This window comes from Lathamus discolor, chromosome 1, assembly GCF_037157495.1.
Source record: "Lathamus discolor isolate bLatDis1 chromosome 1, bLatDis1.hap1, whole genome shotgun sequence".
In the NCBI taxonomy this organism is placed as follows: Eukaryota; Metazoa; Chordata; class Aves; order Psittaciformes; family Psittacidae; genus Lathamus; species Lathamus discolor.
The window spans coordinates 82,841,199-82,913,287 of NC_088884.1; the positions used below are offsets into that span (position 1 = coordinate 82,841,199).

Sequence of the window (72,089 nt, forward strand, 5' to 3'; positions counted from 1 at the left end):
CCCTTTCTGCTTGGAATAATTTGATATTTCTCTTGTGCGCATTGAATGCAAATTAATACTAAAATCTACTTTGTAAGTTTTCTAAAATTACTTTAACACACATTGTTTATCAAGTGTATGTATTTTTTCTTTTGCTGTAATAATTATTGAAGAGGAAATCAGTGACAGTAAGTGTCAAAATAGGTGTTAATTCTCAAGAGTGTGCATTTGTGTGTATGTGTGTGAAATGCAGTTTGTAACCTAAACCTGGCAGGGGGAGCTGTAACACTTCAGTAATATTTGTGAGCCTAACTTGCTGAGATTTCAAGCCATATAGTTTGTTATTTCACAGAAAAAATAAAAGAGTAAAATCAAGGCATCCAACACCTAAATATACTTTCCTTACCTCATACATCTTCCCTTCATGTTCCAAAAGGAAGCCTGTTCTCTCTGAGTGGGGATTCTTGTTTAATTTCTAGTCTTGTGGTTCAGCAAAATTAGAATTGTGTTTTCCTAGTGTTCATTATATTCACATCTGGCCTCAGAGCAGCGGGTAAAAATCTACTCTGTACATTGCCTGGTTTATTTCCTTTGGATTATCAAAAGCAGAAAGTATTTGAAAGATAGATTTGTGTATGTGCCAGGATGAAGCCGTATATGAAAATTAGAAATGGGATTTAATTTGTATGTATTGGTAAATAATATGGTTCTTCCAAACACTAGGAAAATCAGAACTTGAACTCTGAGAATTCGGACTGTTCTGATAATAGTCCCTTGAACATGAATAACTTTGAGGCAAGCTTTGCAGGGTGGATCGTATTTAACGTACGTGTTATAATTCATGTAGGAATCAATACATAACTGCTTACAAAGACAGAAACCCAGCCTAATTTCACTGGGGTCATAGTTTTTTTGTGGGAGCAAGAGAAGTCACAGAATACAAGATCAAACAAATGATTAAAATTTGACTCCTGAACTTGTTTTCTCTCATATTTTAAACCTATTAAAATAGATTCAAACAATAACAGAAACAAAAGTATTTAATGGGTAAGGCTTATTTCTATACACTGAATACACTTCTTCACTCTAGAAGCATAATAAACAAAACTATTCAGATTCAGATGGGTTCTTGCAGGAAAACACCAAGCAAAGTAGAAAATATATGAAGACGTTCTTTGTTCCTCTTTCCACTGGTTGTCTGCAGACCTTGATTTCTTTTCCTTCCTTTCTTTTCCTAGCCAGTCCTTGCAAAATTAACAATAAGAGCAAGTTTTGCACATGTGACTTCTCACAAAGAATATTTTTAGGATGTTTATTCTTGTCTTTATATTATTTGTGAGTTATATGAACAACATCTGTTTGGACTGCCTATTAAATGATAGCCAAAATCTTCTTCCCCTCAGTTGCTTAGGTTTAGAAAAGTGACTGTGTTGTAGTCCCACTAAAGGTGTAAGTGCATCGAAATTGCAAGTTGAAAAATTGAACTGTACCCTCCATTTTACTTTTACAGCAATCTAAGAGCAGGGCATGGAAAGGACAGCACTGGAAAGTTTGTTCATATGCAGTATCAGGTGTGTTTTCACAAACTCTTAGACTACAGAAACATCCTGCATCCCACACATCTCACATGGCAAGAAAATAATGAGAATGGAGCAAATATTGGAGAAAACTTGGGTTTGAGATCTTCTTTATTCATTTCCTCTATCTTTTTGTGCTAATGGGTAGATATGAATTTGCTCTGCCTATGGTTTAGGCCAGCAGGAAACAGGCGAGCAGCTCTGCAAAAATCTGAATAGTGGGACAGCTTGAGCTATTATACCTTAGCAGGTGCTAGTAAACAGGCTAAACAGCACTCTTGCTTCAGAGCTGGTTTGTGTCTGGCTAATCTGGAGCGCAGGAAGAACTAACTTGTAGCCTTCCATACACAGGCTACATTTTAGAAACATTTCCTTAAAGTTGAGAAAGTTACTTTTATTTTAAAACAAAGTGAAGATCATCACCTAATCTCTTTACCACAGCTCCTGGAACTTTAAGAAGAACAACAAATATCACAACAGTCCCAAAGAAAACAGTGAGAGCTAGCATTGCTGCTGTTGGCAATTTGAATTTACGAACAAAGTTCAGGCAAACTATTGGTTTTAGTCTCATTTTACATTCAAGGCAGTGTTGATTTTTGACTACTTCTGTGGTGCGACCTAAACAGTTTTTACTATGCTAGTCAGGGTGACTATACCTTTGATGCAGGCTGTAGCACTTGTGCTTTTGCACCCAGCTCGGTTTGGTTCCCTAAGATTTGGTTCCCTAAGATTCAGGTGAGAGATCATCATTTACCAATAATCACAATAATAATTTGTATATAACAAGCATACAGGCCTCTGTAGACAAATATGATGGCTATACAAAGCCATAAATCTGACTGCATTTTTGCACTCAGATGAGACACAAATTTTAGACTCTCTCTGCTCAAAGTGCATCTCTTTTCCAACAACTTTGATTAAAATTATAAGTTGCATTTGTGATGAGGACACTAAACACAAATCAGGAGAACTTGGTGTTATTCCCAGTTCCATTATTGACCTGAGAGGTAAATCTGTAGAGGTAATTTTATTCCGTGCTACCATCTTTCTAGTCTAATTTTACTGATTTTGAATGTAAATTGGAAATTATTGCTGACTCTAGACAAGGATGTACCCTTAGATCTAAGCACAGTAAATTAAGAAGTGGGTGTGCAAGGGAAATATTTGTACAACTGCTTAACAAATATCTGCACACAAATACCCATTCAAATTTGTGAATTCTGAGCTTTATTTGCTGTTAGTTTATTAATTATTTTGTTTCTTATAAACAAGAATAGTGTCCTATGCTGCTGTTTGGGTGCAAATTTCCTGCATGCTCCCGATTCTTTGAATAAAAGGCTTAATATTGGCTTAAAAAAAAATATTAATTTCCCATGAAAATATTAAGGATTTGAATATGCATGTTTTTATAGAGGATCTCAGCTGTGTATGTTGCCACAAAGTGTTGTTGACTTGGGAAATTATATAAAACAAAGAGAAAGACTGTCTGAGAAGAGCTCAACAGTTTCTGTCATTCAGTGGAGAAAAAATAACAGTTTATTAAAAAAACCCCACATTCCTTTAAGTCTGCATGTTTCCTATTCATCTTTGCTAAAAAAACCTTCCCTCCACCCCCCTTTCAGGTTAATGCTTTTCATTTGGGAGAGGTGGGCAGCTGTAGCTTAAGTGGTTCTTTAGCAGTTGGAGAGCTAGCTGTGCTCTTTTCACTCTTGTCAGTACTCTTTAATTTTTTTATACTTCACCTTTTTGTATCTAATAGGGAATGTATTCTCCCAAAAGGGAGAAGATACAAAGTCAAATTTTCAAGAACTGGAGTGACTTAGAAGTGTAAGGCCTCTTGAAAGGTATTGCTGAGAGAAAAAAAACCCTTCTTTTGTGTTTTGGAGCTGTGATGTTTGTGTGGGATGAAAAGGCAGGAAAAGCTATGGATGAGGTTGTTAGGGACAGCTGCTAAGACTGACAGTTGAAACTAAAAAAATAAAGAAATAATAAGCAAAATGTGATAATGAGTTCAAAACAGGGCAATTGTTTGTTGGGGGGGAGGGTGGTGATGCTGCTACATTAAATTAACTTAAGCCTGCTTTATGAGTAAAGAAAATTAGTGCTGCTGAGAATATAGTTCCTTTCTAGGGCAGTATATAGTTTATCTTCAGTACCTTCAGTGCTTGAAGTCCAAAGAGTTGGAATTTAGTCAGAGAGTAAAAGAAGCAACCATAATATTCAAAATATGAAGTGATTATGTTGGCAACATGATTGCAGAAGAGGAAAACTCAAGGGGGGGACAAATTCAGACAGCTTTCTGGATGTACCAATAAGCTTTTTCATACAGAAATGCTGACGTTTTTTCTTTTCATTTAAATTTGTTGGCAGTTTCCTTGTTAATTTATCTTCTCACTTGAGGCCTATCTGCTAATACCATATAAACCGAAGTTTCTTGGGAAGGAGTGTCAGCAGCTCAATATGTTTCCCTAATTCTTGTCCTAAGCTGTTATGTGCTTTTGCAGTATGCTGTGAAACATGTACCACAGTCTCCTGTGAGTTGCATTTCAGAGATGGTTACAGTGATGATTACCCACATGCTGGTGAGATCTGTGTAACGTGCTTAAGAGTTATGTGATAAAATAAATCTTACATCTTTACCACTTTGTCAAAAGTACCTCTAATCAAACTTCTGAGCAATCATGAGAAACCCTAACTTCCACTTTTTTGTGTGTGTTTAGGGTTTTTTTTTTTGTTTTTGCTTTTTTAAGTGAGGCCCCAAATCTAAAATTGATTCCCTTTGATAGGGAACCTTCCTACCGTGCAGGAAGGTTGCTGATTAGTCTGGGACAAGCAAGGTGTTTGTGAATCAATAGTAGCTAATTTACTACTATTAGAAATAAGGAACTTGTCCTTACAGGAAAAGAGATGCTCAATGGCACATTTTAGCATCACCTCTTCATGCATGGTGGCCTGATGTATGGGCTGTAAAAGTGAGGCATGTTTGATTGATGATGACTGAGTCGAGTTCATCTAATGGCTCTTGAAGCTTACAATGTTACTATTATCTCCTGATTAATGTCAGGCATCAAATTCACAGTTGCTAACTACGACCACCTATGCCAGGCTTTCTCCGTGCTGTGAGATGCAGGAAGTATTATTAGGTCCATCTAGATTGTATCAGCCTGCAGTGAGAATTATAGTGAGGTAATCAGCTACCATGTGATCATTTTAACAGCTCTTGTGGATATTCTGCATGGGTTGTCTAAAGTTATGTGCCCAAGTTTGAGCAAGTCTCCTAAGGCTCCCTTAATAGTCATGGAAATACAATAGGTATCTCCAGAGTGTGATTTTTCTGACCTATTTTAGACACCCATATCTTGGGATAAGATAAATTGCTCTCTGGAGAGGCTGGTTTCTCTGTATTTATAGTAAAGGGAACTGAGGGTACCTGCCTCAGACCTTGGGCAGATGGTGCCTAAATTAGAGCAGATGAATCACACCTTTGCTATCACTCAAGAAAAGTAAAACAGGATTAGCTTCTTCATTTGGGTGGCAGAAGGGGAAGGAAGGAATATAAGAATAGGGAATTAATGTACCTCCATATACAATGAGAGAGTTCCAACACTGTCAAATAAAAAGGTGAGTGGTTTATTTTACTTAAGAATCTGGTTAAGATTTCCAGATCAGCAATAGCTTAATAATAAGAAGAAAAGTAAGGAGCAGTTGAGTGTGTAATTAAAGGCAAAAAAGGTAACAAAAAGCAGACTCTTGCCCACAGACTTAATTTTCCTCCCAAAGCAACCGTCATGTGAGAAAAAGAGCCCCTTAAGCTCTTTAATAACCCAAATTCATGATTATTTATTCTTACCTCGTGGTTTTTGTACAGAATTCTCAAACCTTTTCAGAAATGGAGATATTGCTGCCTGCAATATATATTGGGAAAAACTGAGGCATAAGAGTAGCTATAACATGTCAGAGATTATATGATTAAGAACTACTGAATTTGAAATGGGAGTTCAAATATTTTACTCCCAATCATCTGACCTAAACTGGCTATTGCTGCTTTTGTATCTTTCTTCTATCTCCACTGTTGGGTGCACAACATGTGCTTGTTCTCATAGAGTTTTTAAATAGCATTTTGGAATGACTTCCAAACTTTTTAAAGGCTCACCTACTTTTTTTGAGAAGGCCATGGAAAGAATTCAGCTTCTATTAGCAATAGGAACTGCTAATTGAAGGCAATCAAAGTATAAAATCAACTACTGAGAAAGTAGTGTGGAACCACTCCAAAGTGCAGCAACATTGGGTAAAGGGAGAGAAAAGTTTCTGGAAAACTGTATTTGGGGGCATTTATTTTTTGCCCCCTTTTATTTTTTTAAACAAGTCTACTGACACTTCATCAAGATGAGGTACAAGATGCATGTTGCTATTCTTTGTACTTTCAAACTGTTCTGTAACTGAAGACCTAGTCCTGTTCTTACAGATTTAGGCTAAAGGATGTTTTTAAGAACAAAATAAATTAAACATGGTTCACACAAGTGTCAACAGATGGCTGCAATTGGCATTTGGAATAATTCTGCAGGTAGCCCTCTGATTGTAACAGCCATGTCCCCTTAGTTTAATGGGAGCACGACCTATCAAAATGACACTGAGAACTTCAGATAGATTTCTACCACTCATGTCATAGAAGTTCATATGAGAAATGTGTGTGCATAGGCAAGTTTCACTGTCCCAAGAGCAGAGCTCCTGCACTCTAAAGTCAGCATCTATTTGAGATCAGTGGTCACAGGATTGTTATTCTTTTTTTATTTTCATTTGCTTCTCAAAAAGACACTGACTCTCTGGTCCTGAAGGCAAGAAGAAGTGAAAGAAAACTGAAGTCAGGATATATTGTAGCAGCAAAACACTTTAATATGTGTGATTCCTAAAGCTGTTGAGAGAGACTACAGCAAGACAAAATGTGTGAGAACCTGATTTTATGTTATGCAGCTTGTTCTAGCCCTTCTATTTTGTTGAAGATGTATGAAAGTATTTAAACGTACATCTGTAACTCTAAATTATGAAGTATGTGTTAGAAACACCAAATCTTAATTGAAACACCAATGTAATTGGAAGGGCAAGAACTTTGTAAAAGAAAATCTAGGAACTGCAAGTATTGCTATCTCAGAAGAAATCTTTTAATTTCAAACTCCAAATATGAAATTTGGTATAACTATCAGAAATTTTGGAGAGGAGTATGTATGAAGCGGCACTTACCTGACCATTGTTTTTGGGGAGGAGGACTTTTCTGTAGCAGTTAGTGCTCCAGAAATAAAAATGAATGAAATGGCATGTTAAAATTAGAATTTTAAGTGGCCTCTAAAATCTGACAGAGGTCCTAAACAGAGACCTGAAATGGCATGAGGGCAGCAATGCCACAAGAAGGTCTATAGAATTACTCTTGCAGAGTGCCAGTGACTTCAATTGCATGTAGTATAGGCCTAGAGGTCTGTAAGTGAGCAATTACACTGCAAGATGAGCAAGGTCATCAGGACATCCAGGTCATCAAAGGGCAAGCTCTCACGCTCAGTGATAATACGTTGATGGTCTGAGGTCTTGTTGAGATGTTTTGAAGGAATAGATGTCAAAACAAACAGGGTTTTCTTTTAGAAAGAATTAAATTTTTTATAGCTCTGGAAGTCCCTGTTGGGTCGCTTTCTAAGCCAATGAACTGTTTATCCCCAAGTACGTTAGTAGAAACAGCATTTCTGTGTTGATTCCATGAGATCCTGAGTTCCTTTCCACTCCTGTTGAAATCATTAAGTATGCTCAACATTTTTCAAAAAGGATTAAGCCTTTTATTTTATTATTTTCTATTTTATTTTTAGCTGGCATTATCTTCATAGAGAGAATTCGTAAAAACATTATCGTTTCCCTTGTGATAGTGAGGAAAACTTTTTTAAAGAGTTTTGATTTTCATTCTAAATTAAACATCAAACTGAGGAAAAAAAGGATCATGTTTTTATTTTTTTAAATAGACAGATGAAAGATTTTGTTATTAATAATTGACATGAAAGCCTTTCGTCTTGAACACTGGTGTATGTAAACCTCAATAAAATCCTAAAAGTGCTTTTGTAGAACAAGAACAGTCACAAAAATTGAATAAAGCCACCTTTTCAAAGAACATGATGAGAAAGGGGAAAACTCTTAGATGTGCAGAGCAACACATTTTACATTCATGCCCTAGTTATTAGGAAGCTTTGAAGTATTCACTGTTATTGAATACAGTGTATACTGTAATTCATTTAGTGCCTTCATGTGGAGCTAAAAAGTTCTAGCCAAAGTGCTTTCGCTATTTTTGTGAGTATGAACATTTGGATGCAGGGATAAAAATGGTGTTCCAGTCTAAATCTCATGTAGTTCATAAGGCTTGACTATAGAAATTATCCTAGCAAAGCTCACATGAAGCTAGAATAATAAATGCTTGCGGGGGGTGTGGGGGTGTGGTGTGGTGTGTATATATGTGTGTGGGTGTGTGGGGTGTGTGGTCAGGAGGTGGATTCTTTTTGATTTTTGGATTATGTTCTTGGTTCTCTATTGCAAAGCGTAAGAAAATTACAGTGTGAAGCTAGCTTCCAGAAGATGATATGAATTGAAGATCCTGTCTGTCTACAGAATAAAACAAAATCATGTTGTAATCTAGCACAACTACGTTGAAACACAACTGGTTAACTTTGCTCAGGGCAATTTTAGGGGTAGATTCCAGGTTATACCCAGACCATAAACCAATACTGCCTTCATCTCAGTAAAATGTGAAACAGCTGGTATCTCTTAGATAACTTGTTCTTGATTGGTTGTTCTCATCTCCATAAGAACTAGAGATGCTGCATTATCATACATGAGAAAGCAATACTAAAACTCATTACTGACCCAGACCTGCTGTTTTCTCATGTTCAATGAACACCTGTAAAACTACCCACAGGAACTTCGTAAACTTTGAGTAACTGACCATTAGATGAACATTCCTTGGAGTTAGGGTCTACCTGTACTTGATAGCTTTTTTTCTTCAAACCCATTTCCTTACTATCCTCTAATGTATCCCAGACATGATCTACTTCAAGAGTTGACAACAGTATTTACTGCTCTGTCTCTGTTCATCTTTTTATCTCTGCAGAAACCCTCTCCCTGCCAGGTGTTAGAGTGCTTGCCAGTACACTATTGATGTATGTATGTATTTGTGTGGACATACTCTCTGATGTGCTGAGATTATGGCATGTATTTTTTCCAAGGCATTGAGTAAATGTCATGAGATACAAACTCCATGTATTTTTGCTTGATTTCAGCTGGAGTCCCCAAGTAGGAATGTGTGCAGTCTGTAACAGGCCATTCAGATCTTCTGATCAGGTCTGCTTTACTGAGTTTCTTTCCTCCAGATTGCCTATAATTAATCTGATATCAGTCTTTGTGTACTACACTGTAAGCAGTTCCTATGGAAGTGAGTGTAATTGAGCAATCATTTGATTTCATGGGAACTCTAAGTATCAGTAGGTTAAACCACAGAGAGAGCATAAAAGTTGCTTTCCACCAGATGCTGTGTGTCTCTAGTAGTGTAGAAGAAAACCAGCATATTCACTCTGCTCTGTCTCTTTATCCTTGGACAACAACACAGAAAGATTGGCTCACAGATTATTGTTTTACTAGAATTCACTACTGCCATGTTCAAGCCCCCTGTTGCAGAAGTGGCAACACACTTTTTGTTCACTCTGGGATTGCCCAAAATGTATTCAAAATAGTGAACAGAGAGATAAATTGTAGGGTGCAGCAACAGACCAGTTCTTTTTTTACATCAGTTTAAATCTGGATTCTTTCAGACATAATAAAATAGCATCTTAGTAATTTCCTAGTTATTTCCCTAGTTATCCATAGTAATTTCTCAGGCAATGCCTCTGATTTGTTGCAAGCCTGGAGGGGAAGAAAGGGACCCTTCAGCTTTGTTAATTTTTTTCTGGGAAATGGGGATATATTTAGTTTAATTTTTTTTTCCTTGACTGTGGCCTTAAACATATTACGCAAAATGAAGCATGTATTTTTAAAGCTGTTTGAATTATTGTGGTAAATAACTGAAACAACAGTATTTCATTTTAAGAGCTTTGTGATTTCAAAACTGTTAGACGTCAAGCATAGGGAGTAACTAAATGCTCCCATAATATTGTTATAGAGGCATTTTATAAGAAAAACAAAGGACAAACTTCTTCAGTACATCTGGCTCTACCTCTGGAAGCTTAAGGAGATTTCCTGCCTGGGCCTTTAGTTCTCATCTGGCACTAAATTAGCATTAAAGTAGGAAGAAATGTGAGAGGAAAAGTTTATTTGGTTTGTAGAACTTTAACTATTCTTTTGTTTTAGATATTGAGTGTACATGTACATAACACAACCTTTTAGCAGTGAACTTGGATTGAAAAGTCCCTTCTTCCCATTCAACTTCCATCTTCCCCACTCACTCCTGTGTTGACACTTCAGCTAGCTGATCCTGCAGTGCTGACACAGGAATTGGGAGAACCTTTTCCCCTCTGATTTATTTCTTTATTTAAAAAGGCTTTTCCTTCCACCCAGATCTCTTCAGGGCAATACAGAAGGACCATCTCCATTATATGCAAGTAAGCTTGGTGCCAAAAGAAAACTTCGATGGATGGCTCTGCATATATGGAAAAGGTAATCAACTTTAATGAGTAGGTAGCTATTTTGTACCTTTTTTTTCTTTTGTTGACTATATGTACCTTCCAGATGGTAAATATTTTTAGTTCCTTTTTTTTTTTTTATTTCAAAAGAGATTTATAGATTTTGGAGGAAGCACGTTCATTTTCCATTTTTCCAGTTTAAAGTTTCTGATGAAGTTTGAGAGCAGAATTTGGCCCATAAAACATAATTCTGTGTCTATGATACATATTACGCACATCCCCACACAAACCAAGGAACTTTAGTAAATACACTTCTTGAACTACTTTGACACTAACATATGCTGTTGGGCCCTTTGGTTTCTTCTATATTAGGAGGATTCTGAGAACTGTTTTTTACCCCAGTATTTTTACAAATGGGAACTTAAATAATTAATTTATAAAATGGCATCTGAATTCTTAATTTCTGATTGATCTAGCTCTCTCTGGATTTTTCCACGTCATCCAGCACTGTACCTATTGAGCATAATGTAATTTAAATAGGTTAACATTCCATGATTCAGTGCAGATTTTGGAGAGGTTTCCACCTGCTGAATTCTTAACCAAGACTAAGGAATCAAAATGATTATTTCTTAAATACCTTTCAGTCATACTTAGAAAACAATAACCGTACCAGCTTAATTTGGTTGATATGCTGGAGGGAAGGGATGCCATCCAGAGGGACCTTGACACCCTTGTAAGGTGGGCTGATGCCAACCTTATGAAGTTCAGCCATGCCAAGTGCAAGGTCCTACACCTGGGTCAGAGCAATCCCAGGCACAGTTACAGACTGGGCAAAGAAGAGATTCAGAGCAGCCCTACAGAGAAGGACTTGGGGGTGCTGGTCGATGAGAAAATGAACATGGGCTGGCAGAGTGCGCTCACAGCCCAGAAAGCCAACCGTATCCTGGGCTGCATCAAAAGGAGCGTGACCAGCAGGTCGAAGGAGGTGATCCTGCCCCTCTACTCTGCTCTTGTGAGACCTCACCTGGAGTATTGTGTGCAGTTCTGGTGTCCTCAACATAAAAAGGACATGGAACTGCTGGAACAAGTCCAGAGGAGGGCCATGAGGATGATCAGGGGATTGGAGCACCTCCCATATGAAGATAGGCTGAGGAAGTTGGGGCTGTTCAGCCTGGAGAAGAGAAAGCTGCGTGGAGACCTCATAGCAGCCTTCCAGTATCTGAAGGGGCCTATAGGGATGCTGTGGAGGGTCTCTTCCTCAAGGACTGTAGTGACAGGACAAGGGGTAATGGGTTCAAACTTAAACAGGGGAAGTTTAGATTGGATATAAGGAGGAAATTCTTTCCTGTTAGGGTGGTGAGGCACTGGAATGGGTTGCCCAGGGGGGTTGTGAGTGCTCCATCCCTGGCAGTGTTCAAGGCCAGGTTGGATGAAGCCTTGTGTGGGATGGTTTAGTGTGAGGTGTCCCTGCCTATGGCAGGTGGGTTGGAACTAGATGATCTTGAGGTCCTTTCCAACCCTAGCTATTCTGTGAGTCTATGATTCTATGAATAGTTTGTAATATTGTCTCTAAATGGATACTCTTTTAAGACTGATTTCAGGGGCTTCAGACAAGCACAAGATTTCTACTACTGCTGCTAATGGAGTAGGACCATTAGCTTTTCTTCTCCCCATCTCTCTGGTGGGGTAAGGGCATAGCAGTGTTTTTTCAGCTTTTGGTTACATCTATGTCGTATTTTCTGTTGGTGTGAGGGTCTTTTTGTTCCGCTATTGAAGGTTTGTTGCAGGGTTTTTTAACCCCAGACTCTATTACTGAGATTTAGCATGGGTTATCAGCCATTCCCAGATGCCCAAACTTGGTCTTTGGAAGACAGCAGATGTGAACCTCTCTGAACCAGAAAATTTCACAAATACCTCTCTTATAATGGGTGGAGACCATCCTGGACCTCTCTGCTCAAGGAAACCTCAAAACCCCTCCTCAGCGGCGGCTCAGGCAGGCATCTGCAGTTAGGAAGCTGACCAGCAGTGAAGTGATGCACAAGACACATTTGTTCCGTCCTCCATACGAAATAGAGCTGCTGTGCTCCTCACCTGGGTGGTCAATGGGAAAAGCTGAGCCTCCCTCCACAGCTGGCATCTGTCCCGGGAGGCCAGAGCAGTGGCAGTGCCCCTCTCCATTCTCTTTCAAGAGAGCAAATGGTGGTCTCTGTTAAACTAGAGCTGCTGGGTACATCCTGTTGGGAGCTGAGCAGATGAGATGCAATTGTTCATTCAGTCCTGCTTGGAAGTGGTGGTTGAGCGCTGCAGAGGGACAGAGAGGCCCTGGAACAGAGGATATTGTAGCCCAAACTTAGGAGTTACATGTAGGCAAGTGAAAGTGCAGGTGTGGGCTTTCTCTGGTTGTCTGCTCTGACATTCCCTCTCCTCACAGGCACATTTACTGTATTACATTTATGTTTCAAAATTAATCTTCTGATGAAGCAGTAACCTCTTTTCCCCTCTGGCATTTCCAGATTTGAAGGTTTTTTTCTTAATCTTAGATGTATGACCTGGAATTGTGTACATTACGTATATTTTCTGTGAGTATAGTCCTCAAGGATACTAGTGCTATGTCTGCATTAGCAAGTAGCACTGTGCAACAGGAGCAGATTCACTGAGTGAAACAGTTTGTGCTGAGGACTCCCATGCCCTAAGCCTTTGTGCTATGAATGCAGAGGAGAACTGGCAGGAGGCCCAGACTGGTCCTATGAAGCAAAGACCCATTATCAACTGGACTGCCTCTTCAAAGTTCACTTCAAGAGGGCAGTAACTGTTCCAAATGAAAACACTAACGCAGATGCAGTCCCACCTCCTGTTCAGTATCTTGATTCTTTTGTATATTGACAATATTTTCTGAATTACTTGGTTCCCAGGAAATTTCAGCAGGCCCCTTTATTGTGTGTCACCGTATTGAATGGAAATAAAGGTTGTTGCACAGTCATCTATCGAGAAAGTGTTTTCAGACAGTTACCCCTGCCAGCCCTCCTAATTTTTGTATTTTAGCTGCTTTCTGTAGCTACTAGCTATGTAGTCCTAACCCATCTTCTCCCTTTTAACTAGAAATGCTATGTGTAGCACAAAATCCGCTGTTTTTCTCAATACCAAGTAAATTAAGATCTGCCGCATTGCCCTTGTCTAAAAAGTTGTGTCGAAGAAGGATGTCAAGTTTGTCAACTACTGCCTTTAACAAACCTGTGTTGCATTTTATCTTACTCTCTACTTGTGTCACTGTTTTCTTATCCTGCATTTCTCTTGTCAAAATTCTTTACTTGAGATTTCTTTCCTGAAGCTTTATGTACTATTAAGGTCAGATGATTCAGCAAGGGAAAGAGCTACTCACTTCTTCCCCGTGCTTTGAATACAGGTATGAAACCAGAGTTCCTAATGATGTCTCATGCTGCCTGAATGTAAATACTCTTTAAACCCTCATGAAATAACTTGCTATTTCATACCTTTGTTCTTTTCACAAAACTTGGGAAGACATTAGCTGGTGTTTTGACACAGATCCATCAAGCTCCTTTTTCTCCTACTTCAGATCTATATAAGCTTACCCCTTTTGTTAGCTATCCTGACTTTGACACCAGGTTTGGCAATATGACTTTAATTGAAAGCCGAAGTGTAGCTTATGAAAAATACTTAAATTATTTTCAGTTTCTGCTTCTCATTCTTTACATAGCAGCAGCTTTTTTTTTTTTTTTTCTCCTTTTGATTTAATATGGACAAATAATCAGTTACTATTCATTTTCATTACTTTGCAAAGTCTGCTTGACTCAGGTCATTCTCACTTAATCCCTATTGTCAGTTACTCTTTGGTATAAATACCTTCTTCCACTTCTTGAAAGCTTTCTGTTTCATTTTAGTACTCTTTAAAACACTGTTACTAATCCTGTTTTGCTTGGAGCCCTTCTCAGTAATTCTTCTCTTGTGCAATATATAAATTCTATCTAATCTGTGTGCTTTGAGGGGATATAAGTGGAGAAAGCTTAGGTAGACTGTGTGTAATTTCTTACCTGAAAAGGAAAGAACTGAAAAACCTGATTTTACTAACTGGTTCATCAACCTCCTCAGTCTTTTGAAACCGGAAACCTTAGTTACAGATCAGTGAGGGAGGGGGAGTTACTTCTTCCGTTCAATTTGGGTTTAATCAGCATATTATCACCCAAGCCCCACTTCCTTTCTGAAATGTTTTGCAATTTATAACAGCAAAGTATAAATAGCATCACCTGCTGTTACCTTTCGGGATTTTCTGGTTATCCAAGGACTTCTGGAATTTTCTATAATTAGTCTAGCTTCTAACTTAATCAGCACAATAATTTTATACCTTTTAAGGAAAACTAGTAGGTGCAACAGGTCCTCAGAAACAACTTTTTTTTTTTTTTTGTCTAGTCAGATCCTGAGTGTTTTTGTGACCTGAAATGGCTCGCTGTTATTGCTGTTACTGGAGCAAATTTGCATAGATGCATCCACAGGCAATAGAAAAAGTTGTTCTGTCATTAAGAACAAATTATATTTTAAAATTTCATGTGTTTTAGAGGCCTGAAAAATGGACCTAACAGGGAAAAAATGCTCAAAAAAAAAATGCGCAGAACTGTTGAAAAGCTGAAAACTATTTCAATTTCAGTTGTGACCTGACAAGAAAACACAAGTTAATTGGACTCTGATATTTGCATCAGTCTACATAGAAACATGGAAAAAAGACCTCTAAAAATGATACAGATACACAATAAACTGTATTTCATCAGATCTATAAAAGTGTTTGAAACATATACATCACACGGTTGAGCAAGATAAATTGATGTGCTATAAGCAGTACATCTCGAGTAACTATTAAAAACCAGCTGACTTTCTTAAAGGAGCCTTAAGAGAATCCATGAGAGTGAAATGCAAAACCCACATGCCTAAGTCTCCTAACCATGGTCTAGATTCAGAGCTTTAGCACCTACGTTTCATTCTAACCTCAAAGCTGCACTAAGTGAAATAGATCATCTGTTCAAGGTCTGAGTGGTACAATCAGTGTTTTTTTTGTTCTTGAATTGTTGAAAAGGGCATATTCCGAAACCTGATTGCAACCACAAGCTGACTACAAAGAAACTAGGAGGCAGTGGTTCAGTAAAATGCAAAGAAGGAAAGCTTTATTGTTATTTATACTGTTTTTTTTTTTTGTTTGTTTTTTTGCCTTTTTTTTTTTTTTTTGTTTTTGGTTTTTTTTTTTCCGTTGCATGGAGCCAGAGCAAGTTAAAAAAATATGGTGGGAAGTTATTGTGTTGGCAGTGGTAGGCGTATTTTCTAAACCAAACAATTTAAAGGCCCATTAAACAAACATCTCTCATTCTTGACATAAGATCACAGTGCTGCTATCTGCTTTTTAAAACCTGATTTACAACAGAAGGTGCAAGGTGGAATAAAAATGTGTGAGAAGCATCTGATTAGGGCAGCTGTAAACATTCACTCTGCCAAAGAAGTGGGTTTTTTTTTTTAATCTATAGGTAATGGGCAGAACCATGTTGTCTGCATGTTCTTTCAGTGACATTATGCTATTCTGAACAGACTCAAGTTAGAAATACAAGTTTGTTGCATTGTTTTCCTGTGATTACTGTATGAATAACTCTTGCTGCAGATTTTCTCTCATTTCGCAGACAATATTGGCAATGATCTTATTTATGATGCAGGAAACACTGTATTTGTGCGCATATATTCCATTTTTATCTATTTATTGGTGACCCAACTGATTGCTGATAGCACTATCATAGTAGCTAAACAGTGGAAGGTGTTTACTTGTGAGTCTGGAATACACTAATTTTAAGTCTTCTGGAATTTGTTCTTAACCACAGCAGTCTATTATCAACTCTCCTGCTTGCAGTCTTAGGTATTAAGAATTGAAAGGTTTCACTGGTGGAGTACCAGAAGGGTAGTTCCTTGAGGTCTGGGACCAGGACAGCTAGAGGGTATGAGACATTGGGGAGGGATTTGTAGGTACCTATATCTTTACTTTTGCACCTTGACTGAGACTGCATACTCAGGGAGGCAGGGCATCCTCTGTGGTCTTGCTGACTCGACTGGAAACCAAAATAAGCTCAGCACATCAGAAATCCAAGGCCATATTAAATAGCAGGCACAGTTTAAGGGCATGCTCAGCTCCCCTACCAGTAGGTTATTTAGCTGGTTTCTCCGGACTCCTTTCTGGCCAAGGGAGGGTATGTTCACACTGCAGGTGAAGCCCAGATGATCCCCAGGTTTGAGGACTGAACTGCCTCCTGTTGACTTTGTTAAAACCAGATTTGAGTGCTCCTTTGTTCTGAGTTGTTCTGAAAATTGCTGTGCCCTCAGGGGTCAGCACAGTGAAGTGCCTATATGCAATGTAAATATACTTGAAAGGCTGGATTTAGCCTTGCTCAGCCTGGGATAGCTTGGATCTTGGGTCATTACAGTTTATGAATTTCCCAATCCCCCCCACTGCTGCTGTGGGAATCCCAGCCTCAGCAGTAGCCAGCTCCTGCTTCATGAGTTGTCAAATGACTGCTGAAGCACTAGAAAAATCACAAAGTCCCTGTAGAGTTTCGTTTATTGTTAGCAGGTAGCTTAAAATTAGCCTGCCTACAACTATACAGAACACAATGAGACATTAACACTATTAATTGCTTTTGAAAAAAGATTGGGAGGAGGGACTGGTAAGAATCACTGGGAGCTGTCATTAATCGTTAAAAGAGAAATGCAGCACAACAGTGAAATTCCCCTCCACCCCACTACTGAATTTTGCATGACTACCATATGTAGTAGCCACGCAACTTCAATAAATTTGGTGTGGTGTTGTCCTGCTGCAGGAAGCCTATATAGCAGAGCCCTGGCAGGGGTGAGGAGATTCCCACAAACTAATTAGTATTTTTCCATATTGGCTTTGCTACCTAGCATCTTGCTGAATGTGGAGATTTGTTGTGTTTCTTTGTGTTGGAAAGTGTCTGCAGAGGAAAGTCCTGATGAAGGTTACCAGCGCAACACGTAGAGGGCATCCTCTGAGTTGATTTGGAGCCTGCAGTTAAGTCACTGCCACAAGTTTTCTCTCTTTTTCTTTCTCACTTCATTTACTAGGGGGTTGAGAGTTGTCAGTTGACTGTTGAGCAATGTAATTTTACCATTTGTTATTTTAGGGGGTAATGCCTGTGGAGGAGTCCTGACCTGCTCATCATACCACTGGGTCCTGCTCTCTGGTCTCCACCTATCCCCCTCCTCCTCCCAGTGTAGAGTCTTTCCCCTTTGCTTTTTGCAGCTACCATGTGTCTACAGTGCAAGTTGGACAAGTTCACTGAAAAGTGAGGATGCTGTCCCATAGTATGCGTTTGTAAATGCCAACCAATAATGAAGACTGGCTCTTCATTGATACTTGGATGCTAAAAGCTGGTCTGCTTAATAATCAGAAACAGAAGAGTTTTTTATCAGGCACTTGCTTTTCCAAGATTTATTCTTTTTACCTACATTTCCATACAAACAAGGAATTTTCTCTTGCAACTCTTGGGCTCTGTGTAGAAAGAAATAAACAAACTGACCTCCCCTTTTTCCTTTCATTCACAGAGCTCCTGGATCAGTAAATACAGGTGCACCCAAAAGGAACATTGAAGGTTTATGTCAGGGACAGATCCTGTTCATCATGGTATAAATTCAACCATTAAAGCACAGTCCGAAGTGGATTGACTACTAAAGATTAGTTGGCCTGATTTTCCTTTCCCTATCTCCACTCCCCTCAAGAATTTCAATAACAGTGCTCTCTTCATGATCACACACAAAATTTTAGACCAACACATATTTTGAATTGCTGCAGGCTTATAGTGTAAGTTATTTAGGTAATTATATTTTCTCCCTCTTTGCCATTCCCTTTTTGCTTTTGGCTAGTCCAGTGCCTTTTCTAGTGCTACAACTTCAGCTCTTTTTCTTCTGTTCTAAATCAATAATAATTCAAGGAAAAGAACTTCTTCCCATCTCTCATTCTAAGATGTCTTGCTGTCAGGAGTTTATATCCCATATTTATCTTCTGTGCACTTGTCTTAATGTGATCCCATTACTTACACAGATAATCCAAGTAGTCATTTTCAATTTATTATTATTAGGAATAGGAGAATTTCAGTGATATAAGTAATTTCAGTCCTGCTCTGGGACTTCACTGTACTAGAAATTCTGCAATCACCCTCATTCCAGTCCCCTAATATTAATGTTACTAAAAAGAACTTAAGTCCATATAAACAAAAGGATGTTGAATTTTGTTACTGGGCACGTTGTAAGGGAGACAGCAGAAGAAGAATTGACTGATAAGGTTGTTTATAAAGAATTGTCTAAGATTATTACTGACACAAGGGAGAGTTAAGCAGTCAGATTTGTGTTAAAGTCTGTAATCCACATTGCTTTATTTTGTGATTACTGTTGTGGTTGTTGTTACTATTAGTAGTAGTAGTACCAGGAAGGGCAGGGGATTTTCTTGGTTTTGCTTTTTCCTGTAAATATGACTGCGCTAATGGACAAGGAAAAGAAAATAAGCTTGGATAGCTTTGCTATTAATGCAAAGAGAAAATTGAAGGGACACATGGTTTGGGTCTTTTTGTTAGTTTTTTTTTTTTTTTTTTGCCATGGAGCTAGTTTAGGTAGTAGCTGTACAGAGTTGCAGTGGTGGAGATAAGTGGGTGGGGAATATGGGAACAGGATGGGGAGGAGTAAGCAGTAGGGCTTGCTGTATGTTAGTCCAGACTAACTGGACTCTTAAGAGGACTCTGTCTCTTATGAAGCCTTTCATCAATTTGTACATTTTGTATCCCCGGCCTGTTAAGTGAAACTGGTACTGATTTAAGCGATCAGACTGTTTTTTCAGTGTACCATCACACCACTTTTCTGGAAAGGTGCACAGGAAAATGTGGTAATGACTGTGTGTTCTAATCTCAGTAAAAATGAAAACCTGAGGGGTACACTCAATTTCCTTTCCTTTTGCAGCTTATTCTTTTCCATTCTACCAAGCACTTCTTCAGTCTGAAGGCTAGAAATCGTTCCTCAACCTCAAGGAGAAGAAATCCTAAGGCGTGCAGGGCCACATACAAGAAGTAGGTTCCTCATGCTGCCGGATTTTGCTTCCTTTCTACCCCTATGTCCTCGCAGACACTGAAAAACTAAGAACTAAAGTCATTCTTTCTGATGTCTTTAGGGTTGTGAAGGATACATGTTCTCCAACCCAAATGCTAAAAAACAAAGTGGAAAGGCAGAGCAGGGTTCGTTCATAGCTGCTGTGATTCAGTATTTTTTCTAAAGTATGTTTAATTTTTGAATTTGTTTTCAAGTGGCCTATTTTGCAGCTGTATTTTTCAGAGCCCCTTGGCCACACCCTGGATTTCAGTTCTTAATGTGGTGAAATCACCCAAAGGTCACCTCTCTAATGAGGCTTCAGTGACTTTTGAACAACTGTGCTGCTCATAGGGACAACAGTGATGAATGTCTTGAAAAATTACTTCAAGTATACATTTCCCCCTGACTTAACAACCACTTCTGTCTCTTGAAAAGTTGTAACTGGTGTGTAATGTTATAACATAATGTCAAGCCTTCATTTAAAGTGAGCAGCTTACGTACAAGTGCTGTATGATGACTTTCAGACAGCCAAATACTTTTTTTTGCCTTTTAGTACTAAAGTTGGTTCAAATTTCCTGAGCTATTAACGAGGGAAACAGAATGGTTGTATTTTTGTATCAGAGCATATGGTTACCAGCTAGCCATCTAATTTATCCGTCTGTCCTTAGTAGCTGACTAGAGGAGTGATTCTTATCATTGGGAATACATTTCATTAAAACCCACAATATTTGAAAACTTCACATAAATGCTCTTCCTCTGTATGGTATTAGCAGAAGCGGTGCTGTTTACAGATGTTTAATGCTTGTCCATCTGAGCCTTAGTCCATGTTGAGTCACTGGATGTTCCAATGCAGTTATTTAGCCATTGTTCTTAATGAAAAATTGGGGAAAAATTTAACCCCTCATGAAGGTGAAGTGTTAAGTGCTGAGCTTTGGTCTTTTTATATACTTTAATCCAATTAATACATATAATAAGAACTGAACAGAGAACTAATTCACCTGTACAGACTTCACCCTTGATCCTATATCATAGCAAAAGATGACCCTCTTCTGTGTTAATGCATTCTGTATTCTGAGGTTTGCCTTGAGAACGTAGTGATGGGTTTGTAGAGATTTAGGCATCACAGTGCTTCTGAAGTGCTTGCCCTTTTGCTGTCTTTCTGACAATCTCATTATAAATATCCTACATGTTAAGAGAAATAAATTGAATAATCTACAAAATACCTTTAATCACTAACATTTCACTAGAAGGATCATAACAAAGATTGAGATATGAAAATTGAAAAGAATACAAGTACTTTTTTTTTCACCTGTATGTCTGAATTTTGTCTGACTGCAGGATCAGATCTTTGATTTCCTACATAACATACTCAAGCTGAATCTTGTTGGCAGTGATGTTTCTCATGATTTGATCTTATTTGAAGACCTGTGGTGTTTGGTTTTGTTTTTGAAAAGAAAAAAAGAAATGCAATACAATCTCCTCATAGTATATGCAGTTAGCAACTGACCCCATAGTTATAGTGGTACCACAGCTGTGTCTTATGCTGCCACCTCAAAGTCCCCCTGTTATGCTGACTGTCTAGATGCTTAGAGTCAGTGTAGAACTGCTGCCATGTGTTCCTCCTCCCTCTGGGCATGGTTGGAAATCCACTGCTACAAGTGGAGAACCTAAAGATTTCTGAGTCAGCTCTCTGTAGCCTAGCCTGATGAAACAGGCGGATAGCACTCCTGCCAAACTGCAGCAGTTCCTTAATACTGCTGCTCCCTGCCGTGACTCAACAAACCATGAGATGAGGCTATTCCCCTTAACATGCAGTTACCAGGCCACATCATACTTCCAGACAAGTGACTGCTGAGCACACAACTGCCTATGTGAATTGATATCTGTGTGTGGGAGGCCAGTGTTGTGTAATAGCCCTTCTCCTGCAGAGGTCCAGCATCTAGTCCAAGGCTGGGAACAAAATTTGATTTAAAAGACGCATCCCACAGCAATCAATGTCTTTGATCTGTGTCTGTGCCTCAGTCTCTTCTATAGATTATATTCTCTCTCCTCATCCAGTTCCTATTTCCAACATTTAAGACAACTCATCAGCACTCAGCTTCCTGCTCATCCCATATGATGGGTGATTGCTCTGATATCTCTGAGTCAATCCCAGAGAAGGTGCTTGGCAAGTTAACTTGTAGCCCTGTGATGATGAGCTAGGGCAGATGGTGGTTTACCTTTAGCCTGCAGCAAGAGGGAGGCTTTTCTAAATGTCTTCACTGCAGGTCAGTCTGTTCCAGACTCTTTTCCCTCTTCCTCCTGTGGGGTTGTCCTGGGTTTAGCAGTAGCAGTCAGTTTTTTCTCCTTAGTAGCTGGTGCAGCATTGTGTTTTGACTTCCAGCCTGGGAACAGAGCTGATAACACCGATTGGTTTTTAGTTGCTGCTAAGTAATGTTTACCCTGACTAAGGACTTTGTGAGTCTCATGCTCTGCCAGGGATGAAGGGAGGCCGGGAGGAAGCAGAGACAGGACACCTGACCCACAACTAGCCAAAGTGGTATTCCATACCACAGCACGTCATGCCCAGGGAGGTAACTGGGAGTTACCCGGAAAGGCACGGTCTCTCTTCAGGGGGGTCAAACTCGTTTGGCGGTGGTATTGTATTCTCTTCCCTTGTTATTTCCCTTATCATTATTATTGGTGGTAGCAGCGGTGATTTGTGTTATACCTTAGTTACTGGGCTGTTCTTATCTCAACCCATGGGGGTTACATTCTCTCGATTTTCCTCCCCATCCCACCGGGAGCTGGGGGGGGGGGGGGGAGGGAAGAAAAGAAAGAGGTTGTCCTGGGTTTACCAGGAGCCGTTTTGCTCCTTCTTAGTAACTGGTGCAAGCTCTGTGTTTTGACTTCCAGCCTGGGCAGAGAGCTGATAATACCGATTGTTTTTAATTGTTGCTAGGTAATGTTTATTCTGGCCAAGGACTCTGTGAGTCTCATGCTCTGCTGGGGACGAGGGAGGCCAGGAGGAAGCAGAGACAGGACACCTGACCCGAACTAGCCAAGGAGGTATTCCATACCATAGCACGTCATGCCTGGAGGGGGAACTGGAAGTTACCCGGAAGGGGCAGGCGCTGGCTCTTCGGGGGGGGTCGAACTCGTTCGGCGGTGGTATCGTATTCTCTTGTTATTTTCTCTTATCAATATTATCATTTGTGGTAGCAGCAGTGGTTTGTGTTATACCTTAGTTACTGGGCTGTTCTTATCTCAACCCGTGGGAGTTACATTCTCCTGATTTTCCTCCCCATCCCTCCGGGAGTGGGGAGGGTCGGGGGGGGGTGAGTGGACGACCTGTGTGGATTGGTTTAAACCACGACAGAGGTAGAAAAGGGGTAGAGAGTGAGTGAATGAGCTGTGTGGCTTGGTTTAAACCACGACAGGGGTCTATCCAGTAAAGACAGATTCTGCATAGGTATCATGCACTCTTTCCCAAAATATTTCTGGAGTGCCTTTTAGCTGAAGGACAGTATTTGCCTTTCTTGGTGCTGCTTCAGTTTTGTTTCAATTTCTTTTGTTTAATTCTCATACCAAAATGTCTTAAGTTCAATACATACAAAGGTGTGATCCCCACGTTCTCCTTCAGTTAGAGGATGAGGGCACAAGTTTGTTTGTGGGACCAGGTGGCCCAGGGTCATAAAATACCATCAGCTTTGCCTGACGTGTCCATATGCTTTCACATGTTTCTGCTCCAATGGCAGGAGGACACCTTAGAGTCAGGTCAAATGCAGGGTTTCTTTGCAGAATACAGAAGGGTCAGTGGATTAAGAGTTTCTTGGCCACATTACTTTTGACAAAGGCTTTTTGATTGCACCCAAGATCCTTACTAGGAAATTAGGGGATTTGAGAGAGATGTCTAATGCTTTCTGCATTCTAGTGTGCAGACCTCTAATTTAATGGACTAAAACCTGTATAGTACGGCTTTTCATTTCTTGTCCTCCTAAAGCGTAAGAGGGTTTGAAGGAAGAAGGGTTGACTGATTGGTTTGTACTGCCCCTCAGATGGCTTTGAGAGGCACACACACAAAATAAGAAAGAATCTTTCTCTTGTTACAAAGCCAGGAGAGGGAGGGAAGGGGGGCGGGGGGAAGTATTTTCTTTGTTTGAAAACTGTAGCAGATGTCTGTGGCAATAAAAAGGCAATTATACTCGTATTATCATGAGAATTTCCAGCAGGAAATCTTGACAAACTCGAAGTTTACTTAACTGAGATAAATACAGTAGATAAATAGCAAACTGAATTTAGTTTACTCTTGTACACAGGTGTACTACACATTTCCTCAAGCCATGATTCACAGCCATAACCTTTCCTAATCACAGCCACAGCAAGATATGTCAGGGGTAGGAATGGGCTCGTGTTATAAAATACAGCTATAGACCCAAACTTTCTCCAGAGTTTTGGGTATATTTGGAGCTGATAAACAAGCTTTGGCTCATTTCTGTATCCCTAAAGGGGAGGGACCAAAGGGCCCAATTCGTTTTTCAGGCTAGACGTTTTATGCTGCTCTGAGGATGCAAGTATTTGATTGAAAATATCTATAGGGTGTCTTCCACTGGCACAGAGCCCATGGCACAGCTAAGAATTTATTTCTTTCCCCTCCTACAGCAGCCTGGGAAGCAGCTACTCTCTAAGGCTTCTCTGATTTATACTGGGAGCAAGGTAGAGCCTGGCAGCCCTTAGAATCTGGAAGGGCCATAGATAGCATGAGTGCAGTAATATAAATAAGGGGTAATACTCTGGGAATTTGGAGAGTTCTTTTCGTGAAGTAAGGATGCCAAGCAGTACTTCAAGAAAAATTCTCTGTTCAATATTGTTTTCAGGCAGGCGAGCAAAAAAATATGTAAAAGCCAGATGTACTAGTCCCTTCAACTACAAAATCTCTAGATACCTGTCTATAGCACACCAGATTTGTCTCACAACTTTAGGTTTGTTGAATTAGTTCTTTTCACTTCAATGAGACTCTATTTGTATAACAAAGGTAGACTCAGCTTGCAAAATCAAATTTGAAGAAAGTCATCTAGGGTTCCCATTCTCTTTCTTATCGTGCAGCAGCTCAGAAATGTGCATGCTGCTTACTGGTTATGCTGCTGTACTTGCTTACCCTCTGAATAATTGACAGCAGAAAAGCCAATTCACTTTAGGACCATTGCTGAATTATTGAGTAATAGTTTTATTATGATCAACTACAGCAGAACTGTAGATGAACATCTAGTCTTCTCGACTATCTCCTCATTCATCAAGTGGTATTCAAAAAGTGGAGACTTTTGCTTAGATATGGAAAAAACCCACTATTTTATGGTAACTTAGAAGCTATAGCACTTTAATAAAATATGCAGACCACTGGAAGACCTGTTTTGTCAACAGCTTAATCTCGTTTGAAATACCTCATGCTGTACCGCTTTAAAAGACTACAAATAGATTGACACCATATTAGGAAGGTTGGGACATTAAAACTGTCACTCAACATTTCTTCTTGCTGTTCAGTATGTGTAAGTGTATCCACAGCTCTGTTCTTTAGGTCCTCAGATGCTGCCAAACTGTGTGCAAGGATTTTAAGCCACCTCAATATTTGTGCTGTTCTCAAGGGAGATGTTTGGCTGTTGAAGTATGAATCAGAGCAATCTAAAGGCTATTATGTCTTCTGGCAACTGCTGTCAGCACACTGTTTCTGTAATCAGGGGTAGCTAACCATAAAGATCTTCCTTCCATATACCATTTTGCCTAGCTGCATGTCCTGTACCACCACCAAGGAGAAATATCAGAGGAGTGTCTTTATATCATGTTAGACTTCCCCTGCATGAGGAGAATCTCTAAATGGCCTTTTGAGGCTGCCTTTTTTGAATAGAGTTAACAGATCTGGAAGCAAACTTGAAGTCTGATCAGCATCCTAACCTGAGATGGCACCAACTGAATGTTGACTGTTGTTTGCCACATCCTAGCAAGAGGGTATATCCATACTCCTGTGAGATTGAATCACTCGGTTGAATACCATTCTTCATATTTAGTTTAATTTCTTTGTTAGGTATTGCAGTCTTCAAAGATTGTGGCCATTTTTAAATTGCTGCACTCAGTGGATCAAATAAACCTTCACTCAAGGTACTCCATAATAAGCAGAATTCAACCACGAAAGGCTGAAATAAAAAACAATTTTCAAACTGAGCTGTGAAAAGTATTTAATGCATTCAGTCTTTCAGAGCTCTGCACTGGAGTATTTGTTATAGCATGTATGCTTGCCAACTCAGGGAAAAAGAGGTTACTTGTATAACTGCCATATGGAAGGAAACCTAGCTAACTATAGAGCAGTACAAGTAATTATATATACTATTATTTTTATATAGTTTTTATTAAAAACTGTCATAGACTGAAAAAAGCATGTTACGCTGTTAACAATAAATATAGTTTATGAAATTTACATTTATTTATTGATGCTCTGTGTGTAATAATGAATGTATGATGTAACTCTTCATAACCCCTTATTCACATAGAGCTGCAAAGCCAGCAACAAAACCCAAATAGAGCTTGTGAGTGTTGCTCCCTCTCAACTTGTATGTGCTTGCTGTTGTTGTTTTTCTTGCTGTCATACAGACTGGGTAAAAAGTGTTAGTCTTGGTGCTTGCTGTCAAGGCCCACTTGCATGACTGAATCACATATTCCACTCCTCTTGGTGAAGAAGCTGTTGAACTCTTCATAAACTCTGTGGAAGGGAGAGAGAACTGAGACACATAGGGTATTGTCTCTGCTTTCAAAAAGAATGAGCAAGAAGTGGGCACTGGGCAGAAAGACAAAAGTTGTGCAAAGGCCACTATTGTGCTGCTGAAGCAGGAAAAGCAACAGGAAACATCATGATAATTAGCAATATTACAGTGACTAATAGTAGGCTCTGTAACATGCTAAAAAAGACAAACAAAACCCAACCAGACTAACTAAGCCAACATTATTTAAACAAACAAACTAAACCTTTCTGCAGCGCCCACTGCTATGATCTGAGAAGGAGTACTTCAATCCGCTGTCCATACTTCAGTCAGTGTAATGGTAAGATACAAATGGTACTTACTAACCAGGCACCTGAGAACTCTGATTCCGAAAGGGATAACAGTACTTCCTGAAATCCTGATGGGGTGGTCTTTCGCAACAAGACTTTAGCTTTTTCCCCAGTTACGGTGCACATCCGAGGGGGCTTCTGGTCTGTGTGGCAGAGGTGAAGGAATGAGAAAACTTTTGTGTGTGTACAGGTTTAAGGTCCTGCACAAGTAGAACAACCTTTGCCCAACTCTTTACCTACAGCACAGGTAGACATGGGATTTAAGCTGCTTCTCCTTTTTGCATTTTTGAGAGTCCTTAGTGGCTGCCCAAGTTTCCAGTCTAACCCACAGCAACTTTAAAGCCGTTCTAGAGCACTTTGATTGTCTCCAAGATGCTGCTGCTGTGCAGCCTGTGGAGCAGCATGATTCTGGCATCCCCACTCTGTGCTCGGGAAGAGGATGCGGATTCAGCTTTACAAGCTAACTGCTGAGTCCTGAGTTTATGGTATCTGTACTTCACATAAACATGGCATAGACCAAAGTGTGACTCACAATTTATGTTTGAGTTTATCCACCATTACAACAAAGAAGTATTTCCCCCCTGCTTTCCTAGCTCTGGAGCCCAGCGGTGCTCAGAAGATGGGTGCACAGGTGTATTGCCTAAAGATCAAAACATGGCCCTATATTTTTTCTTGGTGTGAGGCAAAACAGAAGGAAAGCCAGGAAAACTGTTGGGTAACAGATTGTAAAAGCATGTTTAATTTTGTTTGCAAGAGAAATAGTACTAGCTAAACCCCTGCAAGTTGTAATTTCTAGTACATTACTGCTAATTAGTAAATGTATTATAGACTAATTTGATCTCTCAGAGAAGGCACCTTTCAAGAGAAGAGATACTTTCTGTGAAGTGATCAAGCAGGCAGGATGTTATTGTCAGGGTTTTTTTTCTTATTGCTGGTGAAGCACAGTGCTCTTTTTTTTTTTATGTCTGTGGCATCTGTGACAGGCCTTTTCCTCAGCTCTTTTCCTTTCAGAAAAAGTTGTTCTCTGTTATTTTTTTTTATCTGGTGGTCCTCTTACTGTGCAAATAGCATATGCAGAAGCCTGTTAATTCTGCTCTGTTGGAGTAGGTGATAGACGGTATACCAGGGAGAGCAGGAATTTTGAGCCACGCTGTAATTGCTTATTCCCAGTTTCATTGTGTAGTGCCATTTGTGAAGCTTCCCTCTCTCCCCTTCCATGCCTATTGAGGCTGTGCCTGGCTGCGTGCTTTCATCTCACGATTTGTGGGACTTTGCTGAATAAAGGCAACCAAGTCTGTGTTCCTGTATTGTTCCAATATTAGTTCATTCCTTACAACTGCCTCAGTAAAGTCACCATCTACCCAAGGTGTACTTTTGTGTACCTTAATGTACACATGTACCTTAATGTATATCAACATGTCATTCTTACCATACAATCCAATGTTGTTAGCGTAGTTTCTTTGAGTGACTTCTTTATTTGAAAGTTTTCCAAGCCTCTTGTCTTACTGAACTGTGTTCGTAAATGGCTGCTAAGGGAGAAAGTCTGCCTTAATGTTTTGCTTTTGATCAGGCAGCTGTTTAAGGCATTTCCAGAGGCTCCATTTTTTCCTGCTGCCTTTTGGTGGAGACAAACCACTATCAATAAGTAATTTTTGTGTATTGATGTCATAGTTTAAGCCCAGCCAGTAACTCAGAAGCACGTTTTTCCTTTTCTGCCATAAGTGATTCTATCTGCACTTAAAATACACAAATGCATGCGTGTGTGGACACAAACAGCCCCAAGAAAAGCAAGAACCAAGAACTATGTAAAAATTACTTGCTGTATATCTATTTCACTAGGAGTAGACACAGGGTAACTTTTTATCTGTGATTCAAATATTTTTTAATTCATTGGGATTATTCACAAATGTGAGGTTGCTGAGGCATGGAAGGCTTGGAGGCTTGGAGCTCCAGATTTGCTTTAGTTCAATTTTTCCTTTGTAAAATACTTTTTTCTTTTAAAAAGTATGCAATGACCTGACATATTAGAAAAAGTAGCATTATTGTTAATCTTTTTGTGTTTATGGCTTTTAGCTGTATTGATTTATCTTCTAAAAGACTTCCTCTCATTTTAGACAGAACTGAAATCAAATCCCTCAGGCTTTACCTGAGAAACTGGAGAAGCTTATTAGGATTTTTAACATTCCAAATTGCTTTCTGAACAGATTGCTAGTTGATAAAACTTGAGCTAATTGCTCTAATGTTGACAAATGCACTAGCACAAAAAAGTCACATTTAAAATAATAATAATAAAAAAATCATCTCTTCAAGAAATGCTAGGTAGGTTCAGCGATTTGTAGGTGTAATAGAGATATTTTTGCAGAGGTTTCTTTAGGAAGAAAAAAAGGAGGAAAAAACCCTCACAACTAACCCAAACTATTATTTATAAAAAACAAAATATGCCATGATTGATCATTTATGTTAATGAAAATGCTTTTATAAAATTGAAATAAATAGATCTGATAGTTGGTATGTTTAAAAGCTTCCTTCACAATGTAGTCTTGCTCTGTTAGGGGGTGTTAAGAATTTCTACAGAGCTTTTTGGTCTGCAGCATCATACCCAGGAGAATTGGGTCACAATCACTCAGGTGCAGCCACAAGCTCCACAGGGTTCTCCTGTGTGTTGGTTGGTACTACATTGAGTTCCCTGAACTTCTGTTACCAGAGACAGGTGAGCTTAGCCTGTAGAATAAAGAGGAGCTGCTACCACTGAAAGCCTCTCTGCACTTCAGCAACACACACATTATCAGATCTATAGATTAGGTTAAATCCAGCCTTGGAATAACTATACTAAAATCTAGAGAGATCTGTAACTCCTGAAATAAGGAAAAGTTCTGGCTTGTACTCATCAAATTATTTTTTCTTTAATTTGTGCTTGACAACGTAGATGCAAGCTCATGAATGGGGAAAAAATAGTATATCATACTATGGTACACTGGTTTTAAAGAAAAACTTCGCAAAAGAGAGTATAAATTTTGAATCATTAATATGTGTGGAAGTAATTGAAATATGCTTAACCTTGCCAATATTTTACTTGTCAAAGAACAAACAAAAGTGCTTAACTAGTTGCTAATATTACCATTCAGTGTTCTTTTAGCTTAAACAAAAGCAGTGTGATGATGACATGAAGTCTTCCTGCCATTTAAACTTACTATGCCTCAGAGAGAAATGTGCCATCTTCTCTTTTTTTTTTTTACTTTTATTATTTACTTAATAGTTTTGACCTTTCAGCCAATTGTCCTTATCCATCATTACAGTGCATGATCAATCATTTCATGCCTTGTCATCTATAAAATGCCAACAAGAAGGAAGTTTTTTATATTCTATTGCCTTTCTTGAGGTGTTTTTTTGGTTTTGTTTTGTTTGTTTTATCAATCAGAGTGTCTTCTGTTTGTTAGGAAGATGAAACAAATACTTCAGGTTACACTGGTTTAATCAGCTCCATGGACTTCATGAGTGCAAGTGGATGAGTTCATTGGAAACTTATTGTTTTATTTGTTATTTTTGGTGTCTGCCAATGGTCAGTACTTTAAAATGCTCCAAACAAGCCATGTTTGTATGTCACTAACTTTCCTCTGAATTTTTAAGTAATAAACAGAGGCAGAAGTAACCAGTGACACTATATACTTGTGCAGAGATACACACGTGTATGCTTATGCATGAACGTGGTCTCTTTGCAGATGGCCCTTCAAGTAGGACAGCGCTTCAGGTTTCTGGAGATTGAAGTAACCTTCATTGTAACCAACTCATGCAAAGGTAGAATTTTTCAGAAACCATTGTGTTGCAGGTGCTTGAATTGCATTTACAAACCCAAATATCACAGGACATTTATAACAGGATATAAATACAACAGGACTTGTCTGCTGCAGAAGCCAGAATGGTGCAAGGATCATGAGCTGGTAAGAATGCTGTAACACACTGTGACACTTTAAACATTTGAAATTGAGGCCTGAAATCAGTCTGCTGTTCTCAGAAAGGCTCTTCTGATTTAGGTATAGTCATATGTGAATATGTCTAATGTTTCTTTTTTCTAGAAACAGCCTGCAGGTTGCTTCCTGAAGAAGCACTCTGCTGTTTCTAGTGTGCGGTGTAGAAGAGGCTGCTGGCTTATCCATACTGTCCCTGGAGCACAGCACTACATTGCTTGTAATGAGGGTTAAGTGATTTAGGATCTGAAGTACTTTCCCAAACCATGCTATTTGCTTCTATTGTCTTCATTTTCATGACTGTAAACCAGAGATAATAGCACTTCTTGACTTCCCATGAGGCACTGAGAAGATGAGTATGTGAAAGATTGAAAGCTGTAGGTACTGCATGGTGACCCAGTAATGGGGGCACCTGAAATGCCTTTAGGTAAATAACTTCAGCATCCCTAACATCCACTTGCATCCCTAAACTCAAAAATGCCAAATGTATGTTTAAAAACTCCTCAAATGGGTTATATGGTAGTGGATTTTTGTAGGGCAGGGAGTTTGTTTGTACTATTATTTCAGGGAGGCAGAGTAGTCATGCAAATGATTTGGAGAGAATGAGAGAACTTGGGGGAATACACATCAGACAGTAGGAAGGAAGGAAGCCAAGCATGTAAAACTTCAGGCATGTATTATTTGTGTGATTATTTGGCATTCCTTCTTAACTGAAACAAGTCAGTCTCCCCAGTGCCTGTGAAACACCAAGGACATCATTCATTATCTGAACCTTTAAAGTATCTCGGTTTTACTTGCGGTAATTGGAGTTGTTCTATCAACATTTTTTTCTGTGATCCTAACACAGAGCATGAAAAGGATAATACAAAGAAAGGTGAAGATACAAACATGTTACTAAGGTTTGGGGCTTGTAAGGCAAGTTTTTGCACAGCTCTAGCTGTAATTCTTTAAAATATACATATGTCCCTTTGATGTTGTATCGAAGTAGAAGCTAGACATAATACTAGCAACTTAGCTGCTGTTCACTGCTGAAGCCAATGAGCAGTAGAGAAACAGGGCAGTGTGCTTTGAAGTGCTTAGTATTAGATGGGAAAATATGCACTTCAATGAGAATGTGCCATGTGCAGGAGGCTGATGTTGAGATGAGCTTTAAAGTCAAAAGAAGGGCAGGAGCCAGAAAGTTCACATTCAGGTTTGTATCTGAACCTTCTTGAAGCTTGTGGGGATATTTATATCCTCCGCCAGCACCACTGATAGAAAGGAGAAGAGTTTGAAGTTGAGGTCCAATGCAAAACTTTTGTGGATGATGGATCTATGTCTGCAGTTCCCATCTGGTTTTGATCTCTAATACCTTGCTCTTCAATGGCTTTTCAGCAGTGCAGCTCAAAGGGCTCAGTCAAAAATGGAGGGGAGAACTGTATAATTAACTTTATTTTGCAGAGAATCCAAGACAGAAAGCAATGTCCCAGGGAGGTGGCTTGTGTATGCAGCCCCCAGTCCTGCAGTGGGACAGGTAGATCTCCACCTCTCCTGTTCTAATCAGAAGGGCAGAGTATTGGTAAAGTCATTGTGTCTTAATGGGGTTAGTTCTCTTAAGGTGATTATATGGGTAATACAATTTATATTAAAAAGCCTAATGTATACTGAACACAGGAAAGAAATAATGTAATAAATGCACAGTGTTCATTGTTCACTGATCAAAAGATCAGAACCATTTTTTAACTTCCTAGTATTTGATAGTTCCTTCTCCAAGAAGGGTCACCCTTTATAGCTGTGTTCTAGCCTTTTATTAATGTTTCTGAACTCAAGTGCCTGATTCTCTGTATTATATTGTACTTCCTACTGTTGCTACTTACAGCACTGAAGCATGATACCAAATACAAACATCTTTGGCAAGGTGGGACAGCAAGCTTTTCGTGTAGTTTTCAAACGGTGTGTCACATCAGTTTGTGCACTGGAAGGTCTGAAAAACTTGATGTCCCTTGTGGAGTGAGGTGTCCATAATTTTACGGTCTCTATGTTATTAAACAGAACTTGCTGTAGAAGACACTTTCTCAATCTTCCTATCCTTCCCCTCCCAACCTCCCAGAAACATCAAGACCTCATAGTATTTGGCAGCTGGATACGGTCTTGCTGACACATGCCTATTTTCATAGAACCCACATATTTGGCAACTTTAAGAAAATGCACACGAGTATTTGGGAATCTCATTCGTGGTGAAAATGGAGGCTCTCTCTGGCCCGATGTTAAGCCCCTGGCAGTGGCCACAAATGACAAAGCACTTATTGATGTGTTTGAGGTTTTACATCTTTGTTTCAATAGCCCCTGACTGATAATGACAAAAAGTTTAGAAGGGTTAAAAAATAATGAAAGAATAAAAAAAAATATAGAAAATGTATAGAAAAGAAAAGGAAAAATAAGTAACACACACACACAACCCCCCTATGTCTAGTTCCAGTGAGCAGTTTGTTTTGTGGGGTGGGGCAAATATAAAAGAAAAAGGAAAAAAATAAAGAAACACCCTTTTTCTTCATTCAGTCTCTTTCTGCTTAAACTGAGAAATTGTGAACAATCATCACTCACTTTGTGCCTCTCATGATGTTTATTGCCTTCTTTCTGCTACCTCTTCCTTTATGAAGAATCCTATTGAATCACTCCTTCAGCAGAAGCTGTGCAACATTTACTAGTTCTTACTGCCTTCCTGCCATGACTTTTATCAAATTCGATTCTATCCTTGTTGAGAGAGAAGACTGGAACTACACAGATGATTTGAGATGTGAATGCACAGTGTCATGACAATGTTTTCTGGTCTGTTCGCTGTTCCTCTCCTACTCATTCTTAACATTGCTTGTTTGATCACTAGTAAGCTCTGAGGTGACATATTTGCAGAACTAGCAAAAATATCTCCAAGATCTTGTTCCTTGATGGTAATAGCTAGCATACAGTCACTGTGAGATGAGGGGATGGCTTATTTTTCACACTGTGCACCAAATTCAGTTTGCTACTTTATTATGTTTATATATTACCATTATGAAATTGTTTCACAAATCTTTACAACTGAAATTTGGTTTTGCTGCCTCTCAGCTCAGTACTGCCAGCAAGTCATTTTTGTGGTGAACACTCTTTGTTATCACTATTTGCCCCCACCTCCAGATCTCTTATGTGCCTTGTCCTCTCTCCACTGTATGTAGTTGAACTCCAACCCACAATGGCACAGGGAAGAATGTATTGGAAAGGGAAAAGAGTAACACGATTGTGGGGAGATTATGCTATCATCCTGCTGTGCACTTAATACTATTTTAAAAGACGGTAGTGCTCTGAAATAATGTATCTATCTGCACAGGACCCCAATTCGTCTTGGGCTTTCTCTCCCCTTAAAAACCTTGTGAATATCTCTCCTTAGTCTAAACTCCTCAGTAATATGAGGTCTCCAGGAGTGACAGGATTTTGGGAGTGAGATGGTTGTCTTTTGTTTGTTTTTGGGGATTTTTTTTTTTTATGGTTTCAGAATGGCTGCAGCTACCAAAAAACCCCAAACTCTTCATTGAGATTTAATTTTAGTATAAAGCTTTCAATACAGACACACTGCAGAGATGAGTTCGAGTGGTAAAAGGAAAAGAATCTGCTTGTGCAGATGAACGAATTGGAGTGGGGAGGGGGGGAACTGTGACAGAGAAAGATTTGAATGGTGCAGCTGAACTATGCCTGTTTGGCACACGCGAAGGAGATAAAAATAATTCCTTTCCCTAATTAGCAGTAACACAGTTCACTGTTACAAGCAGGAAAACTTTAACTCCTTCCAGTACAAACAGCTGTTTGATTTCTTCCTGGGTTTCCCTACCTATTGTGTTAGAATTAGCTTTCACAGACAACAACTTGTCCAGCTGTTTGGTGTCATTTTAGACTTTCTGGTCTTTGATGCTTACCTCTGTTTACATCACGACCACCGATTCCTGCTCACTTAGTCTGTGAATAGTCATAAAGGCGTAAGGAGTTCATTTACACCTTAGCACAAGTGAAATAGTGGGAATTTCTAATGGGAGAATGGGAAACAATGACGATTTTCTGATCAGTTATTTCTTGTGCTTAGAAAGCAAAATGTGCATCTCTAGTTAGGAAGTATTAGATGCTTTCACTTCTTGGGTTGTTCAGTTTTCATGCACCAGCAAACTACTATAATGCTTGTTTTGCAGAATGTATTTGTGTATTTATCTACTACAAGCATCTATTTCTGGGAAGGAAAAAAGTAAAGAAAAAACAACAGATCTTGAATTTGAAAGGGTTTCTTTTGGGACTAATTTACAATTCTACTTGTTAATCTGTTTAAGTAATGCACACAGATGGTGGAAGAACTATACAAAGATAATAAATAAAGTAGCAGGGGGTGGGGGGCTGTTTTAAAAGAGAAGACAACCATAACATTTGTATCTAATCAATACTGAAATTATAAGTCAGCTAAGCTTAGCCTTATGTCCCTAGCCAAGTGACTGAGCATAAGCGTATTTTTTATATGGCTTTTTAATGTTAAGTGACAAGGAAAGGCAGCCACTTAAAAGTATTTGACATTCATAAGCATCCAAAAGACTTTCTGTCATCTTCTATTTATTCATTCGCTAGACTAGAAGAAGCTATAGTGCTTTGTTTTTTTTCCTTTCTTTCAGGGCAGCAGTCAGTGAGTCTGTGTCAAACCTTAGCTCTTCTCATCTGTGCTTCATGGTGTCTATATCCTTTGCTTCACTTTCTCCCTGCCGTCACCAAACAGCTTTTGTGTGCCCATTAGCAGCAAGGAGTGCCACATCTGGAATCTCCAACTCCCAATCTGAAAGCATTAAGGGGACACGGGGTGTGCTCCTGACCCTCTTGAAGTCAGCAGCGCTGTCTGGAAAAAAAGTCCAACTTAAGTGCCTTTATTTTATGCATTTGCTTTAAGTGTATTTTGGATGCTTTTCTGACATAACACAGGAAGCTTTCAATTTGAAAAATACTGAGAGTGTTCTTCAACACCTGCAATTTTAGCTGTTTTGTATATTCAGCTTTGCATGTGAAATATATTCACATTACCGCTAACATTCAGAGTAGAGTATAGGAAAGTTGTGGGTTTTTTAAAAAAATAAAGGAAACAGTTTCTTTTCTAAAAACATTGCATACAATCAGTTCTAATGTTTAATAAAGTCTGTCCAAGAGTATTTAGGCAACCCAGTTACTAAGCTAATTGTGCTGGAAAAATTTGACGTTTTTGCCATAAGAAAATAAAAATATATTATTTTGAAATGGAGAGTTAAAAAGAAAAAAAAAAAAAAGGCAAATAGTATAACTGGCACATTAAAAAAACTCAACCGCAAATAACTTTGTGCTGTTGCCCATAACCAAACTAAAAGGCTTCTGCAAGTCAGAACATTTTGACCCTCTTTAAGCTGATCTTCTAAAAAACTTGGGCTTTTAAATTCCTATCTATCTATTTGTTTTCCCCTGCTAATAACTATTGAATTCACTGTCTAATTTCAGCCATGCTTCAGTAAAGAACAGTTTTAAGGACACTTTTTGTCCCTATACATTTCAGGAAAGTGGACAGTGTCCCACAGGTGTGCCTCTCATGGAAAAGCTGCAGTAGGAACTTTGGTTTTATTAGCCCATTGAGATTTAATACCTGAAAGTGTTGGAGGAATGAGCCAACCACAAGAAAAATATTCCCTTTTGTGTCTTATGAGATGAAAGAACCCAAATGCAGTACACAAAACCACACAAAATGTAGCTATACAAGGTCTGCCATGTGCTGCTGCTCTTGTGAGGGGCTTTTTAGTATTTGGGATTTTTAATTAATTTTTTTTAATTATTATTAAATGGATAAGTATTTCCTCAGTTTAGTAGCTGGTTCTAGAGAAAGAGAAGCCAAATGTCATTTGTTCTCTAGTGTGAGGCTTTTTTCCTCCTCTGTCAGAAGAAGTGAAAATTGAAGTTCTGTGGGAAACTCTGTTGCTTCTTTTTTTTTTTTTTTTTTTTTTTTTTGGCTGTTTTCTTTTACAGATTGTCTGAACAGAAGTCTCTTTTTCATTGAAAGAAGAAAGTACATCTGTAGCTATCCACCTGCAGGATTGCCATACATGCAAATACAGGTGACACTGATCAAGGAAGAAGGGGACAGGGATATTCAAGTAGTCTATGTGCACGGACAGGAGCTAATGCTTTGAGAGACAGAAAAGGAAAACCAATAGATGTTCTTCCAGTTGATGCAATGGAAGTGGGAAAAAATTCCTTAGTACAATGATGCTTACTTTGGAATGACTCATGTTAGTGTTTCAGCTGTGAGGTTAATACTACAAGCAACGTAGTAACAGCCAGGGTCACATTTACATTTCTTACCAACTTCTCCCTTTCAGTGTTTACAGTGTCGGTGACATCCCCTTTTGTAAGCACATAAAGCATAATTTAGTAATATGCAGCAGGTTAGTTAAAACCCACATAACCAAATTGTGTGAGCAGACAGATTTTGTTTATACAGCAAGCACCATGCATGCTTGCAGTTAAATTCTTCCTTGTATACTTAATTCCAGCCTCAGTCTAAACATTCTGGTTTTGACCTGGGAAAAACAGGAGCTTAACAATGGAAGTGCTACTGATGACACTGTTGCAGTTGCAAATGATGCCATTTTAATACTTAGCTGATATTCAGGAGCTTTCAGTCTTGGGTTGAAGAGATCTGATTGAAAATCAGATACAGGCATATATGGAGAATTCCAGGTTCCCCAGTTGCCTTCAAGTTAAGTGGAGTGGGCACTTGATTATTATGAAGGCTAGAATTGGATTGAAGAATCATACTTAAAGGTGTAATAGAGCTCAGAAAGTGTCAGACCTTGGAAGTACCTAGCCCTTGATTGTAGCAGCTGGAAGTGATTTAACAAGTACTTGAGGTGACAGAATCAAATGCTTTATGTGATGAATGGGCTGTTTCAATATAGCAAATGATTTTGCTCTTTAAAAATCAGAATTAAACAGTTTGTTTTTTGTGAGGAGTGAGATCACGGAGCAATGAAGTATATGTGTGCACGTGCCCAGAGATACAACATTTCATGTTTATCTTGTCTTTATAATAATAATATGTTCTTTATTTTTTAATTTACTGCTATGCAGTGGTCCTTCTCTGGGGCAGGGCACGGAGTGAGTATTTATTTTACGCCTGATGGTGTCCTAAGAAGCTGAAATAGCATGACCTAAGTGGAACCAGCTCTTTTCCTTAGTGATTTATAAGATGAAAAATGTATTTGTTGGATAATGTTATCAACCAAAATCAAGAGGCAGATAATTTCAGATATCTGTCACATAACAATATTTGGCAATTGGGTATCCGAATGAATGTGTGCACCACTGGGTGCAGAGTAGGGAAGAGATTCCTTAGATTCATGCAAGAGGGCTTTTGTCCAAGTAGTGCTGCCCCATCTTAGATTCAGTCATATGGCTTGCTTAACACTGTGGCACCTATAACTCAGGCATCCTGTCTTAAAAGAAGCTCCATTCAACTTCATACTCCCACAGCATGAGAGTAAGATTAGTTCTTCCTTTCACTGTGGCCAAGACTTCAGTACTAATCTTCCCTTTTAGAGAAAAAGAAAATCCCAGAGACCCAAACCTTCCTTAAAAAGGAAGTCAAATGTGAAACCTGATCCTGCAGCTGTTCAATGAGCAGAACAGTTAATTATAATGTTAATCTCTCTTGCACTTTTGTATAGGAAAAGTCCAGAGAGGAAATTTAATGTTTATTTTTGGTCTTTGTACTAATCAGAGGTTCAGTTTTGAATGTGCTGAGTAATGGACACAGCCAGTTTCAAAGGACAAACAGAAGAGAAATTGCTTTTTTAGGATCAATGCCTTAACATAAAAAGTCCAGGAACACCTTTGGAAGTCAAGGTTGAATTTGTATCGAAGTGGAACCACACATGCATGATTTGTTCACTGCTCCTTGTGATTTGTGATCTGATGTGGGATCTATGAGGGCTGCAGAAAACTAGAGGTTCTTGTACAGCACATGACTATGATTGTTTTAGAGAGTAACAGTTGGTAGTAAATTACCTTAATATCTCCTTTTGGTTCCCCTCGTTAGCAATGAGACAGACACTGATCTTTGAGCAGACTCTAAGTTCCATCCAGCATTTAGATGGATCCTGCCTGGGCTCACAAGTGCTTGATGTGTCTCTCTCACTCACATCTTTTTGGTTGTATATTGACTGCTGACCTGAACATTACTGAGCAGAGACAATAAATCTCTGCAGATTCGAGGTTTTTAGACACGAAATGCGTCTGATTTGACTATTCCCTAAATCAAGTGTATAGAGAAACAATATTCTTCTTTAAATCATGTACTATCTCTTGATCCCTTGTCTACCATGCTCAGAACTCAAGTGCCACCTTCTTTTGCATGAGATAGCACCATATCTGTGCACAAATGGAGAGAAGTCTGGCACATCAGGTAGCATGGTATGGCAATTCCTGGAGCACCCCTCCACACAACATCTTCCTCTTTTCCTAAAGAAGCCAACATGGCTACTTCTCTTTTCTTATTTGGTTTCACATCCCAAACATGCCTGGTATGTGAAACTGGGACATATAATTACAAACAGAAAAATAATACAGTTCCCAAAAGTGGAGGTTCAAATACAGTCAGGTATCTCCTAAGTAGTGAGATACCACAGAATAATCAAGGATAGAAGCAATTGCACCAGGCCCAACCCCCACCTCAGGGGAAAGCGAACTTCAGTGTTAGGTCAAAGTTAGATTTAGGTATGCAAAAAGGTTGGCCACACTGATGAGAGCAAACTGTTGGGTTTAGATTAATGAAATGCCATTACCGGTGGCATGTTCATAGGTGCTACATTTCAGTGTCTGAAAAACATGTGTTGTTATCGCACTTCCTCCAGAACTAAAAAACAGGTTTGAAATGAATTTTTTCTTCAGATATATTTGCATAATTACACAGAGAGTGAGTGTTAATGAAGAGCTAGTAATAAAACTGGATGAATTAGCATGACTGAGTGACTTAACGCAATCCTGTTGATCATAGAGTTAGGGGTGGCTTGCATTTTGCCAGACCTTTTTTTAGTAATCTCTTGCAATTGCACATTTGAATTTGAACTTTCATTAATTATAGCTTTATTTCACGAACACGAAACTTCATTGACTTAAGTGTTTACATCAGTAGAACACCTATTCTAAAATATGTGCACCTGACAAAATTGTTAATGAACACCTCACCACCACCCCCAACACAGGTACATTTTGGAGGCACTCCAGCTAAGGGAAGCAACATTTTCCTGTTTTAATACTTGGTATGCTTTTTGTATGCTTTAAACTTGCAGGCTAAACTCTTATTTTCTTTCAAAATTAGAAATAGCAAAGCCTGTAATTTTGAGAAAAGAAAGATGCTGTAGAAGCAGGATACCCCTACAGTAACTACATTATCCCCCTTCCATCTCCTTGTCTCTCATTACTGTTTGTTACTGGTATGCAGCTGAGCTGGCTACCTCACCTCTGATACAGTTAGGTAGGTGAGGTGTGTAAGTACATTTAAGAACAGCTGAAAAAAATTAGCTGTAGTTAAGACAAACTGCTTTGTGTAGAAGAGGAGACACAAGAGGAGGGTTTTGTGCTTCTTACTCTGTTAGGGGTGTAATCACTGGAAGTTAGTAAGTGCCAGATTTAGGGAGATGTTAATGTCTTAATCACAGCAAGAATATAGCTGTAAAATCAATTGAGCACCCATTGCTTTGGTTCTCACATACATGTAAACCCCCTTGTTTTCAGTGGAGCTTGATCTTGGGGCCCATAATCTCACCAAAAGCCAGTGTCCCTTTACCTCCTTAAACATGACTGAAAATGTCACAAACCACCAATGGGTATTGTCAGATGATGAAATAACTTAGATTTCCTCTCCATCCCCTCTGTCCTCAGTGCCCCAGGCTCCCCTCCCACTTTGGGCAGGCTTGAAAAATTTACCCTTAAGCTATAATTGCTACTGGGACAGGGAAAAAAGACTTTGTTATGATATGTTGGAATTTTTTTCTGTCATAATCATTTTGTTAGAGACATGCTAGAAGTTTCAGTATCAAGTCTGTAGGAAGGACATCTTTGCTCAGAAACTTTGCATATGTTATTTCAGTCAGAAATGAGGGGTTTGGATAAGTTTTTTTGCTCTTTTCACAATTTTAATATTCCTCATGTTGTCCCATTTATAGGACCAGAATACTGAGATCATCAGTCCCTGAGGTTAGCTGCGAAATATTCAAGCACAAAAAAAAAAATTGCTGAAACTTAACAGTGAAAGCATTCCTTCCCTGTTCCCATTCTGCCTCCAAAGATGGAATGGGTAAGGAGATACATGTATCATCTTTGTGTTTCACTTACTAAGCGTCAATGACAACTTAACACTGAATAGGCACACAAAATATATAATATTATATAATGCATAGTAAATATATAAACATGTATAATTATTTACTAAAACAAAAGACAGATTTTGGTAAAGAATGTGACCTGGTATAGGGTTTCTTATAAAAATGTAGAAGATCAGCTTATAGCTCATGGGTGATTTGAAGTGAAAACCTTCATAGGTGTATAGGAAGAAAATTGGAATTCACTCCAGAGTTTAACAGCCAGAAATATGTATATTATAGTACATACAGCCTGTGAGATTAATACTGTCAGAAAGCCACATGGAAGGGTGAAGCCAGTTTGAAGTGAAGTTGAAATAAAGTTGGCAGGCCATATATTTTTTTGACAGCTAAATAAATAAAACATTTTGTATGGTTAATGCACTGTAAAATAGCCAAGTCCATCCTGAATACCAGGAATTAAGAGATTCCCTTCTGCCTAGTCAAGTGTGTCTGAACACTCATAAAGTGTTATTTGTAAAAATAGATGGGCTAAGCTAGTTTAGGAATATTCTGGTGCCTAAGAATATAGGTGAAGGGCACCCCAGCTCAAAGCAGGACATCCTCACTTAGAGCATTGCTAATCAACAACACAGGCAGAATTCTGCCTCAAAGCAGACACAGTACTCTCTACATTTAAAAATGGGACTTTCCCAGTATTGCCTTCTGGGGTTGTGAGCCAAAATTCACATCTTAAAATCTATGCCAATAAATTACCATAATATTGTAATTCTTGAAGATGCTTGTGTCAGACATAAATATGGAAAGGAGAAAGGACACAGAAAAGGAAAGAGCAGAGAGAGGAAATGGATTTAAAGTTTAAGAATTTATCTGAAGAGCATATGTCTGTTTTAACAATAAACATTTTTTTCCTTTTTTCCTCTCTGTGAACCTATGCCTTTCTTAAGTTTATAACTTATTTCTAGAAAATAATTTTGATTGTTAACACGTAGATATATCCTCATAGATTTTTCAACTACTACTGCTTTTGGTGCAGATTATTATATACCTCAGTATTTCTATTCCCAGTTCAGTCTTTTTCCTACCCTTTCATTTTGTTAACTAATTAGAAATACTCTTTTGACTTTTATCATTAAACGCATATAATGACCAGTAAGGAGTCACTACAAACAATTAACAAAATTCTTAAAATCATACTGTCTTGAAATGATATGCCAGAAAAACTTGAAAGGCACTAAACAGAGTGGCATTTCTGTGGGTGCTCCTTCCCATTAAGGGCCAGGAATTTTGCCTCAAACTCTTGGTCTAGCCTTGTTCCCCCTCCCAGTATGGAGACTTCCAGTGAAGTCTTACAAACATCATGTTAGCCAGAGAAAGCTTACACAGACAGTGACATTTCACAATGCTACTTACCTGAAATCAGGTCAGCTGGTAAAATGTCCTTGATATATCTGGGACAAAACAACAGCAACAAAAAAAGAAGGCTTTTGGTATGGGAATAGGATAGGACATAATATGCAACAAGTGAAAATGCTGTATTTTAGAGGATGGAATAGGTCCTGAGTAACAGACAGATTTGACAGTTAGGTTCATACATGAATTTCTTCACAGCTCTATGAAATTCAGGCTGAGAGTTTCAGCACATCTTTGGAGAACTGTTAATCTGAAAGCAACACTGCAGGACCCTCTCTTCTTCTGTGCATCAAAAACTCCTTTGCTACTTAAAAGTTTCTGCCTAAAGGCATTTCAGTCTTTCAACCCTTGAATCTAGTCTTTCCAGTTGTGTTCCATAGGCCAAATTATAGCCCTGCAGCTTATGGCTGGCAGGGATGCCAAATACCAGTCAGTTGTCTCCCACTGCTAGGTGTATCTAGTGCGGGAGTGGAATGGATGGAGACATTGGTGCTCTAAAGCACAGTGCCACCAGGAATGCCTGAAGAGACGGGTTAAGAGCACCTCTGGTTATCTGTGCAAAAATGGCATGCTATCTTCTCTCACGCTTGCTGATTTGATCTCATTTAACAGTTGCAAATGAAGCTGTCGTGGTTTAAACCCAACCACAAACCTCTTTTACTCACTCCCCCCCTTCTTGCCCTCCCCCTGCTTCTGGAGGGACGGAGAGGAGAATCAAAAAGAATGCAACTCCCACGGGTCGAGATAAGAACAGTTTAGTAACTAAGGTATAACACAAATCACTACTGCTACCACCAATGATAAGTGCTAAAGGAAATAACAAGAGGAAAGAATACAACACCTCAACACCAGCTGACCAATAACTCACCCCACTCCCCCCAGCCAAGCACCGACCGATACCTCCTCCAACCCTGCAGTCCCTCTACCCCTTCTGGGTCACTCTAAGTTACATCCTGGGCATGACATGCTGTGGTATGGAATACCTCTTTGGCTAGTTTGGGTCAGGTGTCCTGTCTCTGATTCCCCCCAGCCTCCCCTCCTCCCAGGCAGAGCATGAGGCTCAGAAAGTCCTTGGCCAGACCAAACATTCGAGCAGCAACTGAAAACATCGGCGTTATCAGCACTGTTCCAAGGCCAAAAGATCAAAACACAGCACTGTACTAGCTCCTAAGAAGGAGAAAAATGACTGCTGCTGCTCAATCCAGGACATGCAACTAAGCACCTCTAATCTTTCCTCTCCTATAGTGCTTCATGGTATTTGCCTTAATCAGCAAAAGGCAACTAGTTTAGGAAATTACCTGTCTCTAGTTAAGTTACACAGGGACAGCCATGTTTTATGGCATCTTGACTTCTGCTTTTCCATTTGAGAATTCAGCAGCTGTCATACTTGTTTTTTCCCCTTTAACAAACCCAACATTGATCTTGCAGATCATGCACACTGCACTTTCAGACAAGATAGATAATGACTCGAACTGGAGCAAATGGGACTATATGACATCACACTTTTGTGAGCAGACAAATATGTAATGTTATTTAGTTTGACAGGTATAAAGGGCATTTCAAAAACTGATTATATCTGCTGCGATTTTTAAGAAGGTCTGAGATATGACTGGAAAATCTTCACCTGACTTACCTCCCTAGAGAACAAATTCTTCAAAAGAATAAGGCAATACCACTTACTTGGAGCACTAGAATACACGTTTAGCATCTTTTTTTTTTATATTGTGGAAAATACATAATATTGCCCTTGTGAAGATTGGGTGAGACTGAGGTGCTAGAGCTGAATCTCCATCAACTCTGGGGAGCTGGGTCTGCAACCAAGCTTTGCAGATCAATGTGAAAGAAAGAGCTGAACACGAAAAACATCTGAACTGTTTAATGAAAATGTGGATCTGTGCTGATTTTGCAGATCCATCTCTTATTGTGAAAGCCCCATCGCCAGCTGGGGATAAGATTCATAAGCATTTTCTGAAGTTTCCATTAATAGTTCTACTAAAACCAGCTGTGACAAGACTCGTGCTGCAGTATCAGTCAAGGTCAATATGTGTAACAGCACTTACCTGCAGTGCCTCACCTTTTGAGTGGGATGCACAGACCTCAGGTGTACCTTAATCTCACAGAAGTGGGTTTTTGTTAGCACACATGCCTGCCCAGCTGTACCAGGGGAAAGGCTGGTGAAAGAAAATTGTGAAACCCAAGCTCATCTTCCTGAAACTCAGATCTAAAACCCAGAGTTAGCAGCTGTGGGGCTGGGATCCACAAAGCCGTTTCTGCACTTCAGATGTCAAAACTGCCACTTCATATGTGGATGCCACATTCAATGTTTTTCTTTTCAAGCATAGCTGGCATAGGTGCCCATCATTTACAGAGGCGACTCTACCTCAGATAACTTGCACAGGCAGAAGAGCTTGATTTTAGAGAGAGACAGGCCTGCTGCTGCCTGCATCCCACAAAGCTAGCCACCAGCACCTCCACTCCTCTCTCTAGAGATATACCTCTGGGAAGGAGGCCAAAGCAAAGGCAGGCAAATAGAGAAAACGATTTTTGGCTGAGGGATGTGGGAATCCTAAGGACTGTCCTGTGACACTCAGGGGTTTTACAGTTCAGGTAGGATTTGAGGCTAATCTCAGCCTTGCTCTTTAATCCTGTCGCTGAGCCACTCAAGTGCTTTTCTTTTCACCCAGCCCGAAGCTGCTAGGAAGTGGGCCTCTGCTGGAAAATAAAAAAGTTTAATTTCTCACTCCATCTGCATCACAACACAGTTTTCTGAAGAGTAATACTGAGACAGCTTCTCAATGAATTGAGCGTGGCTTGCATGTTTTTCACCCTAGCCTTGTGAGACTTTTGTCATGGGAAGGTGACAACAGTTGTCAAGATGCCTCTGACAAAGGAGGATGTTTCTGCATAGTCCAAAGAAAATGCATTTAAATGTATTTTTTTAGCAAGTCATAAACCATTAGAAAGTGTGATCTGTCATTCTGATAAATGTCTACATGTGTCTCTATGGTTGAAATGACAATACTTTAATCTCTGGTTTCTGGTCAAATCTTTACTAATGCTATTTTATTGTAAATAGTTTTGTTAATTCCTCCCTTCTGGCTTTTGACATTAACTGTGTGCCCAGTTCTGCTCTCACTAGACGAATGGAAATACTTTTCTGATTATCTCAGTGAGGACAGAACTATGTGAGGTATGGCTTCCTAATTGTCATACTGTGAATTTTAAGTCTGTGTAGTGTGAATATTAGTGAACTGATAAACTTCCTATAAAAGAGATGTTTGTTGACTATATAATGCACCTTGAAATTGGGCTTGCTTTCACACCATTTTGGGTTTTGTCAGGTAGGATTCTTCCATTCTATTTCTCCTCTTGGTTTGTGCAGTAGACACGCTCCTTAGGTGGGTCGGGCCCATATCCTTAAACATATTGTGTTGAAGAGCACTTCCTCTTAGCAGTCACTTCTTATCTGAACAGCCTGGAAGCAAAGCAAAAGCAAAGCAAGTGTCACCTCTCTGCTGCAAAAGAACAGTTGGTGCTGCCAGAGTGCTGGTGCAACATGTCTTTGGCAGAAGGGTGTGATTCAGTTGCTGACAGAAACAATCTTGACAAGTAAGCTCTTAAGTTAGTCTCTGTGTATGACAGGGCTTGAAATACCAGTCCTTGAAGAGATGGACATGTATTTTGTTTGCCTAGGGTTGCATGTTAGAATTGCTTTTAAACTGCAGGGGAAGGGGGAGAAGAAGAAAACCAAACAAACACAAAGATACCATGAAGAATATGTATGATGTCTTTAAGAAACTTCAGCTTTGAAAAAAATGTTAGTTGTTGAAAGCTGTTCCCTGCAAATTCCCTCTTATCCTCATTATTTTGTAATTTCTGAACAAGGGGTAGCTTAAATGCACTTACTACTATATAGTTTGGAACCTAAGTCACTTGGTAATTGTAAAGGGAGAAACAAAGCATACATGTTGGTCTCTGCCTATTTCACTACAATCAGATTTTTTTAGTGACTGTTAATTTTGGATAAGAGAAAGAGACTACATATCTCAAAAATAGGAATCTTTTTCTGCCCTTTAAGAAAATAAAAATCCCTATTAAGGGGACACACAAACACAACATTACCTGTTATTACAAAAGGAAGTCTATAAAATGGATACTGAAAATCAAACCCAAAAAATAGTTTTAAATGTTTGTAGTGTCCCTTCTTGTGAGGATAAATAGCCTATTGTGTTAATACTAGCAAGGAATAATCACATTAACATCCATATTAATTCTCCTTGACTTTATCCTGGCAAAAGCCTCTTGACTTTGGTAAGACTTTTTATTTGGAAGGCAATTTAAAAACAGTCTGAATTATTTTACTGATCAAGTCTTAGGTATTATAGATGAGCAGAAGAGAGAAAAAATTGCCTTACCCATGGGTATGAACAAAACTCAGTGGTGTTTTCCAGAATTTGTGTGCATTATGTGCACTTTATTTCAGACATTGAAATGAAGGCGCTAGCTAATATAGCAGACAATGCAAGGTCTTTAAAAGTTTGTCCTCAAATACTACAGTCAGATATGTAAATAATTTAATTTTATATTTATTTTATTTTAATTTCTCTTCTTCTTTATCCCTTCATCGGTTTTATAATTATTTGTAAGCAAACCTGATCTTCTATGTAAAATTTCAAATGAAAATATTCTTATTTTAACTTAGTTAACTCTGGGTTTTATAACAGAAGTGCATGGCCAATGGCTAATTTCTGATCAGCAGCCACTTATTAGTCTTTGTGGAGAAGCGGTTGTTTTGCTAACTCGTTATTGATGTTGGAGGGCAGTCCTTGGTGCTGTACAAGCATGTAACTGATGGGCTTACCTTCCAAAAGATTCTGAACCGTTTTGTTGTTTTCTTGGGTTTTTTTTTTTTTTGGTTTGGGGTTTGGTTGCTGAGAATGTTTGTTAGTTGGGGGTGGGTTTTTTATGAATTGGGGGACAGAGGGTGGGTGGGTTGGAGTTTTGGTGGTTGTTTAGCCTTAGGCTATCCCTCAGCCCAGCCTATTTTACCCCTTAAAATTGCTTTGGTTTTCCAGAGTATTCCTGGTAGGGACTAAACTTCTACCAAAGAATTTTAAATTCCCTCAAAGCTTGTCAAGTGACACACTGTGACAACAGTACTTTTTGCTTCTGTGCTTTTTCTTTCCAAGTGTTAATAAAATAGTCCCCGTGAGAAAGTCTCAGTTAACAGGCTTACATTGAAAAGATTTTAACATAAGTCTGTAGTCAAGCATGAATTTACTTTTTTTTTTTTTTTTTAAATACACAAACATTTTGATCTAAAATAAGACAAACAGCTGTCCTACTTGTCTTATTTTGCCCATCACTTCCTTGGTTCAGAAAATGTGAATTAATTACTTTTCAGATTTACAAGTTATTTTGCAAGTCAATAGTCCCAGAAACTCCTTAAATCTATATGAAACTGGCTGTGTCTGGTTCTGGTAGAGGGCTTAGCACAGTAAAAAAGCGTGGATCTATAATATAATGGATCTAAGCACTTTTTCCTCTGAAGTCCTTGATACAAACCCATGGCAGGCTTCTGATCTGTGTTCTCTGGATGACATGAGCTCCTTGTGATAATTCTCCATCTTTGACTTGTAATTCACTGAATTCACTGTGTGGCAAAGACCAACATGTATGTTTAGTTTTACAACCATGTACAGTGTTATGGCAATTATGGGGACCCTTGACCAAATGTTTGTAGGTACTGGACCGCAAAAGGAAAGATTCTTAAAACAATTAAGGATGAGGAAACATGACAGAACCCCAGGGAAAGACAGGAGCAAATAGACTTGAGTCAAACTCCTTAAGAGTCTGGAGTCTGATACTCCTTACTTGCTTGAAAAGAAAGGAAAACAAAAGTTCTGGCTTTTACTGAGGGTGGTGAGGACAGTGAAAGTTATTTCATAGAATATTTTCCAGCTTTCCAACTTGTCTTCTGCAAAAGTCTATTAAAGTCTCTTTGGAGCACCTGTCTGTTACAAAAATAATTCATTTTGTCGTGCTTGGTAACACACTTGTAGTTGCTTTATGAGAGCTTATGTAGCAGTTTCACCTCTAGCTTTACCCTCTGTTATACTACATCACAAACTCATTTAAATAGTGATATTAATGTTTTTAGAGATCACTACAAATGGTTGGCAGCATCATTGCAGTTAATGTCTCATGGGAGCTATACAAGGGAATTTTATCAGCTTGAGGCTGAGGCATTTGATGAAGTAATAACAAACTAGCTTTGAATTGTCTTTCATTACCCTTTATCTCTCCTAGAGAGAATATAATCTTATTCAAATTATAATGGCCTCTGTTATCAATGTGGTTTACTATTTATTTACCTGTACACAGACATGCAAATGTACATGCATTCTCCTCTTTTTACCGTACCTGTAATGAAATTCCTCCACTATCAGAATCGTGCCTGATCACAAATTACAAGCTAGTTACTCAGAAGTATAATTTCCTTAGCATTAAAAGCATTAAAAATAAAATTAAAAGCCAACTTTTTTTTTCTTTTTCTTTTTTTTTTTTTTAATAAAAGGACCTTGATAAGGAGTAAAATCCAATCATTAGACTTTAAATATACCTTTATTTAAGACAAACATGATATTCTACCTCAGAAATACATAGAGTGCCTCATGTCTGGGCAGAGAAAAAGACAGGAAGAAACGCTTAAGTAGTGCTACAAGGGGAGGGAAATCCTGGCACTGGATCAAAGAAAGAGATCTAAGTGAGATCACCTGAACCTTTCCAAGACAAGGCTTGTAACAGCCAAACAAGTAGGAATGTGAGGCATGCGTAGTATGATTGTATGTTACTTTCATTGATGACTTGGTGGTTGTTGAACACTCAAGAGAAAAGGTATAAATAAGTGCAGAGTTAGGGCATGACTGTGAAGACAGGTACAGGGAAAATATTTTGGTTTTGTAAATGACTAGGCAGCAAAACAGCTGGGTATATGCTGGTCCACATCTGTGCTGTTTAGCTTAAGTATATACTGAAAAAAAAAACCCCAAAGCCTACAAACTTGCTCCAGTGGCTGTATTGTTGAAAAGCGGTAAGTCAGACACCAGATATCCAAACATTTTGTTACTCATTCTTCTTTTGAAACATTAGTAGGGTAGAACCAGACAGGTGGCCTGTTAGGTATACCTTTTTCTCTACTGTCAGTTCACCTTATTCATGTGCTTTTTCCCCTTTTTGTTGGTATTACAGGATCTAAATTCTTAGCTTCCAGTCACAGGCCACACGACAGCCTAAAAGCTGGCTCTTTGGGCTGATCTTAACTGACACACTAGATTTTTCTCTGCCAGTTTGCCATAAGGCCATTGATTCTGATCGATTTCTAGTCAGTGTTTACTTACTGTCACTTTAATTAAAACCAGGCAAGGGGAAGTGATTACTTAAGCCTGCCTTATCAGACTAGCTCTCAGAGTGAGGACAAACATTCTGCTGCAAATGGCAGATATTTTTTACCATGTAGTCTTCAGGCTTATGTCACAGGCAAGTGTTAAATATGATTTCTATTCATTCTTTTCAACAGAACTAGATAGAAACCAGGCGTGTAACTATAAACAATACCCGATAATATTTCTAGCAGTATCTATATTAAGCTTTCTTTGTAACATGAATAATTGGTTGTTGCAATGTATCTGAAACAACCAGATGTACATAAATACTGCATAGACAATAGGGATATTCAATCCTGAACAGATAAAAGGCTTACAGGGCAAAATGGAACTAGAATTTAAGAACAATACACGTATGCTTAAGTAGATTTAAAATGAGAAACGCAGTTCAAAGTTTTGCTGAATGACAGAGAAGCAAAGATGCTCAGCAGAAAGTATAGAAACATCAAATGAGTAAAGCTCATGAAGCCAGATTTTTACTTAAATTCAAACTAGAAATAATCAAGAATTGAGAGGCAGAGCTCGTACATTTTAACCATCTAAAAAATCATTATTTTTTCTTAATGAATAACAGAATAGTTGTTTAAAATGGAAGCTAAAGTGAAGCTGGCTACTACACAGCTTAGAGGATAGTTCTTTTCAGTTGTGAAGGTAGATAAAATTCATCAAAATAGTGTTTGCCAGATCAGTAGATCAAATATTACCAGGGATGCCTACGTTAAAGGCTGAGTAATAAAAGAAAGAAATGGTGATTTCCCACAACAAAGCAAGCACTCTCAAAGGCTATGAGATATTTCATACAGCTCTTGATAATCTGGCACTTCATCCCCCTCCCTGATTTGGTAGGAAGGATATCCTCACAGAATCACAGAATCCCAAGGGTTGGAAGGGACCTAAAAAGATCATCTATCCTCACAGCAATGGCAGATACAGGTTGGTGCTTTTTGTAGAGGGAAGAAAATTCTAGAGATATGAGAACTTCCTTGAGAATGTCAGAGATGCTGGAGCTCTGGAATAGATGCCAATATAAAAAGGGATTAGGGCTTGTAGGGGTTAGAGTTTTTTGGATCCAGGATTAGACCCAGACCTTGAACAGTGCAAAGTAGCTTAGTGTATCCTTTTAGTACATTAAACAAAAACATGAAATCCTGCCTGTTGCTTTTGTTATATCAAATTTTCTTATTACTTGCAGAACAGGCATTTTAACCTTTCTGAAATAATCCTGTGCAATCCTGTTTAATCATCCCTCTACTCTCAATTACTGACGTTGTAATTCCTATCCTGTTCTAAATTGTTGGGAATTGTTTCTGTATGTGCTGAAGTAGCCTCAGTATTATACTTGCCTGTGAAATTACCTTTATAAGTCTTGTGGAAGGACTATAAAACATTTTAGTAAATTTAATAAATAGTATGTCTTGTCAAAGCATAATCAATTTTTCTAATATTGTGACAATTTTTAAAATTTATTCTCTAAGAATGGAGAGTTCACAAACTGAATTTAGTTTGCTTTCTTGCTTCACTTATTTACAGCATTATAGTCCTCACTGAATTTTCAGTATTCGGACATGGTACTTAGTGAGAACACTAATCGGGAAAATTTGCACATTTAATGAACAATATAAATAATAAATAAATTTAAATAAGCAATAACTTATTTAATAAATAATTAAATAAATAGCAAGAAAGGTTCAAATCATAATTTGGAACTACTTTGCTCACTTGAGTTTCTTAACATTTAGATCCTGAGCCAGATTTTTTGCCTGGAGCCTTTCCTATAACCAGTTACAGTTTATAAGTATTGCTCACTTTGTAAATACAAAGAATTTTAACTTTTACTTAACAAAAATAATATTCCTAATTGGATGTTCATGTTTGTAGTTAAAGCATTATTAAACAGCTGGCAGTGAGCAAGAAGCAGCCAAACCTTCCCCCTGGAACTTATATTCCCTTCAGGCAGAAAAAAAATCCAAGTCTGTTGACCTTTCAAGATTACCTAGAGGCTTACGAATATACTCAAAACTTCTGGTGGTTAAAGAATACGGGATTTTGTCTTTTAGCCTTTCTTGGCATTTGTGAATTCTGAATATTGTGTGCACTTTTTTACAAAATGTTTACCTACTTACACATTTAACAAGAAACGTCTTTCATAAATCGAGAATAAGCAAATAACATTCTAGGTAGCCATAACATGAATGCATTCCAGGCAGTATGTCCCAAGACCAGAGTGTATCAAAAATAATTTCTCCTAGTTCGTCCTTCTTCTAAAACACCAGGCATTTTTGTATTTGTTTTGAAGTGTTGTTTTTAACCCCAGTCTTCCTTGTGTACTAAAAGTGGGTATTGTCCCTCTCCATTACAACGTTAATCTCTTATCTCAATTGATAGGTGAAGAACAAAAAGTATTACAACATTTAGTAGATAAACTACTTGAAAGATCAGTTTGAGCCCCAGTAGGGACTAACGGGATGAGAGGAGGACTTTTTCTGTAGCTGTAACAACAGGTTTGGAGTAAGGTTCAGAATTTGCATCCAGTCTTTAACTGAACTCACTGCTGTCTATACTTGGCAGAGTGAACCTTATTGACCCTATTGTCCTACCTATTGGCAGTAGGTCTGTCCATGTCAGATGTATTTCACAGTTATTACAAATGTTCCTAATCATTGTGACAGTGTTGTTACTGTTAAGCAGTGCAATGCAGAAATATATTTGGATTTAGAACAAATATATAAAGTTCAAAAACTTTATATTAGTTCAGATACTGAACTGTCTGGAATGTGAAGCATACATAAGCAAGAATTTAGTTTGGATTTTTACAGAAACAATTTCCACTCAGGAAGTTCTGCTCTTTGTGAGGACATGCATTTTCCAAGTTTTGTGATGGACAATAAGAAAGGATTTTATCTGACCTAGGTGCACAGACTGTTCCCAGTGATGTGTTGGGCACTTCTTCACGTAAGGGGGGAACTAGTTTTGCTAGCTAGGGACTAGCAAAAATCCCTCAATTCAATAGGCATTATATTGTGAGGAAATGGAAGGTAACTGATCACTTTGAGGACTGACTGAAGTTTCAGTGCTTTTCTTGCAAACTGCCCCTTAACACCCATCCTAGTAGGTTTTTATCTTTGAAAGTTTTTAAAGATCTATCACTATATATCTAATGCAGTCAGTGAGCTCTTGCTCAAAAGAGCACCCAGGGGCAGTGGGATTTAGCACTGAACCCCAGTCAAACAGCAACACTAGACCTTCTCTACCTCCTTTGCTTCTCAGTTGTTGCATCTCTGTAAATACCTAGCCTGTGACAACTTAACAATGTTAGCTGTTGAATTAGCTGTTCAGTTCTAGCTCATGACATGAAGAATGCAAAGAAAATTGGTTTGGCCTCAGCTAATCTGGAATCATCATGGCCAGTGTGCGTGCACTGATTCCTCTTCATGTGAATGCGGTTCTCTGTGACTAACCTAATTAGGTGACAGTTGTGGGAACTCCACTTCTTTTTCCACATATCTGAAACAAAATGTCTTTGTAAGCCCAGAGGCACACAAGGTCTGTAACCCTTCTTGCCAGCTTATCTTCTCTATCCCAGCAGTTTAGCTGAGATCTCTGGAAGGAGGTAATGACTCACCTGTGCATGGCTTCTGTTCCTATACTTCCTCTGGCTCACCTGAATGGTAGGTGCAGCTTTCACTTTGAGCTCACCTGACAATAGCATATCCTAGTACCTACTTATAGAAGATTATCACACGTGAGAGTTGGGGTTGTTCTGCCTGAAGAAGAGGAGGCTCAGGGCACACCTTAGAGCAGCCTTTCTGGTACCTAAAGGGGGCCTACAAGAAAGCTGGAGAGGGACTTTTTACAAGGACATGTAGTGACAGGACAAGGCAGAATTGCTTTAAAGTGAAAGATGGTAGATTTATACCAGATATTAGGAGGAAATTCTTTCCTGTGAGGGTGGTGAGGCACTGACACAGGGTGCCCAGAGAAGCTGTGGCTGCCCCATCCCTGGCAGTGTTTAAGGCCAGGCTGGATGGAGCTTTGAGCAAGCAACCTTATCTAATGAAAGCTGTCCCTGCCTATGGGTGACAGGGGTGGGGCTGGAGCTAGATGGTCTTTAAGGTCTCTTCCAACACAAATAATTTTGTGATTCTATGACATCATAGAATTAAGCAGTACTCATGCAGCACAACTAATGAATTCTGTGGCTACATACCCAATGTCAGCAGTGAATTGTTTGACACAGTAACACTTGGTTGAATAGTGGTGAATCCCAGCTGAGTATCTCTAAGGAAACCCGCCATTTGTTATCAGGTGCCTCATTTTTAATTACGGAATTGAAATGAACCCACAAAAAGTTAGAGACTGCATGAATATACACCACCAGTGGGATAGCTTCCTGCAGGTGTTTCATCTCAGAGCTTGAATTTCCTGGCACTTCCTGTGCCCAATTCCACCAAGTCCCGTGGGACATTCACTAAGGGGCATTCACTTCATCTGCAAGATGAAGACACATTCATCTGTGCAGTGTCTTCAGATGTAACTTGTAAAACTCCCTGTGTTTGCTGTGTAGTTTAGGTATGTAACAAAGCCAGGCGTTGGATCTCTGCTCAGACTGTGTTGCAGTTAAGAATAGGAATCAGTATATTTTTTTCAAATGCTTCCAGTGTCAGAGCTCAGTTTCTGCTGCAAGGTGGACTTTAGTCCTCTTTCTCAGAAAGAGAGTTGGGAGAACAGATCTGTTTTGTCATCCATCTCAAACCATTCCTAGAGAGAAGGCACACTTCATTGTACTGCTGTGGCATGAATTAAAGGGTCAGTAAAGCAATTATACTTGAATTTATAAATTAACACTGGAAATCTTCCCGTAATCGCTGTGGGAGTTTCTGGGATATTTTAATTGGTCTTGGAATACATCAGAATCACAAGACTAGGATCAGAAATCAAGACAGTTTCATTTTTTATACCTCACAGATGAAAAGGTAACCCAAACCAAAAACAGCTTGACATTGGTTGGGCAAATATTCTGATGCTAAAAGTAGTAGGAAAATGCTCTGAAGCTCTGATGGAAAAGTGAGTAAAAACCCAATACTAGTTCTGTTATTAGAAAAATTGTATCACTTTGAAGTGCCCCAATAATTTTCAGCCTTATAAAAGGCATTAAGTTGTCATACCATCTGAAGCAAAAAAAAATCCCAAACCTCCACAGTACACCAATATAAGCGGTTTTGCAGAGACCACAATCATAAAATGCAACTCCTCCTGTACCCCACTGTTGCTTATTTTAATAATATAAATACATATTTCATGCTATTTTCCTTTCAGGATCTGTTCACTGATGGAGAGAGCCTGTGGTAGGTAGCCTCTTTTCCTTTTACTCCTTATCCACAACAGAAATGGTTATTAATTTTCAATCGTCATCTAGAAAAATGGTCATCGTAATACAATTTTCAAAATGTTACACAATCTATTATTTTGTCTGCAGAATTTCTGTTACTTATTTTGCTATTAATATTTATATTAATATATAACTATTAATATTTAGGAATAGTAATCCCTAATATTAAGGAATTTACTTTATGAGTTAACTAAGATTTTGCATGTTGCCCAAACAAGCGCTTTCATTAAAGGGCAAGTGTGTACACTAATCAGCAGTTCTACTATACTGATCTGTGAGATGTATTCTGCTGCTTTGTATCTAAAGTTGGTAAGCCCAGCAATTGCCAATGGGTGTTTATTATAGACAGTGTTTATAACTTGCCCGATTTCAAAACAGCAGGATCAGTGTATGATCTAATCTAACCACCAGCATAGCATAGATACAGAGCCTCAATAAGGAGTTTCTACATTAAGCCCATAATTGCTGTGTATCTGTATAAAGTCAGTATTTCACAAATTTGAGAAGAACTAAAATCAGGTTGACACCAAGTTTGAGAAATATTTTACAGCATGATTTAATAAATATTGCATGATGACAAATTAAATGTTCAATTAGAGAGCAGATAGAGCTAGTGTTACTGGGTAATTTAGCGTGGAAAAAAGTGTTCAAAGCCCTAAAAAAACCCACTTCCCTCTCTTCAACAAGGAGAAAAGGAGCAGACACTGCAGCCTGCTGGGTGCCTGAAGTCAATAGAATCTCCCATATGATGCTAAATGACACAGACCCCTTCTTGCCTTTCACTACCAGAACTTTTAAACTCCCTCCTATCTCTACTGCCAGTGCAAAAAGGTAGAAACAGTGTTTTTCACTGGAAAATCTGGTGCATGTTTAAAAAAGAAAACAAAAAGCAATATTAGTAGAGTATAAAATACTTTAAATATGTTAAGTATTAAAAAGAGCCATATATTCACTTTGCTACTAATTTCAATACTCACTTCAATACACACTTCATTGAAATCTTTGGTTTTCCAGTACTCCTGGAAGATAGCAGTGCATGACGGAGTTCAGTGTTGAACTCTTCAGGATCCTCAGGCCTTAAAGCATGAATATTTTCAAGCTGTTCTGTGTTTCCTCCTCCAGGATCCAACCAAAACACACTAAAACAAGAATTTCAGTGTACAGAGCTGTTTCCAGGGTTGAGGCCTTTTCCATTGATCTTTCTAAAGGCCTGGAGTAGACTTAGAAAACAAAGGTAGAGTAGCGAAAGATTTTTTTTGTTACTGTTATTATTAGATAAAACACAACCAGTGCAGGCTTTATTGATCACACCCATCCTGTAGCAAGCTATCAGCCTAGCAATCGTATAATGGAGGTGGTCTTGCACGCAAGTGAAAATCGTTTAATGACACAGGAAAACAATGAGAACCATTGTTTCCAGATAATTTATACAGCCATCGAAGCATTCTTTTTCTTTTTTTATGAATTGAATTCACAGGAGATTTGTGAAAGTTGTCTGTCAGGTCAAATGCTAGTGCTTTATCCACTTAATCATTCATCCCTGCTTGATTAATAGACTTTTTAAACAGAATCATATATTAATAATGTAGGCTTTAACTGGGCATCTCGATCAAAGAGCAGATTTTAAAAGTTGATTGGTTTGTATCCTCTAGGCCTGTGAAAAATGTCTAGAGATTTCTTGTAGTCATTTTTTTCTTGTAGTTTCTTCATTCTGATATTCAATTCTCTCTTCAACATTGTCACATGAATATTTAAAACAAGAAATATAACCAGTTCAGTGCTTTTTCTCCAGTGCCAGGATCATAAAGAGAATAACTGTCATTCAGTACAAAATCTCTTTATTACAATATTTAAGCACTGAATGTTTTACCTTGCTTGTTGGGAAGCATTAGCTGAAAATTTTATATGCATCAATAGGATTATGAATTGAAAGTTATTCTTCAGATTTGGGGTTAGGTGGGATTAGGGAGAAGAAAGACTATGGAGTTCCTAATCAGAGGGGGGGTAGAAAATTTTCAGCAAAACAGTTATTGTTGGAAGCAATTGGTGTCTCAATCACTGATGACACTAAAATGTTTTCTGGGAATAGTTCAGTGTTTAGGAAATTCAGATATATTCAGTTAAATTAAATCAAAATGCACTTTTCTTTGTTCTGAAATGATTTTTTATTTCTAAATCTTATTTTCTTCAGAACTCAAAATCTGAGGTGGGATGGCTTCAATTGGAAGGAAATACCGTAACAAAGATAAAATATTTTTTGAAACATGTTATGAACATTTTAATTTCTCTCAATTTTCATTATAAGCAGGAAAAAAATCAGTACTCTGAGTGAAAAAATAGCCCCACTTCCAAGCTTCCTGTAACATTCCCTTTAGCAACAGTGATACATTTACTTAGGATGCAGGCCTAAACAAAAAGATCACACTCCTGATGCCCTAATCTGCAAAGATCAGTGGAGGCTTTCACTGTGGAACAGAGCAAGCTGACTTACCAGGTATTATTCACATGTGAATAATAGCCCCTCATTTCTAACTCACAGTGTGTGCCTCTGCTGCCAGTTCTGTACTTGTTGCATCTATAAAAGTTCCAATGATAACAAAAGCATTTCCAAACAATTATCTCCCATGTAAGACAGATTTAGAGAGCTTGCCATGCTTTGCTGGCCCCAACCTGGCCGTTAATGAGTGACACTAAAAATTAAAATTTTTGGGTAATGCCTTGATCTGGACTAGAAACTGGATTCTGCAAAATTGTATGGGCATGCTCTTCAGGAGCACGGTTGCTCTTTACCATCTTTTACGCTGCTGAGAGCTTGGAGATCTGTGTACTCACCAGAGTGAAGGACTTCCTGCAGGATCCTGTTACACAGCTACCAATCTTGGTTGTTCCAGCTTCAATTTAGCACAATGAAGCTGGTAGGTTTCAATGCAGTTACTTTGTACTGTTGCAGGTGGTGTAGTGTCACCAGATTCAATAGGGTAGAGATATTGCCATCTCCCTGCACAGTCTCCTTTCCTCATTCCCTCTGTCTGCAAGTGGTAGTTGCTGGCTGGCCAGTGCAAATTATGGGATGTGTGACTTCTGACGGGCCATGGTATCTGAGGCTTTTGATGTACGGAAAGATTTAAAGCTTTAGCTTGTAGAAAAGTTCTGCATAGCTGCAAAGCAAGAAAGTCCCTCTTAGAAGTGCACCCTCTTCAGGTGTGGGATGAGAACCCCTCCAAGTACACCTCAGTCATGACACAGTGCAGATGGAGAAAAGGTACTCCAGACTGAGGCAGCGTCATGGAGTACCTCCTAGAAGTGCTAAAAGCTTCATCTAAATATCACCACTGTCTCGTTATTCCTGTGTGTAGTGTTTCTTGGCAGAAGAACAGTCCTTTACCTCAAAGCACTCGTGGTGATGGCAGCTAAGGGTTGCTTGATAAGTGCTCCTAATATACCCTGTGGATGAATTGTGCCATCTGAGTTGTTCCAGTCTTCCTGTAATGGCTTCTGCTGTTCATATGCTGTTGGGGGGGAGTTTAGACCAAAAACTGACTGTCAGGGTAACTGACTCAAGTGGAGGGGTTTAAGGCATGCGTGATTTGTTGTTTTAGAAGTCCTCTTTAGAGGTCAGAAAGGCTGAGTGGTTTGTATAGCTATACAAAAATAATAATATGTAGTAATACTGAAGATCACAGGAAGCATAAGCCCAAGTTTAATGTGGCTTAATCAGGACCTGGGTATATATACACTGATATTAACGACAGCTTACTTACACTATAAAAGTTTCACCTCCATGAATATGGGTTGAGTACATTGCTTCCTGGCTTCTTTTTTCATTTTAATTCATCAAATATAATGTTGAAAGGATGCAGTTATCCCACTTAATAATGGTAGCTTGTAAACATCATTATGTTCACAAAGTTATCCATTCCTGTTCTATGTCCACCCACAGATTTCTGGAACAATCTTTCATCTGAACACTGCATGGCCCAGTTTGTTTAATTGTTCGTGAGGTTTTGGTTATTTTAATGAGTTGGTTTGCGCTTAATGAAAATTAAATTAATGGGATGAAAAAAAAACCAACTATCCTTCTGTTCTTTTTCTTATTTAGCAGTCACAGTGGCAAAAGTAAGTTAATGTATTTTCCAACAATTCCATTACTTTGTGAAGAATAGATTTCCAAATACAGAAGTAATTTTTAATTATCCTCCAAATTTTTTTTTTCTCATCTTCTGCTTTTCCCTTGCTTTTGGCTGTTCTGCTTTTGTGGGAAATGGATTTTTCACCTCTCCTCGCACAAATAAATGTGGGGTTTTTTTTTTTCACCCTCAATGAATGTTTCCTCCGGTTTTATGTCACACCAAGGACTGCCCTTTCTGTCCCATGCTAGCTTCTCTTCTGATAATATCTCAGGGACCGCAGTCTGTCTGTTCCATGAGATCTTTTTGTCCCATTAAATTCATCTTCCTCCCCCTAAGCTAGTTGCTTGGCAGCTGTGCTGCGAGAAACACATAAGCCATTAAGGTGGATGGTATTGACATCTTCTGCTTTCTTAGGGATTACAGCAAGCCTACCTTTCAATGATCCATAGTTAGGTTCGTTTTTTCTACTAATGCAATCCTGTGCGACTGAGAGTGCCACAGGCAGAGACTGTGGAGAACAGAGTTTTGAAAGCCAAGGGGGCCAAACCAAACCTTATCCCTGGTACAGTATGTGCTTCTGCCAGAGGAAAAATGGAGGAAAATATTAAGCAAAGTCACATGAGTCCTATCAAGTCTACAAAGATTGCAGTAATCATGAGAAGGGAGCCCAGGGCAAGGTGTGAGAGACAGCACACAAAACACTGGCTGCTGCCCTTTCGGGCTCCTTGGCTGCTAGTGCTGCTGAAGCTGCTGCTAATCTGGCAGCATTAGGATTTCTTTCAGATACTGCTAAAAGCAACAGAGTTGACACATTAACTTTGTTAGTGGTACAGTGCTAACTGACAATTTCTGCTGAAACTGTGGGTGGTGTGTGATCTACTGTGTTTAGCACTTTGACAAGCAATACCCAAGGTGATATCACAGCTAGATTCTCTTTTAGTTTCAATTTCTGTCACCTGTGATGAGGAGTTAAAAAAAAGAAGTGCATGCATGTGAGTGTGTACATATATGTGTGAGGAAAAGATGTGTTTTATATTTTGCTTCTGCTCTGATACAAAGGAGAATGAACAGCCTCTACATGGCTCTGTCAAGCCATTAGGGATGCATAAGGATAACCATGTACCAAAAGTTAACTGTTACAAGGGAGAAAAGAGAAGGTTCTCCTTTCAGAGAGATGAGAGATATTTCCAGTAAGTAACTGGAATCCTGACTGGAATCATCCCAGATACTGGGATGGAGCATCAAGTTAAAATTCAAGTCCATGCCAACACCCATAAACATTTATTTATTTAAACTTCAGTGTAAAAAAAAAAAAAAAAATTACTAGTTAAGACTGAAAAATTTAGTTTTTAAAATCTGGAAATTCATGGGACCTTTTGGTAAAATTACCTGTGTGGGTTTTTTTCCTGATGATGTAATAGCAGAAACATGAGCAGATAATGTGGGAGCAGAAAGGCTTCCACTTCCCTGACTATGAGTCATGTGTGGACTATGAGGTGGCAAAACTGCTATTGTCCTGGGCCCTAAAGTAAAGCCCATAAAATATTCATGTCGAGCTCCTGGAGACCTTCTTTGTATCAGGTAAATGCTTGTTCAGACTCAGATATAAAAAAAAATAAATAATAAAAATAATACAATTAAAGAAAAAAAAAAGAAAAAAAGCAAGGGGTGGGGAAAGGGTTTCCACAAGGCAGTTTTTCGACTGGTGTGCCTTCAATAAAGAGCACCTTGTCTCCACAAATATTTCAGGAATGCCTCTCAATGCAATGTCGAACAAAGTTCCACTGCTCATTTTGCAATGATAACTTCAAAAATTGGGTCTACTTCACAGACAACTTCTATACTTCAACTAAATCTACTGTTTCATGTTCTAAATTGTGAAGATAATAATCTTCATGTTTCTTCCATGACCTTAACCACACTGCAGCCACCATGAGTAAGCCTTTGGACCTAAGGAAGAACATACAGGGCTTGGAGGGGGAGGAGAAACTAGTGGTTTTGTCTTCCAGTTTCACTTTAGATTTGACCCCTTTCTTTCCACTTCTAGGTGACCAAGCATATTGAATTATCTTCCTTTTTAAATTTTTTTTAACATTCTCAGAGCCAGAGCAAAGCTTGATGGCCTATGCATTGAACAGTAAGAAACTAATCCAGGTTTATCTGAAATGTTTCTAAATCTCCATTGTATTTGTTATCATCTTAGTAGCTTTACATTCATTTGGGCATTGGACTGTATACATGGTACCAACTTGGCTTGTAAGAATTTACAGGAACAACCACTGCATAAACAAGTTTAAAAAAATAGATGGCTAAAAATTCAGAAGGATTTTTAAGCTTGTCAGAGCTCCTTAATGGAAGCCGTTGCTATTTAGATGGAAAGGTATAATATGAGTTTAGCTACTAGGCATTTTCCAAGGCCTTTGGAGTAGAAAGCAAAAGCTGTCGTAAGAAAGTTTTCAGAGATGAAGGTGCTGCTAATAGAATATTTCTGAATTAAAAAAATAAGACTTAAAAAGCTGAGAATTGTCCTCAGAAACAAATGGTCTAGTCAGACAGAGAAATTTGAAAGACTTTAGCTTTTCACTAGAATTAAGAAAGTTCAAGTTCAGACAGTGTTGGGCTATGCAAAGACTCTGTACTGAATTCCAGTAACACTCCCTCCCTTTGTAGAAAGGCTGTATTTTCAAGATTTCATTTTGGCAAGAAGAAAGGAATTCTATAAACTGTGTGAAACAATGCAGTTACAGAATTTTTCAGCTAAAACAAGCGGGTTTACTATTCTAAACAAAATGGGTACATGTATGCAAAACGTGATAATATTTTCGAAGAGCTGAGCAGATATAACAAAGTGAGTGGTAGGTAGCTCATTTCCCAGATGAGCTATGAAATCATCCTCAGTTACAGTTAAGCTGTTGGCAGCAGAGGAGAGAAGTGGAGGTTCAGTGAGCTCCTCCCTAGTGGCAGGACTGTAGGCTGCTGTTCTGCGGGTTCTGTGATGGAAGGGATTTTCAGAAGCCATATGAGAGCTGGTGCCTCCCCAAGAGTGAAGTCAGCAGGATGGCTCCTGTGCACTTGGAAGGTTAGTGGGTTGTCACACTGAAGAAGCAGACTTCCAGGGTCTTTACTTACAGATGGCACAAGATTAACACTTGAATTACCTAAGTAACAGAAGTTTTATATAGCTTTGGTAGAGGTGGTTGTTTTTATCATCATTAACAGTAGCATGCCTAAATAATAAACTGTAAGGATGTAGCCAAGTGATGAAGGTTTGCTTTGGATCTTTTTTATTAAACTTTATCAGGATTACATAGGTGTGATTAGAATGATGCATGTTCTTTAAGAGTCAGTTTATATGTCTTTAGAAATCAGGAAAACACTGTTTCAAGGGTATTTTATGCAATATATTAGCCATCAAGACCAGTTTCTGATTCTATATTAATAGAGTCCAAGATGCGGAATGTTTCTATTTTACTATTAATATTAGTAATGTTAAGGTCCCAAAGCTGAATTTTGCCTGTAGTAGTAATGTCTATCAAATCTTTTTTTGAAATAAAGACCTTATCAGTTATGCAGCCGTCAGAGAGATCTTCAATTAATTTTGAGAATAATTTTGTAATCATTATGATGAGTAGTGCTCAGAATTACAAGACTATATTCAAAATAAAAGAAGAAACTTTGTCTTTTTTTCCCTGGGAAACCAAAACATAGCCAGTGATTCTACCACAACGTAGAAGCTTTAATTAAGGAAAATATATGACACTTCTGAATGCTGGGGTTTTAAGCATAGTAGCATAACTGCTAAGTAAGTATTTACTAGGCAATTGAAGGCCTTAATTCAGAGTTTTTTACTGCAAACACCAAACAGTTTTTTACTGCAAACACTGAAAACCCAATAACTGTAAATAGGAATCAGGATTGTGTTTTGATAGGAGTGCTAAGATTTATGAATAAAAAGCTTTGTAAGAGGTGTCAATTATTATTAGGATATTCTTTTACTGTTTGAAGTTTTGCTCCATACAACATGGGACAAAAATTCTGAAAGATGGCACCTGCTGTCATAAATCTTGGGGATTCCTGTAAGAGATGCTACCATAAAAAAACAGGAAGCTCACCTTACAAAGTCACTGCATCAAGAAATAAAAGATCAAAGTTCTTTGTGACATTCAATCACTGTTTCTGTTTTATACGCCAGAACAAGAAGCAGAGATGACTGATAATTTCTATAATTATTCTTAATAACTCCAAAAGGCAGAAGAACAGATAATAATAATAATATGCATTCTTGTGCTAAGCTGCTCTTCCTCCATTGCATTTTAGATTTGGCCATTGTGCTCTGTCTATTGCAGATAATCTGTCAGGTCAACAATGTCAATAGTTTTTATTACAGAAAGCAGATGTTATCCGCATCCTGTCTGTCCATTTAATTAGAAATGTGGTACCGCTGTTAAGCTAAGAACAATTTGAAGAAAGAAAAAGAAAAAAAAATACATTTCAGAGTTTTTAAAGAGGCCTAACATTTTCAAAAGGAGAAAAGTAACAACTTCTTTAAGAAGCCATGCGCAAGCTAAGCATATGGCTTGTGGCATACTATAGTAATAGCTTAATGGCTATTTCATTCTGGCATTAGGTGACTGCAAATTAGTATAGCTCAATTTACTTCAGGAGTATGAGCATTTTCAGCAGCTAAGCTTTGTTTTTCTCCTACAAGGTCCTCTCATGACAACTAGTGTTCACAGGGTGTTATAAAGGGTGGTTGAGGGGTGACTGGCCAAACTTCAGACTTCGGGAATAGAGCTTCCAGAAGGGAAAGAGAATAGAAATTCCAGAAGTGGACAGAAATGAGCACCTCTCCCTTGCACCTCCATTTTGACCAGGTCCCATCGTGCTGACTGCCGAAGTCCAGCTGCCTGGTTGTGTTTGCTGCTCTTGACCCTGCCTCCTCCACATTGACTGGCATCACTAAATTGACTGTGGCTCCAAAACTGTAATTATTTCTGTTAATGCCTGGTTTATGTTCACTGAGCTGTCCTGGTGGACTTCTTGCAACAGTGTGGCTTTTAGACTTGTTTATTTACTCTAGGATTCATGGGGTTTAAGTTCTTTCCCTCCCTTTCTCTGTATTGAATGCTCCGTCCTGGTTATCAAGCTTTGTAACTAGTGCATTTTTGTTCTGTTTCATTATGTTATGTTTTGTTTTGTTTTAATTTATTTTGTTTTAATTTCATTTTCATGTGTGTGTGTTGTATGGCCTACATGCATTTTGTGAACATGCATGGGTGCTCTTGTTCCAAATCGTAATTAAGTGGCCTATTAAAAAACCCCATTTATCATGATGTGAGCAGAGTTACCTTTTAGCTTTATTCTCATGCTGAACAGCAGCCCCAGAAGTGCACAGTGGCATAGCTAGGCAGCATAAAATTATGTCTTATGTGGATTTAGATCCAAAAAGAATACATTCTGGTGGATTTTAGCTTAGATCATCAACACCCACAGATAAATGTCGAGTAGAAAAAGAACCATTTGACCTGATGAGCAGGGTTGATCGACTATGCTAAGAGATCTATATAAACTAACCCTGAATAAATTTAGCTTGGAAACAAGGGGAATGCAGCTGTAGAACAAACTTTCAACTGGATGGGAGGTGAGAAAATAACCTGAATTAAGAAGGATTTTTTTTTAAGTAAGAGAAAACAGTGACCTAGTGAATCACTCTGAATCTTGTCTTTTGAGGTATTAGATGTTTTTGTTTAATCCTACTGAATCCTGAATCCCCTCCTAGCAATATCACTGTGTTGTAGATATGAAGACTTCCAGTAGTTTGATAGGTTAAAATAACCCCCATTGCACTGTTAGGTTTGACTGTTCTAGAAGGAGTGCTGGCAATTTCTAAGGCTGGTGGGCTTTGAGTGTGTTTCAAATATTGGTGAAGTAACTTGAAAGTTATTTATATTTAGATAGAGATATTTAGAACATATATTTAGATATATATATTTAGATATATATATAGATATATATAGAGAGAGAGAACATAGATATAGATATTTAGAACATACCATAAAGCTTTTCATCAACTCGGGGACATGAGGTGAAAAGTCCGGGTTTTGCCTGGTTTTTGCTGTTAAGGCAATGAGGTAGGTGAGGGGATTGATTTTGGGTATGCCATGTTGGTCTGCAGGCTTAAATGATAACTGGAAGCAAACTAAGCCCTCTCCAGAGGGAAACTCCTGCAAATGCACATTTGAGCCAACATTATTTATGCCGTCTCTGCTAGCAGCTGGATGTGTTTACAGTGAAATGGTGGTTAACCTATAGTGTCTGATACCATTGCACCTATTTCTCCAAGTTTTTTCTTTTTATGTGAATGAATACTGGGTATCAGAAAAACTGAGATGAACTGTTGAGGTTTGTTGGAGCTTGGCTTTTACTTTTAGACAGATTAGGATATTTCTTATTTTTGTTGTGAAAGATACCCTTTGTTTCAGTTATCTCTGGTTCTGTGTAGTGACAACTTTGAAAAAAAGGTAAGCTGAACAACTTGGGTTGTTTTGCCTTGGTCTCTGACTGGAATCAATTCCCAAAGCAAAGCTGTTCCTCTGATTGGCATTAGCATTGTGTTGGGACTGCAAACAGAAAGAATTTCATTGTACGGTATCTAGTAACAGTGGATCCAGAATACTTATTGTGGTCGTCCAGTCTGTGCACAACCAATTCCTCCCATAGAGCCAGGGGATCCAGCCTGAAGTCTGGGTATCATCCCTTTGAGAGGCAAATGTGGGAGTGCATCAGCATCGCACACACATAGGCATACTCCAGCACTCATGCAGAAACATTATTTTCAGGAATTTAGAAAAAGCTGTAATATAGTACTACTATAAACAGGTTAGCTCTCAGCAAGCTGACAAGTACAGCTATTCGCCCAGGCCTCACCATTAGTTTGTCTCTTAAAGGCAAGCATTTCCTTTGGTTTATGACCCCAGGGAGGGATTCAGCCAATTTTATACAGAAGTCTAAGGGGAGTAAGAGCAAAATGATGGTTTAGGTATTTCTTCACAAATATTCTTAGTGGAATCCTAAAGTAGGGTTTAAGTGAAACTCAAGCCTGCTACCAGGTGATTGCAGTCTACATTAAAAAAATGATCTCTTTTCTAGACATTACTTATGCAGGTATTTGCATTCTGAAAGTTCCACAGCCCCATTATATTTTTGATAGCATGTCCGTGCAAGTACAATGTTCCTTATGTAGCTGTTGCCAACATTGAATGCTCCAGAGGTGTCAGAAGAGTTTCTGCATTGTCTAGCAAAGCTGGGAGGCAGTACTTTCATAATTTCTGTTAAAATAAAATTAAAAAAAAAATGGAAACAAGAAGCAAAAGCACCTCATCTGAGGAAAAAACACTTGTTGCTTAAAAATAAAATATAAGTCTCAGAAAAGTCTCAAATGTTTCTTCAAAACATGACATTTTCCTCATTCCTCCAAAAAAACAACCAAACAAAAAATCAACAAAAAACTTCAGAAATGAGCTTGTGACTGAATAGGGAGCTCTGCTGCCATATATATCTTCTGCTATGGTAGATATTTGTTCTCATCTTCCCCCAGCTTTTAATAGCTAACCCATAGCCATATTACTACAATGATACTGTACCTTTTCTACAACTACCATACTATGAAATGTGTGCCCCTTGCAAACTGCATTAACACAGTGTTCTTTTAAGTCAATTCGAAGACTGCAAAAGCGAAGATAATTCAGTTTCTGTAAAATTGCTTTCTATCCGTAACTCGTCTTGTTACACCAAGGTACGGGCAGAGTTTTCAGAACAATGTGTGATCCTGCATGCTGTATGCATTGTATGATTTCCAAGCACAACAGGTGGTTTTTGCAGCTGATGGGGAAAAGAAATGTAAAGCAAAACAGACTGTCAGTTTCTGTTTTTATTCTGGAAAAAAAAAAAATATTACAGAAATCAAATGATTTGTTGCTTGCCATTACCATAGACAGATAATGCTGCTTTGGTTTTTGTTCATAGTCTTGTGTATCTCTAGCTGCCCACTGGAAACAGATTGCTGTAGAGCATCAGCCACTCATTCCAGTGGCTCAGAATTAACATGCTTTTTAAATTATCGTAGCCATTTCAAATGCAGCCTGATCAAAATACTGCTATTAATTTACAGTCTCAAAACAGAGCCCGAACACATCTGGCATGTCCTTGAAGGAGGCAAACTGTGGGGAAAAAGCCAATGTTTTCAGTGCTAACAGCAGAGATGGGACTAATTAGTGAAAGAATGACACTAGATCTGTTGTGCTAGTAAAACCTACTTCAGATTTAATATCACAGGACAAAAGCAGAAAAACTCCAAACTACCTGCACATCTGAAGCAAAATGTTTTTAGATACTTGAGAACAAATATGTTTTCTTACCTTTTCATTTAAGTGTCCTCTCATCTTCTATACCTTCCACATTAAAATACATGTGCTCTGTTTTACATTTATTCAGAATGAATTCCAGTTACAAAGTGTTGGTTTACAAGGTCAGCCAAGGACCACTTAATGCTCCTTGTGCAGAGGCACAGATCTTGTAAGAGTTTTCGGTCAGGTTTCTATACCCCTTTCTGATTCCGCAGTCACTCTTCACTGGTGTCAGCTTCCCACTATGCATGGAAACTGTTCAGGCTTCCCCTAGCAGCTAGTGAGCATAAGGGACTCTTCCAGTAGTAAGAATACAAGGACTGTTTTGTTACACTTCTCATCAGCTAGAAGAGGTCCATATTAAAAATTAAAAGTTATTAATTTTTTGAGGTTTTTCTCCCCCCCCCCTTTTTTTTAAAGCAAACTTTCAATTAGTGTATTTTATATATAACTAGATCCTTCTTATAAGGGACTTGTCAAAGGCTCTGAGAAAGCAAAATTGATTATTTCAGTGCGTATCTTCACTGCCATCCTGCTGATACAGATTTGAAGGACATGTCTTACTTGTACAGAACTGTACAGAATACTGCAATCAATCAATATATTTTCCAAGTGCTTTCCTTTGTAATTCTCTCTCATTGTTTCATCTAGTTTGGCTGATGCTAAAATTAATGATTGACTGTTTGTTGCTCCTAAATTCTCACCTAAAATGACTTTATATCCTAGAAATGAAAATACTGAGTTCCCAAGTCTAAGAAGATTATTGGAAATACTTAGCTGTGTCCTTGTAAAGCTGCTAAAAATAAAAGAATCAGAGATAGTAATCATGATTACTAAGATAAATGAAATATGGCTGAATCAAATACATTCTATATTTTATTCTTTTTTTCTGAGCTTGTACTGTCAATAACACCATGTGTTTTCAGTGATGTTGGGACTTTATAATCTAGTTCTGTAACATTTAGGAAATTACAGCCATCTTCTTTCTGAAACAATTTTTTTAAATTTCTCTCATGAAAATGGTTATATTATCGATAATTCCTATTTGTACGTGTGTCTTCCATTAAATACACTCATCAAAATTTTGTTAACTCAGTATAATTTCCTAGCATTTTCAATATTAGAAGAGGTGCTTGTATGTAAATACCAGATAAAATGGATTCTGGGTTAGATTCACATAATACTTAGCTTAAATACATTCCTAAGAACAAAAGACCAGATATAAGATAATCTTTTGTGAATGAGCTATAGTTGGAGAAAAGGTAGGCCAGTATTAGTGTCCTGAGAGGGCGCCTTTCTGGTTCTAGAGCCAGCGACTAGACAAACCACACAAATGACCACTGGTGTGGTATGGACTATGGGGGCATGGCACCGGGTGAGTGGGCATACATGTTGGTGTAGGGGGTGGAAGGAAAGACTGCAAGACCCCATCCATGTTGGTTTCTTCATCATCACACTTTGCAAATAGCCAGGCACTCCTCCAAACCTGTATTTGGAGTATCCAAGGTACTCTCACGAATGCAAAGGCCTTGTATCAGATTGGAGTATGGGTTTCACTTTCACAGTTCATTCTTCTCCTCATGCAAAATTCAGTTACTTTAGCTTCATGCAGTTTAAATTCATTTCCTTCCATCAGTATAAATAATGTCAGGGGGATATTACACAATACATGTGTCTTCACAGCCTGGGGAGATTGTAGGGCAGCAGTTCTAGGGTAGCAGCTTTCAGAGCACCTGAATGTGTTCTGCAAAGGAGTCTTTTTTATATGGTTATCCCAAATTGTTCTTGAAGGCACCTATAGGATCTCTTTCAGCTGAACCAGAATTGGGGTGAATAAACAGTGTGGGTGGGTGGAAAAAGAAAGGGAGAGGAAAAGAAAATAACAGGATAAATCTGCCAAAGAATAAGGGTCCAATGGGCCCTGCCACCAAGGAATTGTAAGCACTTTAGGCTGAAGCCTGCTATTTTATTCCTTGCTATTGGTTTACACCAGAAGCTACTGTAACACCTCTTTGAGGAGCACTGAATTGATAGGGCTGATCATCTCAAGACAACTCAAGCTACAAGCACAGGACATAAAAGTATTTCTTGGCAGAATTAGTTTTTATGATTCTCCTGTTCAGAAGTCTGACCCACTAACTTGCCATCCATGGATAAGATTTTAGGAATCTCTGTCCTTTGGATTCATCCCTCTTATTACTGATTCCTTTACAATTTTTTATGATCAAACCATTTTTTTATTCCTACTTCAAGATTTATGTTCAAAATAATTTTTTCATTTAAAAGTTAATAATTTTAATAACTTCTTTTAATACAACTTTAATGACTTATAAGACTATAAAATATTTTTGTTATTACATCTCTTAAGAACAGTCAGACCATGCTATACTTAGATAAATAAATGCCTAGAGACATAGATTGTCTAATGCATAGAGCCTAAGTTTCTGATCTTGCAAATTATTTCATATTTTCATCTCATAAAGTGCAAATCTAATTGGGATTTGGAGGGCAAGGGAGAGAGTGTGGATGAGTGGCTCTCATAAACCATTTGGAAGCCACAGCTGAAACTAGTGCTAACTTCTCCAAAGTTCATGTGCTTTAGATTTGAATTCTTTATTAGCAAAGCAAATCTAGGTGATTAAAATAATGGAAATGGTCTCTTTCAATCTGCTGTTTGCATTAAAAATTCTGAATAGAATAAATAAGGAATAAAGAAAAGTGAACAAACACCAGTGAATATATACAATTAAAATATAGTTAGATTAAGCTACAGATATCATGTCACTCTTCAAGTGGTACATGAGGTTCAGATCACAACCTAAGTGTATCTTGGGTTTGTGGGGTCTTTAAATCATTGCCCTGCTATCACTGATATCAAGACAGGCAGTAATTCATCTCAATTCATCTTACCACTCTTGGTAGTTGTGAAGTAATTCTTCTGAGAATGACAAATAGTCTTGTTAGCCTGAGTCTTCTCACACAAAAGTGAAAAAAATTATAGTGGAATGCAAACTTGATGACTAAGAAATGCAAGCAGAGTTACTACCACTAGTGCTTTCAGCTGTGGCAGCAGGAGAATCACATCCTGGCCATTTTCCTTTCCAGTGGTGATGGGGTAGGACCATAGCATAACAGGAGACACCTATATCGTTACATGATATTGAGCTTTTAATTGCTTTAATCCACTTTGTGATGAAACATAGATATTTCTCAATAGAGTTGGACCGAGGTGAATTTGCTCTAAACCATTTATAAGAAATACTTGTGTTCTGAGTGCTGTAGTGTGAATCTAAACCTGCCGTGCACTGAATTTAGAGAAGGCAATGCACAGCCCTATCCAGCAAGATACTGAAGATGCAAAGCTCTTCTTTGTGTTACAATTCAGGGCCCCAGTTACTGTAGCCATAGAATATTTGTCATAAATTAGAATACCAATTACATTTATGTACTCTTCATATCTGAGAAAATAGATTGGTTTCAATATATTTATTATTCTATATATGCTGTATTAGGACATAACGGTTCTCTGCAACACTTCCAGAGTATTTGCTCAATAGACATTAGGCTGTAAAGGTTATTGAAAAAAATGTTGAAACATAAATCAAACAAGAATAGAGAGATTTCTGATGGCCTTGGGACAAAAAGTTTAGAGGATAAATAATATTTTCATAGGTGTAGCCCTTTCATGTTCTCCGTATAACAGGATGAAAGGCTTGGACTTAATTCCCAAGCTTGATTTCTCACTCCATAATTTTTTTCAGATGTATAGATGCATTTTTTCCCTCTAGATCAGATACATAAAGCCAGGCTAGAAAAGATTTGAATTGAAGATGCAAAAGAAATAACAAAAGTTTTGTCTAAAACCATTGCTTAGTTAAAAAGTAGTTTGTAATTTCTGTGTGTATTCCTACTATAGTGAATTATTTGATGGAAACATGACTGAAAGGCATCAAAGAAAGTTTTGGGAATTCCTCATCTGTGGCATATCAGTGCACATTATACCTCAGTGTAGCATCAGATAAAAGTTTCAGTACCCTCTTAGGTGAATGGAAAAGCAAAATGAATTCATGTATTCCCTTAGATCATATTGCTATATATATCCATTAAGTTTATCTAGACAGTTTTCAAAAGGTGTGATGCTTGGTTACATCTTCAGTTTTTCACTGATGGCTATGGTCAGATCAATTATTTTAATAGTTTTGTACGGCTGCATAGCAAAGTTTCACTTCCCCTAAATCAAGTTTCAGTTGAGCATCATGAATAAAGGCTGTGAAATATGAATCTCCATGTCTCATGACATGGAAGTAAGGCTTGTTTTAAAATTTTTAAAAGCAGGCAGGTGGCAAAGGATCTTAGAGTATATTTGCATCACCCTAGATATAGATATTAGAAATTCTAAGCTAGCTCTGAATGCTGGTCTGTTTGTATCAGGAAATGCATTACTGCACAAAGATATCAATTCAGGTGCTGGCAGTAGTGCCAAGAGTGAATTTACAGTGGGAGGAATCAAGGAGTTTGTGCTCTCCTTGACCCATTAACAGTGTCCTGTGGAATC

General features: G+C 38.4%; 1 long non-coding RNA gene across 2 annotated transcripts; it reads left to right on the top strand.

Moving 5' to 3' along the window:
- The first annotated feature begins 3,186 nt into the window (after nt 1–3,186).
- On the top strand, nt 3,187–40,694 carry LOC136007230 (uncharacterized). 2 transcript variants are annotated; one of them, XR_010609538.1, is made up of 4 exons: nt 3,187–3,267; nt 10,131–10,229; nt 36,398–36,486; nt 40,597–40,694. It is a non-coding gene; the product is annotated as an uncharacterized LOC136007230 (long non-coding RNA). The 2 variants fall into 2 exon arrangements; XR_010609537.1 differs by lacking the exons at nt 36,398–36,486; nt 40,597–40,694 and adding an exon at nt 19,205–19,771.
- Nucleotides 40,695–72,089: the final 31,395 nt, after the last annotated feature.